General features: G+C 35.1%; 3 protein-coding genes across 4 annotated transcripts; 1 reads left to right on the top strand and 2 right to left on the bottom strand.

The window, feature by feature from the left end:
- Nucleotides 1–23,321: 23,321 nt before the first annotated feature.
- On the top strand, nucleotides 23,322–24,078 carry LOC132620251 (uncharacterized). Its single transcript, XM_060334929.1, has 2 exons — nucleotides 23,322–23,418; nucleotides 23,651–24,078. Exons 1-2 carry the CDS (start codon nucleotides 23,322–23,324, stop codon nucleotides 24,076–24,078), a joined length of 525 nt encoding a protein of 174 aa, XP_060190912.1.
- A 2,830-nt stretch (nucleotides 24,079–26,908) lies between these two features.
- Nucleotides 26,909–28,501, bottom strand: LOC132618079 (uncharacterized). Of its 2 annotated transcripts, none has more exons than XM_060333131.1 (3): nucleotides 28,158–28,501; nucleotides 27,881–27,988; nucleotides 26,909–27,353 (listed from the first exon to the last, which is right to left on the bottom strand). In XM_060333131.1, the coding sequence occupies exons 1-3, from the start codon at nucleotides 28,431–28,433 to the stop codon at nucleotides 27,102–27,104; spliced, it is 636 nt and encodes a 211-aa protein (XP_060189114.1). In that variant the 5' UTR covers nucleotides 28,434–28,501; the 3' UTR covers nucleotides 26,909–27,101. The 2 variants fall into 2 exon arrangements, with proteins under 2 accessions (XP_060189114.1, XP_060189115.1); XM_060333132.1 differs by having other exon boundaries at nucleotides 28,117–28,414.
- Nucleotides 28,502–57,790: 29,289 nt separating this feature from the next.
- On the bottom strand, nucleotides 57,791–59,233 carry LOC132620325 (putative UDP-rhamnose:rhamnosyltransferase 1). Its single transcript, XM_060334990.1, has one exon. It carries the CDS (start codon nucleotides 59,231–59,233, stop codon nucleotides 57,791–57,793), a length of 1,443 nt encoding a protein of 480 aa, XP_060190973.1.
- Between the last annotated feature and the right edge of the window lie 1,715 nt (nucleotides 59,234–60,948).

Raw genomic sequence — 60,948 nt, 5'->3', positions numbered from 1 at the left:
TTTTCATATTTACCATATGTAGCTGATTTTTAGATTTTTACTGTTGTATTTTGTTTGTAAAAATACATGTATCTCCTGACCTTCCTTATTTTTTGGACGATTTTTTAGTGCCCCATTAATTATGGAATCTTCTAATAATGGATACATCCCACAAATCACGTATTTACCATATCCTCCATAACTTATCAGGTTTCTCTTTCTTAGTTAAATACATATATTTTTTTTCTTATTTTTTTGGGCTAGATATTTGGGTTGTATTTCCTTATAGTTTAATACATGTATTTTTTTGAGCTAAATATTTCGATTGTATTTTCTCATAGTTAAATACATGTATTTTCCTATTTTTTGGGGCTAAATATTTCGTTTGTATTTCCTTATAGTTTAATACATGTATTTTTAAATACAAGTGTATATAAGAAAAACACTCTATACAAAAAAATAGAAGCGAAAACATAAAAAAATACCACTGTATTTTCACCAAAAAAGATGAACACATTCAAATCTTTTAAAAAAATACACTGTAGTCGTGAGGAGAAATACAACATAAACAAAAACACTAAAATTTACCAAAATTTATTACTTGTAATGGGAGTAAAAATCGTGCTAAGATGTGAGAGACATCGTGCTAATTATGGTGAAGAATAATGGGAGTAAAAATTGGATAGAGAGAATTTAAGATGTGAGAGAAAAATATTTTTAAAAAAGAAGAGATTGTGAGTAAGTGAGAGAGAGGTACCTCATTTTTAGAAAAAATACACTGTATTTATAAAAATAAGTTATAGATGGTAATTTGATAAATAATTAAGCTACTAATAATAAATAGAAAAAAAGATAGTTAATATTAATAAATAGTTATTAGACATAGCTATAACAAGTAGATTTTTCCAAAATGAAAAGGGTTAGCTAATTCTACCTTGTTTGGGTTGGCTGGACCAGCTCCTTTTGATACCTCTACATATGAAACTTATTTTCCCTTCCTCACTAGCAAAGACACATCTCTAATTTCTAAGCAACTTATTTTCCTTAAATAGTACTTTTAAAAATATTTTAATCAACCAAATATGAGAAAATTGTTTTTTTTTTGTCAATCCAAACACAGCGTAAATTTATTATTCAGGATTGATTGCACAATTTTCTGCTGTGGTGATTAGCATAAGTGACGCTTCCTGTCTCAAATGTCCATACTTTGATTGAAGCTATATATAGTAGTTGGCAAATTAAAAGGCTAGTGCTTTTTACTTATTAAATATAATTAGTAGTGATAAATTATATCCTTTGCATTTTTTAAGCATGCGTCGTATATTCGATGACTCGATATCCTTTTCTTTTTCATTTCACAAATTAACGTCCATCTAAAAGCACCATGTGCGGTCATTCGTACAAATGCTTCAATTTCGGGGTGTTCTATAACTTTTGCTCCTCAAATTTGTGGTTTTAATTTTTACCATTCAGTATTTTTTGCGTGGCATAAACTAAATTTCTATCAGCATAGTTAGCGTTTAGTTTCAACATATGTATCATAACATCCCACAAGTTATGTCAGATAAGATAAAACATTTAACATAATTTGAAAAAAAAAAGGCATGCGTTTAGATTTCGCTCGGCATAGTTAATATTTAGGTCAGACATTTGTATCATCACATCTACATAAGTTATGTCGAAAAAAAGCAAAGCTTTCAACAATTAACATAATCTGAAAAATACTACACAACTTATGCCGCATAATTTAATTCCTTTAGAATTTATGCTGAACGAGGCAAAAGTTTAGTTTCAAAAGATAAAATGTTACTGAACTTTTGCCGAGCGAAGCATATCTAGATATTTTCATTAGAAACACAGTCAGTACAAAGATTAAAGACCACATATATGAGTTGCAAAAATTAAAGACGAATCCGTGAAAGAAAAAAAAAAAAAGACTAATTGATTGGACAAAATCTCCTCTTACTTCTCCTAATTATTGGCATTAATTGATGTTACTAACAAAAAGGTCGAAAATCAAGAGATCGTGTCTAAATTTTGATTTGTAGGAGATTGATCTATTCAAGGTACAATAATCTTTTCATAACGTCTAATATGCCGGTAATTAAAAAGTTATCTCCCACATTAAATCACGATACCTATAAATACATTCCTCCATACACAAAAACAAACACACATTTTTTCTATCAACTTCTTCTACTTCATAGCATATTATTATTCAAATTCTCATGGCCAATATGAGTCATAAACTCTCTCTAATCTCCATTATTATGATCATTTTCATGTTAATGGCTGCAAATGAGACATTTTCGGCAAGAACTCACGGTACAATAATATTTCCAAAGGAAAAAACTAATTGGGAAATTAAAGGTGCAACTTACAATTTGATGAAAAATTTACCTCCACCATCCGGTCCAAGCAAAGGGGGTCACAAGGACCCACCTCCTGCCCGAGCAATATGACGGATTTTTTTTTATTATGTGTCTCACACAGAAGTGCAGATGATCACAAGTTTTATTTTGTGAAATTTGATTTCACTTTGTTATAAACAAGTTATTATGTGTGTCTAATTTCAATGTTTTTATAAAATTATGTCAAGTATTTTTATTTCATGTTCAACTGCAGTGTTTCATCTTAATAAATGTTTTCATGTTGCCGTTTGAATTTTCATTTCGAAGGGCTTTTGTTACATTATAGCACATGTTGTGATCTTTTTAGTTTGACTGATTCTGCATATTGCTCATTTGTTCTAATACAAACTAAGTGCCTATCAATTAATTTCAAGAAAGTGGTCAGATTCTAATTAAAATTTTGCGAAAGCTGTAGCCCTTTAATTTTTTGAAGTCAAAGATTTTTCTATCTTTTTTGACTGATTTACGTATCAAATTCCATTTGCTCCACGATTGACAGTTAATGATTAACTCTGTCTATAAATTTTAGATTTGTTCGTAATAATCAAATTATATTTTATCTTGTTTCCACCGAATTGATTGATCATCTTATGATAATAGACTTTTTTATTTTTATTTTCAAAAGATTTTTCTATCTTTTTTGACTGATTTACGTATCAAATTCCATTTGCTCCACGATTGACAATTAATGATTAACTCTGTCTATAAATTTTAGATTTGTTCGTAATAATCAAATTATATTTTATCTTGTTTCCACCGAATTGATTGATCATCTTATGATAATAGACTTTTTTATTTTTATTTTCATGAAGAGAAAAAGAAGAGACATTCGACGATATCCTACGTCTAATAAAGAAGTGATGCTCATTTTTTATTCTGCTAGGTGAATACAAGCTCAGGATGATTTCCATTACAAATCAAACAGTCCTATAATTGGTTATCCCAAAAATAACAAAAATATAGAAGTATAAACTGTACTGTAGACTGCAAATTGAAATAACTTGTGGAATAATCCTATCACTTTCCAACTATACACTTTCACTGATTTGTGAACAATTTTACCCTAGCTAATTGCTTGTAACAGGCTACGCATCGCTGAGCGGTTAACTTGAAATGAATTCACAATGAAATTTGCCTTGCACAAATTCCATGTTGAAAAATAATGAGGAACTTAGGGGTCATAAAGGGCTAGTTTAGGATTCAACTATCAAGATGTCTTTCTGGAGACAAAATCGTGAGGCCTAAATTAAAATATTGATGATGTAGAAAGATCGGGCCAAAACGAACAAGACCTTAACTATAAAAGTTGTGTTTTGAAATTTGCACCTATCAATGTGTGAAGAGTTATTTCTTAATCGAGCCCATCAAGCAAGCGTGGGCCATCCCCGGCTCATCACATGGGTGTCGCCATAGGCAGGATGTTAAGACGTTACCGAACAATTTTCTCATCAAAAGGCAAGAAAGAGAAACCAAAAAGAAGAGAGGAAAAAGGATGTAAATTGTAGAAGAGATTAATGGCCTACTCCTGGGCTAGGAGCAGACTTGAGAATTCTATTAATGGTATGAGAATGGCCCTTCTTGCTAGGTGTGGAATTTGGGATTGTGACCTTAGGAAGGGCAATTTGATACAATCTCAAGCCCTCAAAATTGGTAATTGTCTTCAATTCATGCAAGTTTAGTAATAGCTTTCTATTAGCTTGTGTTGTGGATGCAAAAGAAACACAGATCAATAATGAGAACATGAAGAGAAAAGTAGTAGAAGCCTTTGAAAAATACATTTTTTGTTGCATGATATTTGGTTTTGTCAAGAAAGTGGTGTACAAGGTGCGTTATAGCCTCCGTTTTCTCTGGCTTCTTGGGTCTAAAGGAGAAGAACAAGAAGAAAAATGAGTGAGAGGAAGAGGAAAGGTGTAGATGGGGAATGGTTTTGGGAAGTGTTGGTTGATTATGAATATAATGTGTATATATGATAGAGTGTTGGCCGATAAAGATGGGTCAAAGAGACGGACTAACAGACTTCTAGGCAGGGGCGGATGGAGTGTGACAGTGTGTTGTCGGTTCACCAAATAATTTCGATGCAAAGCACAAATTATATGTTAAATGTACTAAAACTGCAACATAAGATATAGGCTGAACCTATAATTTTAAAAGATGCAGTGACTTCAATAAACCTTAAATATTTAACTCATAGAGCTTAATCCTGGATCTGTCTCTGCTTCTATGTTGCAAGCTTTCGCAGAAGGTTTGTATGTTACAACATAGGCAAATTTCATTTCAAAATGCGAGAAGAAAGTGAAGAGTTTTATAAGGTATAATACAAGTTCACATCGTACGTGTGTTTTTTGACTTAGATAATAACATAGCCCAATGGAAAAATTTGTGAGCTCAGTTGAGCAAAAACAGACAATATGTGTCATGAGTTTGACTATGAGGCCGTGACATATATATGTAGAATTGATAATCAAGAAAATAATTATTACACATTTAATCAGAGATTTTAAATTCAACATTGTGGGGAATCCAGATTAATGAAGTCAACGAATTTCAGGTACTAGACAACATTTTATTTTTATTTTTGTGACAAAAGAGAAAGATATTAAAAGCGGGCGTGACGGCTACGGAGAAGAAAGAAAGTGCTTTCCTGCTTGTGATTCAAGTTACTTGGGCTACCTCAAATTCCGATGTTTGTTTTGGAAATAGTTGCCTTATTTATTTACTACTCCGTCTTTTTTAATTTGTTTGTCTGATTTTGATTTGACGTTGAATTTAAAAAGAAAAATTTGTTTTTGAGTCTTATGGTATTAAATTAGATATGTAGTGAGAATATTAATCTTGATTTTTGAGTATTGGGGGAGGATGGTAGAAATAATGGGTTTTAGTGAGAATAAAATCTTGGGAAAACATCACTGAATACCCCTAAAATATAAAATATTTATCCTTCCATGTCCCTCGCAAACTATTTTCGCTTCTACCCGCACCGACTGAAAATATTTACCCGACATACCTCTCGGCCAAACCCCTTCTTCCGTGATACCATCGCAGTATATTTATATATCACGATGGTATCATGGAGGACTAAGAGAAGGACTGAAATAGTCCTCCATGATACCATTTCAGTATATTTATATACCGTATGTGTATATAAGACGATGGTATCATAGAGTTTTTTTTTCGAAAAAAGTGTTTCATTTTTAATACATGAACATGATCATTTATAATACCGTCTCGATATATTTATATACTATGTTAGTATCATAACTGGGGGGCATCTCAGGTAAATATTTTTGACTTTTTCTAAAGTAAAAAAGTAATGGGAGTATTGGCTGATAATTATTTTGATTTGAGGGGGCATGCGTTATCTTTTCCCTAAAATCTTTTGAATCAAACGAGTAAGTATTTATTTGAATTTTCTTAATAATAGAATATGTTGAGCAATATCTTTTTTTATTTATATTTGTAGTTTCTCGAAGGCATGATAGTGTAACCAAACGAGAAATTAGCAACTCTATGTTAAATCTTTTGAATCTGTCACTGTTATGCTTTCATTTGAATGGATATTCATATAGAACAGTTCAATATTTTTCCGATTTAAGAAAAAAAATAGAAGAATCACACAGAGACAAGAAACCTAGTTATGGTCTTACCATTTGTTTTAAAAAGAATTAACAGTCAAACACAAACGTCAAATAATGAAATGATCTTCTCAAATTTAAGAAGGAAATGACATGAAAGAATAAACATTCATTTTTGAAATATTATACTAAAATATTGGCGGTAGGGGTGTTCATGGTTCGGTTTGGGTCGATTATTGATTAAAACCATAACCAAATCAATTTAGTCGGTTTTTAAATATCTAAAACCATAACCAAACCAAATAAAATAATAACCACCGGTTTGGTTATTGTCGGTTTGGTTCGGTTTGGTTGGATTTTTCGGTTTATAACTAGCAGCCATGAGACTTATCAGTAAACATTAAAAAGTTGAAAAAGACATGTCTTTTTTTTTTGTTCAAACGATATCTTTTATTTGGAACATACATCATAGAAACATTTTCACTATTAGTGATAGTGTCGTACTCAAGTTACCCAAAGTTGTTAAACTATTACATATAAAGCTAAAAACTAAGTAGTGACTGCACCGTTTTTGTCATCTTAATATACATACCTGGAAATAAAGTAGAGCATAGGAGCTTTTAGTTGTTGTTACAAACATACATATTAATTAAACATAAAAACTACCTAAAATTAAAATGAAAATATATGAAATTAAAAAACTTTGTGTACTGATCCCAAACTTTGGGGCAGTACTTGCATTTTGCCCTCAATTCTCTCATTTTATTAAAAAAAACTTTCTGTAATGATCCCAAACTTCAGATGTTTTTCTATCATTATCCCTAAGGCTAGGGTCTCGACTACAAGGAGTTGTTCTTTTCTGCTTTTTAGGAGGATTATCCACGGAAGAAGTATTAAGACATTACCATGTGCTTGAGTTGCAGCAAATGCTGATGTTACTGAAGTATCTTCTATAGGAACCTCCAAATCTACAACCTCTGTCCTTTTCATATGAAAAATATTAGAAGTTTAGGATCCATTCAGACAAGAAAAAAAGAAAGGTATAAATTCGAAAAAAGAAGAAGAAATAACCTAAAATCAAATGGCTGACAAAGAAAGGCTAAAAATTTAAGTTAAAGACATTAGACTCTAACGTGAGCTTCTGTTAGTAGGTTTACACTTAACACTTAAAGCGTTAAAAGACTTAAAGACATGGACTTGAACATATTTTTAAAAACACGAGCCTTAAACAATCATGTGAAATAAGTGGACCAGAAATCAAATTAATGATTAAAAGGTATAAAATATTTATAATTATTTATGAAAAACTAATATTATACATATAAAAAATTATAAAATTTATCGGTTTGGTTCGGTTATTTATTCGGTTATTTTTTAATATAACCATAACCAAACCAAATATTATCAATTTTTAAAATTTAAAACCAAATTAAATATTAATTTTTTTATTCAATTTAGTTAAATTTTCGATTTGATTTTAACTTAAACTAAAACCGTGAACAACCCTAATTGGCGGTTGTTGTCACGTTAACTCTTCAAGTGACAATCCATACGGCTTTATAATTATTTTGTGTTGTTTTATTTAATTAATTCTCCTATTCCCAAGACAATTTTGACAGGCCATTTATAACTATTCCATCATGCTATTGATTATTCTCTTTTACGTCTTCTAATTTTGTCTTTTCAAGCAACAAGGTAGACAAAGACTAACAACTTAGAGCCCGTTTATAAGTTGCTTATAAGCTGTTTTTATTTTTTTTGAGTGTTTGACTGGTCAGTTTAAAGTCATTTTGTGCTTAAAATAAGTCCAAAAAATTAATTGAGCCAGTTTAGCTTAGCTTATCTAAAGCAGCTTATAAGCTGAAAACAGCTTATAAGCCAAAAAAATAAGTTAGGCTACTCCAACTTATTTTTTTTGACTTATAAACTATTTCCAGCTTATAATCTGTTTTTTCAAGCCCATTCAAACAGGATCTTAATCTTTTACGTCTTCTGATTTTGTTTTTTCAAGAAACAAGGTAGACAAAGACAAACAACTTGGTTCCATCGCTTTTTATTTTTTACCTTTTTTTATGAGCGTCTAATATAAGACTAACAACTTAATCTTTTACGTCTTCTAATTTTGTCTTTTCAAGAAACAAGGTAGACAAAGGCAAAGAACTTGGTTCCATCGCTTTTATTTTTTACCTTTTTTTATGAGTGTCTAATATCCGTTCTGAAGTTTGATTAATTTAAATTCACATCCTATAACGTCTACTAAAGGAGCAAACGCTTTCTATCAGTTTTTTTTTTTTTAACTCTTGGAACTCAAACTCAAGACTTCTAATTAAAAGCGATTGAGTTTTAGAAGGATGTGGTATAGTGCACGTCTAATCATAAATTGGTCTAGAATTGTTGTAACAAAGTACACAATATTTGCACAATAATAAGAAGCAACTTTATAGCAAGTATTTAAGAACTATATGACGTAAGGTCTTACGTGGAAATCTTTTCAATAAACAAGGAAGACAAGAATAACAACTTGGTTTCGTAGTGTTTAGGGGTGGGCATAGTTTGGGCCAACGCGAAATTCAAATCGAAATTCGATTTTTTTGAATATTTGGTTTGAATTTTTGAATTATGGATTGGACTTCGGATTTTATTTTTAAAACTTTTGAATATTGAATTTAGTATATCCGAAAATCTGAAATTTTTATACTTTATATTTAGCCTTACCAATATTATACATATGTGTCTAATACTAATTAGTCCAAAGGTCTAATAGATTAATATCCTACAGTCTTACCCATTATAATACTAAGTCCAATATAGAAATTTTTATCAAATTAAATACATATAGCTTGCAAAGCTTGAGTTTACTTTAATACTTTAAGAATGAGGAAACTTCCAATGAAACAGAGAGACTAATGTAAAACTGGAACATGTGACTTGATACCTTTTAGTTCAGTGATAACAATTCTCTATTGGATCTACATATTTGGTTTTACATTGTGCTAAGACTTGTAACTTGGTAACTGACGCACATTAATTTTGTTCCTAATAAGCTTGCCTTAAAGGCTCAAAAGTCAAAATCGAAAATTTGAAATATCCAAACCGATTAACCCGAAATCGAACTTAAAAAAAATCAATCCGATCCGAGCTTATTTGGATTGTAATTTCTTTAATCCGAAAATCCAAACCAAAATTTTCATATCCAATCTGACACTCAAACGCCCACCCCTAGTAGTGTTTGCTTTATTAGGTTTTTCATTGGTGTCTGATATCCACTTTGGAGTTCTGATTTCTTGCTAATCTGAATTCGCATCATGTAAGGTCTATTAAACGGGAAAATACTTTCTATCAGGACTTTTTCATTCTTAAAACACAAACTCAAAACCTCTAGTTAAAGTGACTTATTGGGTGTGCGAACAAAGTACCACATTAGTAGTTAAAAAGAAAAAGGAGCTACTTATAAGGTGTTGGATACTCTTAATGATATGAGGCCTTTTGGGAAAATCGTGCGGGTTTGGCCCAAAGCGGACAATATCACATCATGTTAAGAGTATCTTTGGACCATTTAACCTAACAACTAGTATCAGAGCTAATGGTTTAGCGGGATGACAGTGAAGATGATGGAGTGTGACGTGGGGCCCGGGTTAGTGTCTTGGCCCGTCTATGGGCCGGTTAACGACCTTTACCCATAGCTTTGAAGACGCATACACAACCCTTGGACTTCGGTGACCGTAAATACTCTGACAATATGGGTGGCACATAGACATATTGAATCTCTAACCCGTGAGTTATGGTAAAGAGCCATGTGGAACTTAGTTCGAGGGGGAGATTATTGGGTGCGCGAACAAAGTACCACATTGGTAGCTCAAAAGAATATTGGATACTTCTAATGATGTGAGGCCTTTTGGGAAAGAAAAAAGGACATAAAGGGCCGTCCAGCCCAAACTATTTCCACCGGATGGCCCAAGTTTCTCCAAACCCAAAGTGTAGCCAACGCGACCTTTTGTGGCGACTTTAGTCGCCACTAAAATTCTGCTGCAAAAAAAAAAAAGGGACTATTTGTGGTGGCTTTAATCGCCACTAAAGATCATTTTTTTTTGTTTTTGTTTTGGTAAAAGCCACTGAAGGTCAACTATGTATAGAAAATGTATCATACGTATAAAATGTATCATTGTTGTAAGAATATGTATCCCTATCGTATATATATAGAAAATGTATCATAGGTTTTTATAATTGTTGTGTAATTTGTGTATAATAAATGTATCATCAACGTATACTCACTAATCATACATATATTATACATTAGTTATACATTGATTATACACTAACGATTCCCATATTATACATAATATGTATCATCAACGTATAATCACTAATATATATATATGATTCATGTTATACCCTATTTTAACCTTAAGTCAAAATAGTTTATAACATTCCGGTAATTCCGGGGTTATTTAAAGTTAAGAGTCGCCACCTAATTATTTACGGTGAATTAGGGCACCTAAAGTTTATCAAAGTAATTATCTAGAGTTGATTTTATTAAAGTCTACGAAACCAAAAAGATTCTAGGTACGGGTTCAACTAACCTAGAGGGAATGTATTGGGCATCCTCTAAATTCCATTAATAATGGTTAACCGACCGAACTCAAATTTAATTAGGCTAAGAATGTAGATGTAATATTTTATAATATGTAAGAAAATATCTTGTAAGTGTTGCCAAGGCTATAGTGGAAATATAAATACACTATTTTAAAATAAGGCTTTTAGAAAAGATAATATTCTTTTGCATAAAAGACTTTAGTTATAAGTAAACTAAAAAAAGAAGTGCGGGATTATACGATGCTTTGTAAATATTCGAAACAACTTAATAACTAAGTGTTAATTGATTTATTAAGAAATATGTTATTTTGAGCATAAGCGTAATTGAAGAGGATATATTGAAAGTATTTTAAGAAAAGAGTCATCGTAAAATAATTTATATTTCACAATTTAATAAGTGGGTAAATACCATATGTAAGAATACTTATGCAATATAGTAGTATAAGTGAAACAAAAGCTTAAAGTTGGACATATAGGCGTGTCTGAACATAGGAGTAAATAAATCAGTTTAAAAACCTTTTCATAAGGCTGGATGAATATTTTGGAAGTCCAACTTCGCTTACTAATGATTTGGGTATTTAACTAAATAAGATGTTCTAGATAATCAACTAGCATTTTACTAATAACTATGTTCAACAGTACGTCAAACCAAAATGAACCCACATTTCATAGGCAAAATCACCAGAAGAAAATCAACATAGCAATGCTAAAGGAGAAAAGAAAAGTAATAATAGGTGGTCTCTAGCGAGTTTCGCCTGTCCGATGTGATTCGAGAATTGCGGAACGAGATGACTCTGTGAACAGGTACAATAATGGTGCCGAATCTCATTTTGAGACTTTTCGGTGAGCGAGTCCCGAATTGGGGACTCCATTCACTCCGATGTGTACATGTAAAAAAAAAGATTAGTATAGAATCATCATGTGATAAACTCAACAGATTTCGATAGAAAAGCATATGAAAGAAATAAATCTTGAATGCATTATGAAAAACAACGGCTTATAGATATGCTGAAGCTCTAACTGAAAGCAAATTCAGGCCACATAAGAGGGCTACTACCATGCTCATTCACGCATCAAAAGAAAAAAAAGAGATAAGGAATTAATGTTCTAAGCAGCGGACTGATGCTAACTTAATTTTGAACAAACTAAACAACACATATACGTTTAGCTATTAGACACATGGTGCTAAAAATACTTCAAGACAATTCACACTCTACCAGCTTTTAACAGAATAGCGGGCTTAAGCACAAACCATTATTGAGCGTATCTGAGAATACAGTTAGGCTATAAAGTAGAGGGAATGGATCATACTCTATTCTAAACCAACCAATCACAAATTTCAAAAAGAAACATCTAATGACCTTAAGAGGTCACACAAACTATCATTTTTATTTCCTTGAACAAAAGGCTAAAGGGAAAACGACAAATGAGCATATTACAATCACTTAACTAAAAATGAAGGCTGATAAGATTCAAATAAAAACAGCAAAGTAGAGATTAAAGAGAATGTGTTGGACTCGACGGATCTGGGAATGAGGTTCTAGAATTAGGAATTTTCCCACATTCTCGTTTCAACAGTCTTAAACACTAATAGCAAGCAGTGAATGTATCGGGACCAATTTTGAATTTCAATATGCAATTCTGAGATTCTAAACAAGAGCAATTCGGCCTTGGTTAAACAAATACAGCGGAGCTATTTAAGGGAATAGACCCCTGTAAACAAAGTATGCAGGCAGGTTTTAGTAGTATAATCATTAATGCAAAATATCATCCTTTGAATTAGATTTTCATCCATTTTAGACTGTATTCAAGTAGACACCTGTTTAATCTGTCAATTGTTTGAAATAACAAAGCAACTAAAACAAAACCAAACCTCATGATTAACCAGACACACTGCTCGGGTTAGGCCATTTAGGCTTATAGCAAGTTCAAACATATGTCCAGATAATGGGCAGTAGCACCTAAGTGATAACTAAGCTTATAGTGGAGGCATTACACAACATAAGTTTAACTTTTAAAAGGGCAGTCCATGAACTAGTCTTAACTAAATCAATATTGTGGGATTCCAGATTACCATGGGTATGCCTAGCAAAGATGTTTCCCTGATGATGAAAATAGAAGTAGAATAATGGTAACAACCCAAGTTCAGGAAGTGGCAAATGAGCTTAAGCTTATTAATGGACAAAAAGAAGCGGATTGCCAACAAACATAACAGAAACTATACATGACATTTAAGCTTCATCATTATAGCAAACAGGGGAATGTACATTCTATTAACGACCCTTAAGTGTACTGATTAACACCCATTCACATATCAACTTCAAATAAGGCATGCCCTTTAAGAGTTCAGTGCTTGTAAAAACAAATGAGTCCTGGGAACGTGATTTCTACCTAGGCGATGGCTAACGAATATTTCTAACGAAGCAGCAAGCACAAAAAAGGCGACTCACACTCACATCATAAAAGATTTAAAATACGCATGTTGAATATCTATTTTATGATACACAAAAATAAACACATAAAAAAAATGGAAGAAACTAACAGCACTTCACAATATGCACAGAACCATAAATGTACAGAAAACTACAACAGAAAAGAAGGGATATTTTGCCGACCTTTTTGTGGTGCAGTGAAACAGGGCGTCGATGTCTCGAATCTACTTTCGCATTGACAGATTTGAAACTCGAGTCAAAAAATTAAGGCACCTCTGCGGTAGTTAAAGTTGTTTTGCCGAACAGTGACGAAAGTTGATCGAATTGTGAAAAAACTTAACTTTCAACACAAATCTCATAACAGAAAGTATTTTCTGATTTGAAAAAGTTCAAGACCAGATTTTATTTGAAAACGAAAGAAACTCTCAGACTTTAGAAAATACCCGCGTCTCCCCCAATCAGTCTTCTGTTCTTTTTCGGCTGATGACTTAAGATGATATTTATAGGTGAAAATTGACACTCTAGGGTTTCGTTTGGGTGGGAATTGAAATCAAATTTGTTCCAAAGTCAGAACGTTGGGCTTGATTCACGTGGTTTGCTTCAAATCTTGCTCAAAAAGGACAGATCTTCTCTGGTATTGAAGATCGTCCGCGTCTTGAAGCCAAAAATGGAAGATTCTCCTCTTTCAACGACAGAGTAAGCAAGTGAAGCAGATGTGGGGATGATTTTTGTGCGAAAATGGAGAGACGAGACTGTTTACGGCGAAAGTGCACTGAGAGTTTGTTGAAAATGGGGGTGAGAGAGAGAAAGTAAGGAGAGAGGAAGAGAAAGCGGCGTGTGGCTAGGTTAGTTTTCTTTTGGTTTTAGGTGAATAAGATAAGTAGGCTGGGTCGGGTCGGTTGAAGTGGGTACTGGGCTGGACTGGGTGTTTGTTGGGCTGGCCGAATTGGGTAAGTGGGTAGGGCTGATCGGGTAAGTTGTTGTGGGCTGCTCCGTTTGGGCCATAATTTGGTTGAAATATCATGGCCTTCCTCCTTTATTTAAATTATCATTTGGGGCTTCTAATTTAATAACTAGTACAATTAATATATAGAAAGAAAGGATTTAATAAAGTGTTTATTTGTAATTAATTTAACGAGTCAAAAATCCGAAAATAAAAAAATGACGACGAACCATTTTGAATTTTGTGATAACATAATACTAGTAACGATGTTAATAGTAATAAAAAAATAGTGGTGAAAACAAAGTATTTAGCTCGTTAATAAATTTAAAAGTCCGAGGAAATAAATTGGAATAAAGGAAGGACAAAATTGGGTGTCAACAATTCACATATGTATCGAAAATGTATATCTATAGAAAATTTATCATAGGTTTGTATCATTATTGTGTAATTTGTGTATAATAAATGTATCATCAACGTATATTCACTAATCATACATATATTATTCATTAGTTATACATTGATTATACACTAATGATTCCCATATTATACATATTCCATATATAAGATAGAAGTACTGTATCATTGTTGTATAATTTATGTATAAACTGTATCATTCTTGTATAGAAAAGTGTATATAAACTGTATCATTCTTGTATAGAAAGTGTATATAAACTGTATATTTTTGTATAGAAAGTGTATATAAACTGTATCATTCTTGTATAGAAGGTGTATATAAATTGTATCATTCTTGTATAGAAAGTGTATATATAATTGTAGCATATGTATATAAACTGTATCATTCTTGTATAGAAAGTGTATCATACGTATATAAAATATATCATATATACGTATAGAAACGTATCATTGTTGTATAGAATATATATCACTATTGTATATGTATAGAAAATGTATCACACATATAGAAACTGTATCAATATTGTATAATATGCGTATAATAAATGTATAATTAACATATAATTTATATATAATACATGCATAATTGACATCTAATTTATGTTTAATAAATGTATAATAAATGTTTACTTACTAATTTTATTAGTTTGTAGTTGATATAGTTTAGTTTGTTAAGTTTTCGATGATGGTTACTTTAGTTTATTTATTTAGTTCTTCTTTTTTAATCCCTAGTAGAAGATAGAAAAATAAACAGAAGTTTGTAGCGAACCTTTAGTGGCGAAAAGTCGCCACAAAGTGTTTTGAGATATTTCTTGAAGGCTCGATCAACGTATAAATATGCACATACTATACATGTTTTGGAATATTTTGAAAGTTCAATCACTATATAAGTACACACGTATTATACATGTTTTGAAACATTTGTGCAAGGCTCAATATGAATTTTAACCTTTAGTGGAGACTTTTTGAATTGTCACTTAAAAATTAAATAAAAATAAAAATTGATCTTTGTCGCCACAAAAAGTCTTTATTTTTATAAGGAGTTTGGGCTGCTGGGCCGGCCAACGCTTGGGAATAGTTTGGGCCGGCCGGCCAGCTTATGTTATTAGGCCCAAATATTGGATTAGTTTGGCCTGTTGGCCATTGTATATCCTTTTCCCTTTGGGAAAATCGTGCGAGCTTGGTCCAAAGCGGACAATATCACATCATGTTAAGAGTATTTTTGAACCGTTTAGCCCAACATGACTAAATGTTGAGTTTTAAAAGGATCGTCTAATCATAAATTGGTCTAGACTTCTTGTGACAAAGTTCATTAGTTGAACAATTATAAGAACGTAATTACATTTATCATGCAATTTTATACCAAGCTTCCTAGATCTTCATGATGTATGGTCTTACATAGAAATGCTTCAAATCAACAAACCCAGAATGATTCAATGAACATAAAACAATTGAAATTTCCCTATTATATATAGCTAAGGGATTTGGTTTCCAACACGTAGAAGATCAATGGACCTTTTTTTTTCTCACTCGGTGTCCTGTACCCGTATTGGCGCTATGCCTGTCAAAAGGGCCAGGCGGGGCCATTTAAATGTGGGCCACATCAGGCCGGCCCCCAGCTATGGGCTGGGTTTGGGGAGGGAAAAGGGTGTCCGGGCCAGGCCCTTACTCAGTTAGGGGTACATTGTGGGCTTACTGGGCGGGGCCGGGTCGGGTTTTAATAATTTTTTTAAAAAATTCTAACACTAAAATTCATTAAGTTTAAACTTTTAACTTTAAAATCTAGCCGTTTCCAACTTTATTTTACCCATCAAGTTTCTTAAATAATATTTTGGCTTTATTTCCAATCTATAAATACCCTTCTTTCTTCTTCATATTTGTGGATTGATACAAATATAAAAATCTTTAATGAATATTATTTAATCATACTGTTGAAGGAAAATTGACTACTTATTTTAGAAATGTTGTGTCTCTTTACTCTCATAACTTGGAAGGAGATATTTCATCATATAAATAATAGAAAAAACACTTAAAATGAAAAATCATTAAAAGAACACAAAAGCACCAGAAACGTATTAGAAAGTTAAATTTATGGATAATTCACATTTCTCTCTCTAGCTGGAGTGCTCTCAGCGCACATTAAAATAACATACGCCGTAAGTGGTAGCCATGGCTAAATGGAGAGGATGAGGACAACCACACAAAGAAACAATTGTGACGGTGGGAAGCTCAGTTAGTGCTCGAATATTAGCGGATACCCTGAAGAATGGCACTGAACAACAAACAAGTCACAACTTGATAAGGAGGAAACTGAGCAAGCAAGTCTAAAATGGAACAATGCTCTAATTGTGTATCTTGTGGGAGATACTCCGGGGTATAATTACATATATAAATACATTGCTCAAAACTGGACTGAAATTGCTGAACTGGATATCTGCTATCATGAGAAAGGATATTACATGGTTAGATTCCAATCGAAGGAGGACCTTGAGGATGTGCTACATGTAGGACCCTACTCTATAAACAATAGACCTCTGATTCTGAAACAATCGACACCTAGCTTTGATTTTACTGAAGAATTCTTGACTGTGATACCTCTATGGGTTAAATTTCTGAGTTTACCTATGATTTGTTGGTCTGGTGACTCTTTTAGTCGCATAGCTAGTGCTATTGGAGTGCCCAAATATGTTGATGAGTGCACGGCTAAGCAGTGTAGAATATCATATGCTCGAATGCTAATTTAAGTGAATATCACAAAACAGCTTTCTGATGAGATTGTTGTTATACCCCATTTTAACCGGGTTAAAGTAGAAGTACAACATATTGGTGATTCCTAGATTGCTTATTTTAAGGAGTCTCCACCTAATTATTTCTGGTGAATTAGGATACCTAAAGTTTATTAAAGTTATATTTAAAGCTAACTCTGTTTAAGGTCTGCGAAACTTATGATTCTGGGTAAGGGTTCAATTAGTCTAAAGGGAAGGTATTATGCACCCTTTAAGACCCATTAACAATGGTTAACCGACCGGACTTAAAGTTAATTAGGCTAAGTGTAAATATAGTATTATAAAATATTTAAGAAAATATCTTAAAAGTATTGCTACAACTTTAGATAGAAGTAAAATGTTGTTTAAGGTAAAACTTGTAGAAAAATAGTGATTTAATAAAGAAGAGTTTAATTATAAATAAACCAAAGAAATGGAACGAGTGTTCTGAATATTGAATTACTCAACTAGTAAATTAAAATGTATTTGTAAAGTTATTGCAAGATCAATATTAATGTTTTAACAAATGTGTATTTCAAATGTTCTAAGATAAAAGAGTAAACCTTGATTCTTTTAGCTCGATGTGGTCATGCCAATTTGAAAAAAATCAATTATTCCAATTAAATGTTATAGATACTATCGAGTAGTTTTAAAATAGAAGTGAATGTAATTTATGAAATTAACTACTCATTACTAAACTAAAACCCTTAATGTTACTAAAGTTTATCTAAATTAGCAAACACAATGTTAATCATACAATACACGTTAAATGCACATAAAAAAAGATAAAAATAGAGGAATAGGAATGATGCAAATGGGCTCAGCCCATTAAAGAATGCTGCTGTCCGCTACTGTTGCTGTTCACATTGATTGGGCTTTGGCCCAAATTTTATTTCCTTGTTTGGCTGTAGGTTGGCTGACTTGAAAGAGAAATTGCGTTGGGTTTCAGCCCAACACCGAATGCGGGAGATGACGGGTCGCTTGGACCCGTATGCGAGATGTCATGCATAAAATAAAAGAGAGGATTCAGTGTATGATCAATAAACACGGCTATAAAATATAAAATTCAAAGCAAGCAAATCAGTGACTTGTATACATGTTGTGTATATTTGAGTATACATTGTGTCATGCATTCAAGCAACAATTACCAAAGTATGAAGCGGAAAATTGCTTGCTACTTTTAGTATTCAACAATGACTGCGGAAGAAAGATACTGCAAGAACTCAAATTATGACTGGGTTTTCGTCAATACTTGCAGCATTCCCACTTCCAGTTTTCAATCACAAAAAGGTACCATTAAGAAACAACAGACACAAACTTTTATACAAATGGGCATCTATTTAAAAAGGGCAGAATCCATTCTGCATGCTCTCATTTTTATCATTTATTAACTAGTTAAATAAATAGCTCCTTACATCTGCTTATAATATGGTACTTATCAAAACTACTAGTAGGGGAATCTGTTGGGAGGGAAACACATTTTCCTCATAGACAAAACTGAAACTGAAACAGTTGAGTTCAAATGCCTATATTTCATACGCTCATTAGCAAATATCCTAGTTACCCAATGAACAATAACAGCAGCTTCTTCTAACAATGACACCAGACTTAAACGCAGAACTATACTTAACAAACTTGAATCACATGTGTACATAACAGGGCTGCAAGATATTAGTTACATTTTCAAGGATATTTAGATTGTCAAAACCCATAATGTAACCTAATCACCTGGATCCCTATGGAAATAACAATGCACTAACAATGTTCTTCCTTCTTACAACCCAAGGGACATCCTCTGAAGATTTTTAATACCAGAGTATATTTTGAAACCTCCAGTCAAGTTCTAAAATCACTTAAATATCAACAAAACAATTTGAGAGAGTATACAAAAGTACAATATATTCTTCGAATTCCCACGTTTCAGTTGATCAAACTAAGTGGGAAAAAGAAGACAAATGCTTCCACAGATGATTCCATATAAATTATGACATAAAAGAACAAAGCTATAGAATACACTGAAATCAAAGTGTAAGTGGCATGATCATGTAAACAGTCCAAGAAATCATACAAGACACAAAAAGGGTATTATTTATCTTATCAAGCAGGTCATATGGCATGCTGCTCTCAGTTGCTCATGATTTTAACCAAACTCACCACCCAGAGATAAGTCTTTCTAATCTATTCTTTTATGTCGATTGCAACCTAAGGAAAAAGGTTATGTCTAATTTCATGCCAGCAATACCAACAGTAATTCCAGGCATAGAGTGTTTAAACTGCTTGATTGAACAACCAAATGAACATGTGAATCAGTGCGAAGATATGCATATTGACCAACTGGATTCGATTACTGCATGCTAATGCTAACACAGATAAATAAACTAAGATAGAACTAACTCATATGCTAACATACATTAAGACCAAACTAACCAACCAATTTATATGCTGAATATATATGAACTTACGAACCTATTCTAAGCAGAATTCATCATACACTTAAACAATAAAACTTAGAATTAACCCTTTATTGCACCTAAGCATTCTCTACTATATGAGTCCATATGACACTACCCAAATCATAACAGAACCTGCCCTGAATGAACCAGTATAATTCACGCAATCGTCGACAACCAACAACTTAACCATAATAATTAAGCTTGAGGCAGACCCATTGTTCCTGTTATCACACTTGTAAGAACAGATACAACCAAACATAACATTCTTTAGTCATACTTATGAACCATCAAGTGTATCGCAAACGAGATTCAGACCAAATTAGCTTGCACTCAAACAAAAATCAAAATAGCATAATCCGAGCCTAAAATGTGTTGATTAATCTAGGTTAACCAAACAGACCCCCAGCTAAGCAAGATTTGTGATAAATCACACCTAATAACTAATGAACCAACAAATATCCAATAAGAACAGGATTTCAACTAACAGCACTTCGATTAACAAAATTTCACAAGACGAAAAACCTAAATAGCATCAGATTGTACCTGTTCGTGGTGCAGTGAAGTGGGGATCGTCGAGGTCTCGAATCCGTACTCGAACTCGAAGAAATCGATTAAAGTAACAAAGTTTCCAACCAAAAATTAGAGTAATCGTTGGCTGATCTTTTCGAGTAATCTTTGATGGTTAAAACTTGTATTTGTAGGGGATTTTTGGTTCCAGATCTTTGTCCATGTTTGGATTCCTTTCTTCTCTTTCTTTTTCCCTTTAACAGAACAATTCCCCCAAATTTATAGGGCTTCGTTTGGTTTAAGAAAATAGAGGAACGTATGATAGAGACGAATCGGGGAACAGGCGTGGTGGAAGTGGCAGGGAGGATGGCAGAGGCGTGGGGAGAAACAGTTAGTGGAGGGAACGTGAAGGGGACAGCAGTGAATGGGAGAGAGCGTGAAGGAGGAGAGACGAGAGAGATGAGAGAAGAGGGAGACGTCTGGTGAGAGAAAAGAAAGAGAGGAGAGTGAGGGATTAGGGTAAAATAAGGGATTGGGCCGGACCGGGTCGGGTAATAACGGAATTGGGATGGACGTTATGGGCTATAATTTGGGTTAAAATAGTGGGCTGGGGAAAAATGTGGGCTGATTATTGTATTTGTATTTTGGGCCATTAGTTTGGCTGAAAATTATTGATCCTTCCTCCTCTATTTTAATTTTTCTTGGGCTTCTAATTTAATAACTAGTACAATATATACTATGTGTAAAAAAATAAGGATTTAACAAAGTATTGTCTTGTAATTAAATTTAACGAGTCCAAACCCGAAAAAATGAAACGATGACGAACATTTAAAATTTATGATAAAGTAATGCTCGTAAGGTTGAAAATAAAAGTAGTGAAAAATAATAGTAGTGAAAATAAAGTATTTAGCTCGTCAGTAAATTTAGACGCCCGAGTGAATAAAAATTAAATAAAGGAGGGACAAAATTGGGTGTCAACAATTGTTGTGACGGAACTATCTGGGAGAACATTTTAGCAGTTAGTTGATTTTGAGTGAAAACCAACTTATTGTACAAAATGTTTATCACTTGGCCATGACTGTGTTTCCCAGAGACAAAGAGAAAAAGTTCAGAAAGAGGAGGTTAAACAAAAAGAAGTCACTGAACAAGCTTAGATTCAACAACCTAAGAAAGTAAAGAAGACGAAACCTCAGCCCAAGGTGATATCTAAATGGTTTACAAAAAATGGTAATCATGCTTCTACTTCTACTAGTGTTTAGGAAGGAGAACAAACTCAGATAGCCAACAAAGAGAACCAAGACACTATCATCAACCCATCAAATGAGGAACCAACCCCACATGATATTGAAAGAATCAGGTCTAAGGGCAAACATGCAGTAGAGATAAATGGAGTACCAGTTCAGGCCAATATCAGAGAAGGAGTTGCAACCAAGTAGCAAGAGCAATCTACTGCTACTAATGTGACTCTAAGTGGCTTAGAACAAGCAAGTAATCCTGAGGTAACAACCAAACCTCCTCCTGAAGGAGACCCTCCCCCCCACCTCCCATTAGGTGTCTTGGTTAGTATGGAATGTTAGAGGCATGAATAAAAGGTATAAGAAAAGTGAAATGGCTAACTACCTTAGAGAGAATAAAATCAAACTTGCAGGGTTAGTGGAAACAAGAGTTAAGGAACCAAAAGCCAAAGAGATTACAAATAGAATCATTCCAGGACGGGAACATGCAAATAACTATAGTAAGGCTGTTAATGGTAGGATCTGCCTGCGATAGGACCCAAATGTTTATGAAGTACAGGTTCTCGCTCAAGAAGCACAACTACTTCATTGCAATGTAGTGAATAGATAGATGCTAATGGAATGTGAGATGACCATTATTTATGGGTATAATACAATTGAACAGAGGAACGAATTTTGGGACCAGCTCAGCAGGCTATCTATACAATGTTCAAAACTATGGATTTTGTGGGGGGACTCCAATACTATCTTATACACCCAAGATAGAGTCTATGGAGCTACAGTCATAAATATAATGGTTACTGAACTGCCCTGGCAAGGGGATTATTAGACATGGTCCAACAGGCACCAAGGTAGTAATAGAGTGTGGAGTAGAATAGATAGGGCACTGGGGAATTCAGACTGGATGATGAGTTATGGGCGCTTGACAACATAATATAAACTACCTCACATTTCAGATCATGCTCCAATGGTGATAAGGACCAATCAGACAATTCCCCAGATCAAATCTCTTTTCAAATTCTTCAATGTATGGGCAAGTCATCCATCCTTCTTAGCAATGTTTGAAAGCTGCTGGAAGCAGAACCTACATCAGGATAACATGAGAAATATTTGGTTGAAATTAAAAGCACTAAGACTACACCTGAAGCAACTAAATAACTCTGAATTCAAAGGGATTACTGCAAGATTCACCCAAGCAAGGTTGTATCTCAAAGATGTACAAACTATGATCAACACTCAATACTCAGATGCACTGGTTAATGAGGAGAAACAAATCCTACAACAACTAGAGAAGTGGACCTTGATTGAAGAGAGTATAATACAACAAAAGGCCCGAGTATCTTGGATAAAACTGGGAGATTTAAACACTAGTTTACTTCTCTGCAGTTTTGAAAGAGAGGAAACAAATTAAAGAACTGGAGGCAATAGGGGGAGGAAAGTTGATTGTTGCGGATGACATTAAAGAAAAGATAATTCTCTTTTATAAATCACTAATGGGTACTGCCCTCACAAATGTAGTGGCAATGGATAGAATAGTTAGGCAACAAGGGCCAGTCCTAAGTCATGAACAACAACTCAAATTGTGTGCCCCAATTTTTGAAAATGATATACTTGATGTACTAAATTCCATAGGATATGATAAGGCCCCAGGAGTGGATGGGTTTAATGCAATCTTCTACAAAAAAGCATGGCAGATTATCAAGCATGAAGTTATAGGTGCAGTTCAAAATTTATTCCTTACAGGCCAATTGTATAGGACTGTGAACTGCACAACAGTAACATTAATACCTAAAGTGCCTAATCTTGCATCCATCAGAGAGTACAGGCCTATAGACGGCTGCACTATATTGTACAAAATCATTGCTATATACTGGCCAACAGAATCCAACAGGTCATTGCCACTATTATCACTGATACTTAGTCAGGGTTCATTCCAGGGAGGAAAGTTGAAGATAATGTGATACTTGCTCATGAACTAGTGAAAGCCTACACAGAGAAGCACCAGTCATATAGATGCATGATCAAGGTTGACTTGCAAAAAGCATATGATACAGTTGACTGGGGATCCTTGGAGCAAGTGCTGGAGTGTCTTGGTTTCCCTTACAAATTCATTGGTTGGGTGATGTAGTGTGTCAAGACTGTAAACTTCTATTATTATCAACGGGGAACCTACACAACCTTTTGATGCAGCTAGAGGGTTGAGCCAAGGGGATCTAATGTCCCCTTTTTTATTTGCTGTGGTCATGGAATACTTGAGTAGATGTCTTGGTACACTCAAGAAAAACAAACAATTTAAATATCATCCCCAGTGTGCAAAATTGAATGTTACTCACTTATGCTTTGTAGATGATTTACTCATGTTTGCAAAAAAGGAACCAAGATCAATTGCCTTACTACATGAACAATTTCAGATTTTCTTAGCAGCTTCAGGATTGCAAGCAAACATGTCCAAGAGTGTTGTGTACTATGGAGGAGTTTCAGATGCTATTAAACATGAGATCCAACAACTCCTGGGGTACAACCAAGGTGAATTACCTTTCATGTATCTTGCCATACCTTTGGCCCCCAGAAAGCTGAAAGTTGTCGAGTGGCAACCATTAATTAAGATTATATCTAGAGTATCATCTTGGTCAACAAGAAAGTTATCCTATGCAGGGCGAGTGCCGTTGGTCAAATCAGTTCTTTTTGTCATACAGTCTTATTGGGCCCAAATGTTTGTTATCCCAGCTAAGGTAATGAAAAATATAGAAGGATATTGCAGGAGTTTTATTTGATCTAGTACTAATGAAATTACCAAAAAATCACTTGTTTCATGGAGCAGAATGTGTATGCCAAAAGCAACAGGTGGACTTAATCTTACAAATTTAAAACTCTGGAACAAAGTAGCAATCACAAAAACATGTTGGGAGTTATCCAAGAAAAAGAATACTCTGTGGGTTAAATGGGTATATACATACTATATAAAGGGTCAACAACTAATAGAGCTGCCTATCCCTCAACAAGCTAGTTACATGGTGAAAAAAATCATCAAGTCCAGAGATCAACTGATTAATTTCCCTCAACAACCAATTGGGACAAAGAGCTTGATCAGGTGTGGCTACTTACAGATGCTTGGAGTGTTTCCACAAGTGTCATGGAAAAGTTTAATGTGTTTGAAATCAGAAAGACTAAAAGCAATCTTCACAATGTGGTTGCAGCAGCAAGATAGACTTCACACGACTAATAGACTGAGGAAATGGGGACTTCAAATGGATCCTAAATGCACTTTTTGTAAGACAATTGATGAGGAGACAAACCACCTCTTTGCAGAATGTGTTTACACAAGGGAATTATGGATGAGAATAATGTTGTGGCTGCAAATTGACTGTCCATTCCTTTCTAACTGGAACCAACTACAGGCCTAGATACTGCATTATACAAAGGGAAGGACACCACGAGCAATACTGATCAAGATGGTGTTCACAAAATATATTTACACTATCTGGACTGAGAGAAATGCAAGAATTTTTGAGAAGCATAAGAGAACAGCTAATGCGTTAGCAAGAGAGATAGGCTGCAATGGTAATATACGAGCTACAGATGTATCCCTGAGTCGACTGCTACAACAATGCCATTTTCCTTGCACTTGAGATTAATTAGGTAGTTGAGCTATTTTAGCATGAGATTTCCTAGTTTTTGTCTGTAGGAGCAAATTTGATAGATCATAGTCGGTTGGGTTTACCTGCTAGATTTGTAAATATTTTACTTGGTGATTAATACAGCTGATAGTTACCCAAAAAAAAAAAAAAAAAGGAACACAATATTAAAAAAAAATACATAAAGAGGGGATGAGCAATTAAAATGGGCAAAATATGCATTGTTTCATATGAGAGGAGGAAAATATCTAGTTTAAAGTTGAAGATAGAATTTAAATTTTAAAGCAATTGAAAGTGATATATATATATATATTTATTTTTTGTTGTTGCTTAAATGTGAAAGTGTACCTAAATTTAGGTTAGACGGCTTCGACTTTTACTAGTTCAACTCAACTAAATTGGAAACGTATTCTATCACTTGTTACCATTTGTTATATATGAATTAGCTTATTGTGGAAATTTTGCCATTGATAAATGTCTTAACACTGATGTAAAATTAGTTAATTACGCTTTTGCCGAACCGGGCCGAGCTGGCCCCCGGTAGGCTGGGCTACCGGGCTACATAGCATGTCCGGCCCAACCCCCTAAATTGTTCCACCTAGCCTAGCCCACTACTCATCTTACCGAGTTTCGTTCCGAGCCTGTTATGGGCCGAGTTAACTAGGCTCGGCCCACTTGATAGGTTTAATTGGAGCCCGACTATATCCGGATTTGCACCTCGTAGGGTCCCATTCAGGGGGAAGCGCTCCCTATTAAAGATTTTTTCATACACAGGGCTCGAACCTGAGACCTCTGATTAAGGGAGGAGTAGGCCCATCCGCTGCACCACATCCTTTGCTGGTTGATCAATGAACCTTTCCTACTACTACAATATTGTCAAACTGTCTTAAATGATTTGAATTGTGGCATTGAAATTGAAAAAAAGTGGTCAAGTTTGCTAGGATGAAATTTTACACTTGGACCCTTGAATCATTTTTAAAAATGTGATATTTAATATAAAGAATGATTTTTTTTCTTCTAGACAAAGAATGATTTAACAATTAAAAGATGTACAGAATTTTCCAGCATTAAATGTAAGTGTTGGTAATTACAGACTAATAATATGACATTTAGAATAAAGTCATAATCTTTTTAACAATTGGTATGATATGTCGTTGTTTTACAACACGTTGTTTGAGAGGTCGTTGTTTTTACGATATTTTATATCAAAAGTCATTTTTATGATATTTTGTATCAATGACTTTATCGCTACACATTTTGTAACAAAGCATCGTTGTTTTATCGAGTCCTGAGAATGAAATCACATTTAACAGGGAATGGTTTATCTTCAAAATTGAATTTTTCGGTGTGAATTAGATTTAGTAGACTCTAAAAGAAGTTTAAACACAGAATAAAAAAAAACAAAAAAGAGAAAGAAAAGGTCGGTGTCCATTGAATTGAAAAATCAGGTTTTCTAGAACACATTGGTGAGTTCGGTGGCTAGCTACATTTTGGTTTGATTTGATTTGTATATTTGACAAATTGACATAGTTGTTAACAAATTGACATAGTTGGTTTAGTTTCGGTTTGGATATAATTTGAACCAAATTAAATCATGAACACCCTTTAGATATGACATGTTAAAATCACAAGATCATTTCACGTATATTTTTAGTGTGTTATATACATTTTAATTTCGAATTGTCTTCTTTATATTTTAAAACTTTGTTGCAAATTAACTAAATTAAAACACATAAAATTGAACTGTGGGAGCTAGTAGTAATATTTCTTGAAATTTTTGAGCTTGGCTAAAACGGAAAAAGAAAAATTGTCACATAAATTAGGACAAAGAAAGTAACATTTTCTAAAACTTTGGTGGTCTAGATAATTGCCAAAGTACTATACTATGTCACATATTTGAAAATTTGGATAACACTAATTAAGTTACACAATCTAGAAACTAAAATAGTTCAACTCAAATACACCCATCTTCAAAATTTTGTCTTTTCTCTTTCACTTAATCACATTCATACCTTACAGCTAACAAAACGAAAGTGATGTTTTTTTACCTTCATTACATTAACAACAAACTAGAATTAAGGATAATAAAAATAAAAACAAAAGCAAGAGCTACAATATCATATTCCTACAAAACAAACAAGATTTTCCTCAAAATATTTTCACTACATTATACTTTGCTTATGGATAGCCATTTGAAGTGCTTTAGTCAAAGCTTTTACATCCAAATTAGTTTCATTTTCAGCTTCAACTATAGCTTCCATCCCAAAGAAGTACTTCCTTGTAACCCTAGCTTGGGCAACACTTAGTTTCATCTCTTCAAACGCCTCCAAAATTGATACTAGCACATCTTTCTCCTTTTTGCAAGTCACTTTCACCAAAAATCTTGTCCCAATAAGCTTCTCCACCTTCACTTCCTATTTTAAAAAAGCACAAAATTTCCTCGATAAGACCAAAAAAAAAATAGTTCATTTTACAAGATCACATTATTTCATTTTAGTCTATTGAAAAAAGAACGATAACTTTCTATATTTGGAAATTTCAAATCTTTAAACGTTCGATTTTATCCTCAAATGACATGCCCTCACGGCAGAACGACAGTTTTATCTTCCGATTTGAAAGAATTCACTAATTTTGGCCTAGGATTTGTATTTGCATTAATGATTCACTTAATATGTATAAATAATTCATTAAAACCAGGTTATAATCTGCCTTTTGTAGAACCAGAACCCTTAAACTCAAAATCTTGGCTCCGACTCTGCATTGATCTAGCTAAAAAATGTCAATGTTACGTCTAACGCCACAAGTTCTAAAGATAGTTTTCGTCGTACCTGATTTCTTTTTTCTTTCTTAAATTTCATACCATTCAAATACGATAATAAAAAATGATAGGAAAGAAGTGAAAAAGTAAACACAAGTAAAGAGAGAGAGAGAGTGTGTGTACTTGGACATGGTTTAAGAAGTTGTGATACTCTCTTTGGATAGCTTCTAGCTGGAGTCTCAGCTTGATGATGTAAAGGAAGGCATCCAATATTATAGAGCTCTTTTTAACCTTTAGAAACAAAACAAACAAAACATGATTTTAGTAATTTCTTTATTTTTTTTGTACCCATTTTTTTGAAACTTTAAAGGGATATATTAAAGGAAAAATAAAAAAGTATAAAAGAATATTGGTATTACTGATTTGGAGTTAGTAAGTGTTCGTAATTGGTGAAGCTTACTGCGATCAGCCATTTTTCTTTGCACCCTTCTTGATGATGCCATCTCTCTCTCTCTATTTTTTCTTTTTTTTTTTTGGTCTCTCTTATTAATATGTTGATGGTAAGAATGAATAAAGGGAGTGAAAAGAAGGGGTTTTTATAGACGGAATGATGTAATAGGTGATCACGGAATGTCAAGATATGTACTGACGTACTCTCTTTTTTCATCTCTAGGTTGTTTTTCCCTGTTCGGTATCCATACCCAATTAATCCGGATTCGCGTTGCACAAAATTCATTAATAAGGATAGCGCTTTCTATTAGGACATTTTTCATTTTAGGGCTCGAACTCGAGATCACTAATGCTCTCTCCGTCTCATAATAAGTGTCACCTTAGTAAAAAAAAATTATCCATTATAAGTATCACAGGAAACCAAGACATAAATTGACTACTTTTCCAACTCACAACTCAATCCTTAGACAAAAATGACAAGTTAAAGTAACATCTAAATGATGATTGAAAAAGGCACATAGTAACTTGGTATTGTTAGATTCCCAATTTCAAAAGGATTACTATTTGTGCATGCTCAAATCAAGAGGAAAAAAGTAATTTATTTTTATTATATAGGGGTAATTTAGTAAACTTTATATTATATTATTCATTTCTTAATATGCGTGTTTTAGACTAAGATGACACTTATTATGGAACGGAGGGAGTATAATTAAGAATGGAAAAATCAGATCCATTCTACTACAGTGATATCTCTAGGTTGTCATTCTCTTTTAGTTAATCTCTATATTGTGTGTGATTCCATTTATTTTTAATCTGTAAGAAGAAGATTGATCTATAGAAACAATTTAATTTCAACTTTTAATGTATTCTTAATGCATAAGTTTTTAAAGCCATACAAGATTTTGCATATTTAAAATTGTAATTTTTTTTTTTTTAAATTCTTTCTTAAAAATACTGATGAGTAGTTGAAAATTGCAAAAGATACATACTCTCTCCAGTTCGATTTCTGGATGAGTTTAAGAAAAAATATACTTTTGAAATTTATGACCTGAAATAAATAAATACTTATGTCCACTAAAATCATGTCATTAAAGATCAAAGTGAGAAGTTTAAATTAAATTAAATTTAAATAAAAAACCATATTCCTTTTTAGATTGACAAATAAATATTTTCATGAAAAAGAAGCCAAGTTAAAAGACAGACCAATGGACAGTAACTGGCAAATTGGCTAATATGGAATCAGTAGAAAAGGACGGATAGGAATGACAAATTCCATATAACAAGACATCTTTCTGAATCCAGGATAGGTTAGATTAGGACCAGCAGCCTTATACCATTTGCTTCTTTCATCATTTCCTTTGGTTCTTGCTTGTTTTTTTTTTCTTTTTCTTTTTTAACTTTTATTTTTTATAATAAAAAATGATGGTGTATGGCTTAACTTGTTGCACCTTGAATATTTACAGTATATCGATTTGTTACGTTCCATTAATACCACTACAAAAAACTGGAGTTAGCTATGAACTTCATCGCTGATCTATCACTAAATTGCTCGTAGCTAATAAAATCTTTTGATAATCTGTCACCATCAAAAAATGATGGTGTATGGCTTAACTTGTTGCACCTTGAATATTTACAGTATATCGATTTGTTACGTTCCATTAATACCACTACAAAAAACTGGAGTTAGCTATGAACTTCATCGCTGATCTATCGCTAAATTGCTCGTAGCTAATAAAATCTTTTGATAATCTGTCACTAAAAAGGATTAGCGATGAATTTTTAGCTAATAAAATCTTTTGATAATTTGTCACTAAAAAGGATTAGCGATGAATTTAACTACAAAATATATCTGTCGCTAATTCCTACTTTTGAGTGGTTTAAAAGTACTCAGGGGCAGAGCCATCTTACACCAAGCGGTGTCACTTGAAATCATTAGGTTGGGAAATTTTACATCTTGTCCTTTAGTGGGGGATAAAGAGCTAAAAAAAAGAGAATAGGCTCGCACTCATGGGAAATGGGCCTGAAGGTAAAAGAGTTGGGACCGCTCCCGTGCGCGAGATATACGTGAGGAAATAACCAATACGAAAATATTACCTTTCTATTTTTCTATTTGGCTGGATTTTCTACTATTAAATTACTCTTCGTTGTTTCTTCTCCAAGTTTATACCAGAAAAACTTGTTGAATTTTGAGGAATACAACTACAACGAGTGAAATATACCTAAAAACAGTATCATCAACCATACATCTCAAGCTACAAAATAATTTGTGTGATTGTAGATCAACTTACTAGAATAAGTGGGCGTATGAAATAATTTCTTTTTTTATTGCAATGGAATTTGAGAATAATATTTTCAATGGAAATGGAATTTGGGAATAATGGGGAAGCATGGAATTTTAATTAAGTGATGGATGCGTGTCAAATAGTCAGTCAGTCAGAGAAATTCAGCAATAGATTTGCAGTAGCAGTCATCAGAGAGCAATCAAGCTTCCCCCAATGGCTTGACTTCATTTTGTCTTCCACCAAACTAGTCTTTTTTTGTAGGTCACATGCCCTGCCAATTAAAGCTCTTTCTGTTTTACTCAATGTTCTTTTCTGATATGTCTCACCAGCGTGGTATTCTCTCGCAAATCAAAAACTTTTCGCTTTCTAGCCATGCCCATGCACCTAACTCTTTCTTCTTCTTCTCGTCACGCCTAAGCTCATGTCACGTATTATTCGTTTTGGTCTAATGAACCTTACAAAATTTATTTCTTGAGTTTAGAATTTAGAATCCAACAAGAACAAAATATCCAATGTAATTCACAAGTAAGGTCTGAAAAGGGTAAAGTGTACGCAGATCTTACCCTTACTGTGGGAGATCGAGCGAGAGTCTGTCTATGATAGATCCCGGCTCAAGAGAAAGCATATCAAAGCAGGTCATAAAAGGAAATAACCAAAGTGAAAAAACCATGATAAGATTCTATAAACAATATGACAAAGCATTCTGGAAAAAGGAACAGTAATTACAACAAAATAGTAAGATAATTGAAGTACAAGAAACATCAGATAGTAACCGAAATCGATTTAGATTTAGAATCCATAAGTTTCAAAACCTAACTCTACCTCTACTAATTTTAATTTAAATTGTTATATATATGCATCATTAAATTTGCAGAAGCTTCCTAGTCTAAATTTCTTCCGGTCATTTACCTTGACCCTCCCTCGTCAATCCCTCCTTTGTCAAGGGTGTCATAATTTTCATATTTATACTCTTTCAACATTGTCCTTTTTTGTTTCTTTTTCTATTCCATAAACCAATCATCAAGGTTTTCACCCATGTGATGTTGGGGGTTTTGGCCTAGATCCCTACCTTGTTAATTGAAAAACCAACGTATTATAATACAAGGAGGAGGGCATAAACCTTACCTCTTCTATCCTAGTATCAGGAAACTATACTAGGTAGGACACGTACATTATAGCCTACAACTCTCAGAGGCAGAGTCTGAAGTGTTATCTACTATAATACAACATGATAGAGAACCAAAAAATTTGTTCCCAGCTGCTTAAACACTTAGATTGAAGTCTAGCCTGAGCATTGAGAACTTTAACTGTCTAAGGTGGTTCAAAATACCACTCTGAATGCTTTGCTGGCCTAATTTTGAATGAAGGGAAGCCCATTTTATTCATTCAAAGAGGTCCTGCAACTTCAGCTGACAAACCTCTATTGAGGAAGTAGAACTTTTCTTGATCAAGATTGTTGGAGAGCTTGGACAGTGCATCAGCCACCAAGTTAGCTTCTCTGTAGCAGTGAGTCACTTTGACCCTTTTTTGGTTGACTATTTTCTTAATTTCTTCAATCAGTTTATGAAAATTCCAAGAGACTTTGAATTTACCTAGAATCATCTGCACAATAAAAAGAGAATCCAGTTGCATTATAAAATCTGTGAGATTATGAAGATGACACCACTTTAAACCATATAGGGCAGCTTGAAGTTCACTGGAATTATTAGTTAAGAATTGAAGTGGTTTAGCAAAAGTCATAACCATATCCCCATTTCTCTTTCTAACAATTCCTCCTGCCCCAGCTCTGGTTAAAGAGGGAGAACAACTGCCATCAATATTCAAAATAAATGAGTACTGCTCTGGGCATTCCCATTGGACCAATTTGTTGGAGATTCTTGCTCTATGGCCATGTCACACACAAACTCCTAGTTCCAGTTTTCATTTACTCTGCTAAAAATCTTGCCAGAGTGATCTTGACTTGAAATAGGAGCTTCTGCTTGATTCTAGCATTGGAAGTATTCTTGTTGTCATATTTCTTGGTGTATCTTGCCCTCAAAATTTCCCAGCAAATAATACTAGGAGAGATGTTTAGAAGGACTTTATATACCACATTAATAGGTTTCCTGTCCCACCAGTTTTTCAAGATTTCAGTCACATTAAAGTGCCTGTAGCTGATGCCCAAAGGGTCTGAGGCCATTCTCCATGCTCTGATTGCCAGATCACTCCTAGCAAACACATGATTGAGAGTTTCTTGCTTGTCCACTCTGCAACATGTACATCTAGTATCTGGTTGGATTCCAAACCTGGTAAGAGTATCATCAAAAGGAAGTTTCTTTTTAGCAAGTCTCCACATAAAAAAGGAAATTTGAAAAGGCAAACATTTACTCCAAATTTCTTTGGACTAAGGCATCATAGTTCTTTTTTGTCTCAGCATTTTAAAAGCTGAAGCGGTAGAGAAGTTCCCATCAGTGGTTATAGTCCAGTAAGCCTTGTCTTTGCTGCTGCTGTAGATACTTTTTTCGCTGATCTCATTGACCACCTAATGAGGAAGAATTGTAAAGAGATTTGTGAGATCCCAGGCCCCATCTTGAATGAACTCATTCACCTTGGTATTACCAGGTTTCACCAAGTGATTAACCAAATATGTCAGAGGACTAAATGATATCAAGAGTCCCACCAGAAGAGTGCATTCCCCTCTCCTATTTTCCAGAACAAATTCTTTTCAGCTTCCCCTCTAATGCTCAACAAGGTTCTCCAAACATTAGAGTCCTTAGAGTGTTCCACTTTTGAGATAGGATTGGATCTTGGACAGTATTTGGCTTTGAGAAATCTTGACTAGAGATTATTTTCAGTCCTAAATCTCCACCATCTTTTGGTAGTGAAAGTTTTGCATATGTCATTAAGCTTCTTGAAACCTAGACCACCTTCTTCTTGAGGATAACACGTGTTGTCCCAAGAGCTCCAATGGTATTTGTTTTTCTCCTCCTTTTTGCCTCAGAAGAAGTTAGAGGAATACATCTCTATTTTCTTTGTAACGGTAACTGAAGGGACTAAAGCAGCCATTACGTAGAGGGTTTAGGATTGCAAAATGTGTTTAAGGACAACAACGTTGCCCCCTTTTGATAACATAGAGCTTTGCTATCCTCCTGCCTTTTTTAGTACTTTAGTAGTAAGATCAGAGAAGAGATTGCAAGTCTTTCTTCCAGTATAAATAGGGCATCCCAGGTAAGTGAAAAGAAGCTTAGCATGCTTGTAACTAGTCCATTTTTAAATTCTTCTGAGACATCTCCTACTTTGAATACCATAAGTGTAAAAATTGGTCTTGTCTCTGTTTATTTCCTACCTAGAGGCCCTTTGGTATTTATTTAAGACATTCATGAGTAACTTTACTAATTTTCTTTATCCAGAGCTGAATGGGATCAAGTCATCAGCATAGCAAAGGTGATTGACCTAAGGTCCAGCCTTGCTAATAGAGAAACCATTGAAATTACTATTATTATTGAGCCGGTTGAGACCCCTTGAAAGGACTTCTACTGCTAAAATAAATAGAGCAGGAGAAAGCGGATCCCCTTGTTCTACTCCTGTAGAAGAGTTGAAGAACCTATATCTAGTACCATTGATGATGATAGAGTACCAGTTATTGGAGATCAACCTGTATATGCCTTCTATCACCCATTCAGAGAAGCCTATTTTCCTTAAAACATTGAAAAGGAACTCCCAAGAAAGCCTATCATAAGCTTTGGACATATCCAGCTTAATGATCAAATTTCCTCCTTGATTTTTCTCTTTCACGCCATGAATGATTTCTCGTGCCAACAATACATTATCTGTGATCAATCTGCCTTTGACAAAACCAGCTTGATTCTCATAAATAAGTTTTGGCAGCAATGGTCCAGATCTTTAGAATGATCTTATTAGAGACATTGCACAAGCTAATAGGTCTCATCTAAGAGAAGTTAGTCGGAGCTTGGACTTTAGGGATGAGGGATAGACAAACATGAGTGTAAAATTTTGTCAGATTAGCACCATTAAAATAGGCTTGAACAAAGTTGTAGAAATCCCTTTTGATGATATTTCAAGTGCTATGGTAGAAGTGGCCATTGAATCCATCAGGTCCTACAGAGCTGTCTGGATCTATTGAGAAAACAACAAGCTTGATTTCTTCTTCAGAAGGCAATTCCTCCAGCATATTGTTATCTTCATTAGTATTACTAGGATCCACCCAGCTCAAAATGTTTAGGTGCTAGAATTGAGTTGAAGTCTCCAACTATAGTCCAAGGACCATCCACAAAAGTGTAGATATTTCTTAGGTCATCCCATAGCTTCATTCTTCTTCTAGCCTTAGTCTTAGCATAAATCAGTGAAATAAATAAGTGATCTGTAGCATGGATAGTGTTGCATTTAAAAGACAACTGTTGCTTCTTGTTGGAGATCACATTGCAGGTCATGTTATTCCTCCAAAAGCACTAGATTTTGCTATTGATATTGGATGATGCATGATCAAACCCAAAGTAAATCCTGTAACTTTCAATTTGATTAGCAGTTAAGAAAGGATCTTGAAGAGCCACAAAATCTATTTTGTGCATTCTGATAAACTTAAGCAGTCTTTCAGATGCTTTTTTGGATATCATTCCTCTAATATTCCATATTATGATGTTAATCATAATAACATATGGAAATCACAGGAACTTAAGCTTGAAAGCTGGAGGAAGGGTGCTCAGACCCACTATTTTGCTTCTTTTTTGTTGCTTTTGAACCCTCTTGGAGAGAGTCCTTGTTTGTTAATGGTTTCATTGATTTCTTTGGAGACTGGATCCTCCTCCATCTGCTTGTCAAGGGAAAAGATTTTGATGAGGCTTTCAGCTACCTCATCTTCTGATGATTTTGAAGCTCTGATTGTGCCATCAGGATCTTCTTCCGAGAATTCACCTTCCTCCTCATCCGAGTTGACACTATAGTTGTTGTTTTGATCTTGTTCTAAGTCTGGACCATGTTTGTAGTCACTGTTGTGATCCATTATAACCTCCAAGGAACCTAAATCAACAACCCATTCTCCACTCATGACTGGGGTATTCTTTGGATCAAAGGAAACTAGGGACATGACTTCACAATCATTGTTGTCTATAGGATGCCCAGATTTGCTATGTTGATCCTCTTCCTAATTATTCTGAGTATTTCCTTTTTTCTTTCTCTCTTCTTCCCTCATCCCTTTCTTGTTATTCTTGTTTTTGTTGTTTTTTTCCTGTACCAGTCTGATTCTTTTCCTTGTTGTCTTTTTTTTTTTTTTTGTGCTAGTTTTGTTCTTCTCCTCAGGATTCTATTTGAGTCTTTATTTTGCCCAAACTAATTGCCTCAAGAAGCTGTTGGTTTGTATCTGTTTATTGCTGTTTTTGGTTTTCTTGTTGGCTTTTTTGTTGTTGTGCTTCTTTGGTCCAACATACACATCTCCAGTATTTTCTACCACCTCTTCCTGAACTTTAAGTGGATTAGGTTGGTTCTTTGGTGCTTGTATCGTAGAGGTTCCTGCTTGTTCCTTGCCTTTGTTTTTGTCCTTCTGTTCTAATCGATTAACCTTTTTTTCTTTGAACCTGCTTTGTTGTGACATTTATCCCTTTTCTGTTCTTGACTTCCATAAACCCCTCATTGTCTTGTTGTTCCTTGTCCTTTTCATTCCCAAAATTGTTCAATGCTTGTAAGTATATTCCTTGTTTTCTTCCTTCTCCTTACCTTCTTCCCTTTGCTCTCTTTTCCTTTCTTCCACTTTACATCTAGCAACTTCATGGCCCTGCATTTTACAGGTTTTACAAAATGCAGGAACCCCTTTATATTCCAACTTCTGATAATAACCTCTTCTTCCAGCCCCATCTCCCTCTACTCCCATCCAAACAGATTTAAGTAGAGGTTTCATCAAGTCTACTTCCATCCAAACAGATTTAAGTAGAGGTTTCATCAAGTCTACTTCCACTCTAACCTTGGCCATATTAGGCCTAGTTTTTCCTATGGTTGCAGCATCTTCTTTTAAACTGATGCCAACAGCGGCAAGGATTTTTCTGAGATATTCCCATTTAAATAAGTGAAATTTCAATTCTGGAAGTAGGACCCGAATAGGAGCAAACAAAGTTTCTTCATTCGGGTCGAATTCAAGGGTCCATTTAAACATTCTCATCAATGATCCTCCAATGTCCATGAATCTTTTATAATAAGCTACTGTAAAGTCCTTGAAAACATGTCTATAATCATAGGCTCCTATTATAACTTTGGGGATTGTTCTAGAAATTTTGATCTTACTGAGTCAATTTTGGGCCTGCCCGTCGTGAATTTACCAACCAAGGTGAATTTACAAGTATCTGCCATTCTTCCATAGTAGTCAGAAGAGTTAAATAGAACAGAAGGCTTACCATTATGTTTGGTTTGATTAGCTATCACCGGAGTTAGAGAATCATCTTTTTCAGCTGAGGGCACTCAAAAGAATACTTCTATATATGTTGGTTTGGGATTTATTACAATCTCCACCTGCTTCGGAACCCTAGGTGGATCTTTGGCTGGGTGATACGCGCCGAAGGTCCGGCCGTAGGAGGCTCCATGTAGTTGCACGTGAAGAAGACGCGCTGATTTTGACCCTAGTCAGGTCAAAATTGACCGTTGTATGTCTTAACGAACACTTTTGTACGGAGAGAGTTTCTTTTTAGAGAGACAGAGTTTTTTTTTTCAACATTGTCCTTGATTATACAAATACGTGCTCCTATAATTGTTAGTTGTCATACATAAATTGGGACAAAGAAAATAAGTACTCCTGGTAAAGATGGTACTCTCAATAATGTAGCGATATGGAACAAAAATAGTAGTGTCCACAATTGTCCTTTTATTCTTTCTCTTTCCTTCATTCCCTTTAGATAGAAAAAAGCCAAAACAGACAGAACCGTATTTAGTTGATAGCAATGACAAGAAATGTCTTTCCCTTTGCATTCTTATTTCCTGTTCACAGGCGTGCATATATGATCTGAGAATTACAAACACATACAAAAGCAAAAACAAAAAGGCAATTTGGATTTTAGTAGTTACATACTTCCTTAAATCACTCTTTTTAGCTTTGTTCTTTAGTGTTATATATGTTATAAACCTCTTTTTAAGGGTAGGCAGGGTCCTTTTCTGTCTAGTCATTTCTTGATACTTCAATGTAGCCTTGTCCCCTTCTCCTTGACATATCTCTCTCTAGCTTCTTAAAATAAAAAGAATGAAAGAAAGGGAACCAAAAAAAAAAAAAAAATTGAATGGTTACAAGGGTAGTTTTGTTTTACAAGTTGATTCACGTGATAAAGTGAAAACATACTAGTATGTTCATCACCTATGTAGCTTGGACTTTTCAAAAATATTATTGCACCGTGTCGGATCCTTCAAAAGTAGATTTGAGACGCATCCAGTAACATTTTTGAAAAGTCTGAGCAACATAGTTGTTATTGCTAAAAACAGACAAATATGGTTCCTTATGTTTGGGGGAGGTGTCAAATATTTTCTTGAATACAATCCTGAGCATTTTCTGATCCTTTAAGTTTGCCAAAAGTTCTAGACTTTAATTAATTGTAAAAATTAACGTGAATTGTGAAAAAAAGACTTAACAAGAAAATACTAGGAAAGTACCGTCAAATCACAAAGCTGTAAACTTCTAGCGCATTTGTTGGAAGTTTGCTTGCACAAATGCCAAGCTTCAGACAATATTTAATTTGTAACTTCGGACGCGAACTTTTACTACTTCAATCGCACATGTCTAAAGTTATTTACGAAGGGGATAAACTTATAAAAAAATTATGAACTGATAAAAAATGACCTGATAGTATAAAAGTTCCTTACATTGACCATGTATACTTAGGCTCTCTGATTGTTGACTTGTGTTGCTTCGTTGAACAATGTGGAAATGAAGAAACGTAGGGCAATTCTCCTTTGGCAAGAAAGAATTAATTCATGCATAATTAAGCATATATCAATCTTGCTAAAGGAAAATACCCTGCGGTTCTTGCCTCTCCAATTAATCTTCAATTCTTATATCGAGATACTTCAGATTTATTTTGTTCACCACAATTTATAGTCACTTGATATTCGCATAATCGATTAGCATATGCTGAAGCAGAAAAAAAAGAAACTAGGCATGTGATGTTGTGGCTATTCTCTTTGTTAAAAGGGTCTTTACATTAATTCCCATGCATGAAAGGCCAATAGATCATGTAACTCCATCATGACATCATTATTATCTAATTTAATTTCTTGATTTATTCTCTCTATTCATTGAAAAGATGCTGAAGAAGAAGCATGTTCTTTCAAACTAATATCGTTAGAATTTCACAAGGATTACGACATGACTATTCTTTATCATGCGGGCACGGCCAATGTAGTGGCAGATGCCTTCTGTCGAAAGGCGGTGAGTATGGGTAGCTTAGCTTTGCTACAAGTTAGGAGTGTTAGTTGGCTACAAATGTTCAATCTTTGGCAAATTTGAGGGTGAGACTTGATATTTCGGAACCTAAAAAGGTTCTAGCTTGTGTGGAGGCATGATCTTCTTTATTGGACCAGATTTTGTTCCCCTCTCGCGCTAATGATGTATATGGATCACTTCAAATGTTATATATATGCAGAGACTAAAAGGCGAATTCCAAATTTTGTGTTTATGAATTCTGAATTTTAGAAAAGATAACTTACTGGATTTTGAATAAATTGGAGATATGACAATTGGCCAACAGCTAGAAAATGGATAAATTAAAACCTTTTTTTTTTTTACTTAACTGGGCCGGTGACCCCTGTGTGCTGATACTCGAGCTACTACCTGAGCCAGTCTATCGGGCCTATGACCTTGGTCAACACAACCCCCGCGTCAGGTCTGCCGACTCAGCCCACCAGCCCGTTTCGACCCAATTTTACAGGGCCGGACATGGGACAACCCGATCCAACTGGTGAGCTTAGGTTAACATACTTGGATGAAATCTCGCGGAGTTAAGGGGCCGAGATGACAAATCAGTTTAAATATAAATGTCTATTACTTCATTCAACCTATTTTTGTTTGTTTTCTTATAAGTTAATTTGGACTACCAATGCTACCCATATTAAATTTGCTCAAGCTTTATATGGACAAATTTGGGTTATTGATCCCAAACTAGTCTCAATGAACATATGCTATACGTACCAACTCGCTTCTACACGGGTTGAACGAATCATACTTTTATCGGTTAAATTCGAGTCAATTTGACACCCCTAAGTCTAAATCCAATCTCTAGGAGATGGAGAGCTCGAGTTCTTGGCACCTAAATAGGATATCCTATGATAACAAGAAAGCATATGCCAATACATGCCATTAAGATTATTCAACAGCTAGAGATTCCCATGACTTAATTTCTTTTTCATGGAATCATGTTCAAAAGCTTTAGAGATCTTACTCTTTTCGCCTTTTGTTGATATTATGCTGCTATACGTACAAAAGAATTCATTGGACATAGGCTTTTTGTTGCTTTCTCATAAGTGTCACCATGATTTGTTAATGTTGACGTAAATTCTGATCAACTACTCCAATACTCACTTTAATTAGAAAGTCAAGGAATAACTTCTCCAATGATATTTTGTCTCTTTTCTACGAAGTTGTATATTGAAAGTGAGTCAGATAAATTGGAAAGTAAAAACCAAGAAGAATATGTTTTAAGGGGTAAATTAATTTCATAAAATGGTCACTTAATTACTTTTCACCAAAGTCATATAACGTGTTTGGTCACCCAAAAATCACAGTACTCTCACCATTATAACAGAAAAGTAACGATGGCTAAAAATATAACCTTTCGATGGAGATATTTTTATCTGTTGTTATTTTAAATTGTCACACCAACAATTCCCACATTTTAACCTATTTTTAATCTAATGAAGATTCGACCCTACAAAACCCAGAAGTACCTATCGCGTAGTATAGAATTTTTGTTTTTTAAAAACCCGTCCCAACAAAATATGTATGGATTTTATTAATAAAGCCCACACAACCAACCTAAAATACACCCTAACGTTTGGTCGGATTATTTATAACACACTCAACCTTTACGGGTGACCTATTACCCCCTGCATATATTTTAAGAATTTTTTTTGACATTTATCGAGTGAGTTGAAAAATAATTCAAACACGTGCTGAACAAAAGGCCAAAAAGCAAAGGAGTCCGGTCATTTTCAGGTCATTTCACTCTTCGAATAAAACAAAAAATTAGAATTTTCTCCTACACTCTTAATTTTTTTAATGGAGAAAGATAGAGTTGATTCTCTTTGAATTTGATCTTGTGAATCACTATATTCTTTCACAATCGAGTCTTGATTTATGCCGCGTTGGAAATTTGGTTCAAAATTTTCAGATTAATGCCAAAGAAATGCTTTAAAAATAAATCCAGTGGGGTAATAGGTCACCCGTAAAGGTTGAGTGTGTTATAAATAATCCGGCCAAACGTTAGGATGTATTTTAGGCATTTTCCCATTAACCTGTCTAGGTTGTATTTGTTTTTTTTCCCTCCAAATTTCCTGCCTCTTTACTATTCCAAGAGACAAGAAGGAACTAAATTGAGACATGAAAATAGTTGAAAATGAAGCATCTCAAGTTTGTGGCTATGCAACATGAAGTGTGAAAGAATGTGCTAAGATGTTACACTTCAAATGCATGATTCCTTAAGACATATACATACAGCATATGCATTGAAATATACTCCAATGAAATAATACTAACTCTTTTTTCTTTGCTATAAAAAGGTTTCATAATATTAGAAATGTTCATCAAATCAAATCAATTGGTGAAGAGAGACTTTAAACTCTGTGTGGATGCATTACTGGGCTAATCTTCTTTGGCAAATAGCCACACTTCACTATTATTTGGTGAAATTTAGGTCATTAATTGCCAAAGAAGATTTGCCCCGTAACTCACCCATACAATATTATACAATAGCTCACTTGTTGCAACAAAGGTAAAATAAAATCTTTTGTTTAATTTTCTTGAAGTATGCAAGTATAAGCTACTTATAAGCACACGGTTGAGCCACATCGACCGAAGGATGGTCAAGTTAAATATTCCCAAAATTATACCATATATTTAGAAAATTATACTTCATATATTAAATCTTAAATATCATTAGAGAAATTTCTGACTTCATTATATTATAATAAATGAGGTAACATGCCCTAACTTAGACAACTAGTTTGAAGTCCTTTTGACTTTTGTAATCAAGTGTGAGTTCACTTTGACATAAGACTTGTTATTTGTTCTATTGTTCGCTAGTTTTTATAATTAAAAGTTACACTCATTGGAATCTTAGTTGACATAAGCATGTCATTTGACAAAAATGTATCTTTATTTTCGAATTATATTAAAAAGAAAATATATATCATATAAATTGAAAAAAAAAGTATTAAGCTAGCCTATCTTTATTGGAAGTACCATTATGGGTAACTTACATAATTTGCCACATTGATTTGTTGCTCTTCGAGCAGTTTTGGGTAGGGCTGGGCATAAATACCGAAAACGAAAAAACCGAACCGAATCAAACTTCAAAAATCGAAAGAACCGTACCGAACTAGTTTGGTTCGGTGTTCGGTGTCCACCTTCAAAAAACCGAAACCGAAATAGCCGAACTGAAGAACTGAACGCCCACCGAAATTTAATACATTACCCAAAAAAATTAAAATAGTCCAGGCCCATTAAGTTTAAGCCCAAAAAAATCCAATTGTAACAAGCCCTCTTTTGCTTTTGTATCCCTAATTTTCCACTTCAGTTGAGAAAATCAAATATCCCTAACAAAGAAAAGTGACTAGGATGTGTCTTTAGGATTAATGTATGTCCTTTATGTGTTTTCTTAGTTATTCTTAGTTCCTTTATGTGTTTTCTTAGTAATTCTTACTGTATGTATATAACACCTTGTAATCCTATATCATGGTTATGGTTTTCTATTCTTGTTTATCCTGTTTATTTGATTTTGATTTCAATTTATCAGTTTTATGTTTTATTGCTTTTGAGAATATGAATTAGTGAAAATGGAATTGTTTCTAATATCATATCAAAAAAACTAAATTGAAAAAACCGAAACCGAACCAAACTGAACTTCAAAAAATCGAAACCGAAAGAACCGAACCGAACTAGTTCGGTTTGGGGTTTGGTGTCTACCTTCAAAACACCGAAACTGAAATAGCCTAACCAAAGTTTGATAAAACCGAATTGAAGAACCGAACGCGCACTCCTAGTTTTGGGGCATGATCGATTTTCCACGTAAATGGTATATGCAAGTTGTACGAACTTTGATTTTGATATATTACGTTAAGAAAAAAAGGACCGGCATATACTTCCTCCAGATAAAAAAAAAGAGTCGACTTAGCCATTTGCACACCCCTTAAGAAACTACTCACTTCAAGAAAAAAAATATATAAATTGACTAAACTATCCCTAATTAAATAGGCATTGGGATTTGATCATATAATACTCAATAGGGGCAAATCTGAAAAAATAAGGTTAATTGTTTCTTGATTTAATAAGTGGACACTTTTTTTTACCCAAGAAAAAAAGCTAAGTGGACACTTTTTTTTATCCGGAGAGAATAATAGGATAATTCTTGTTTAAGTTTGACCATTTATAGAGATTTCTTATTCACTTTTAAGCTTTTCATAGACCTTTACCATTTTTCCACTTTTTTTATTTTTTATTTTTTATTCTTCTCTTTAAATTACACCTAAAAAGAAATGGAAAAGGAATAATCCATAGAGCTATATTTTCTCTTCAACATCCATTAATTGTTGGCGGTTGGACCCGAAAAGTGATTTTCTTTTGAAATTTATTTAGGCAAATCCTACATCAAAATATCCGAAAAAAGTTAGGAATCATATAAGGATGAGTTTTGAATTGGATTAATTATGGTTCAATACAGATAAGTGATCTAGTTTACTAAAATTAACCCAAAAATCCCCTTGTTATCCAAATTAACCCTTCGCTTATCTAGTTTGCATTAAGTAACTGGGTTGTGAGCGGAGATTTAGTTTAAGTTTAGGATTTGGGCTGTTGTCACTTCTCCAAAAATGAATCCCTTCAATGTAAGCAATCGAATATATGTAGGAAAAAAAAAATGATTTGCATCAGATTTGCACTTATGGAAGTGGTTCGTTGTCGGAGCATTTGGGGTTTTTGTTTGGTTATTTCTAATTTTGTTGTCTAGTGGCTTCTATATTGTTTAGATGTTTTTTTGTTTTTGGTAAATTTAACTCCTGTAATCTCTTTCACTCGATCATTCAACTTATGAATTTGTTGCCAACGCGAACTCATACAGTACACATATACCAAAATTTGAGTTGGTTTTATGTGTTTATACAAAGTATATTAATGTAAATATGTATTTGTACTTTGTATACACTATAATTTGAGTTGGTTTCATGTGTTTATACAATGCATATACAATATATATACAAGGTATATTAATGTGTGTGTATATATTATCTATACAACGATGATACAATAGCGGGCTAGAATGATACAGTGGGCTAGATTGGCTGCAAACTAGATGCATTTTTTTTTGCGCGGATTGCCCTTCTTTTGGGGTGGTCTTTAAATTTTGCCCCTCATATTTGTGGTCTTTAAATTATGCCCCTCATATTGCTGGTCTTTAATTTTTGCCCTTCGCATTGCAACTTTGAGCGTTCACGCAGAAATTATGAGGTTCTGAGTTCGAACCCCCGCTCAAGCATAAATTAAAAAAAAATTGCAAGGCAAGGTTTAGGTCGCGTGTATGCCGGATCCGGCATACTCTTGTTAAGGAATTACCAAAGTTTATGCCGGTGGGGCATACTTTTAATGGACAAACTTTTATGCCGGACCCGACATAAACTTGTGAAGGAATTATCAAAGTTATGCCGGACCCGGCATACTTATGCCAAGTCTGCCCATAAGGCATAAGTATGTCGGGTCCGGCATAACTTTGATAATTCCTTCACAAGTGTATGCCGGTGGGGGCATACCGAAATTTAAACTCTGTCTTGCGATTTTTTTTTTTAAATTTTAACTGTGTGTGGGTTCGAACCTGGAACCCATGGGTTTTAGCCGAAGAGCAAAATTTAAAGATTTCAAATATGAGGGGCAAAATTTAAAGACCACCCCAAAAGAAGGACGATTCTGCGAATTGCCCAACTAGATGTGTGAGCGGTATATATAGGTTATTTGCCCTTCTAAATTCAACCGTGGAGGTGTTATTGGGCTTGTAAAGCCCAAAAAGACAAAACCGTGAGGCCCAAGGTCTTGAGGTTGGACCAAAATGAACAATATGTGGGTCATTTGCACTTTTGTCCCTGTTTTGTGCCGGTCTTTAATTTTGTCCTTCAAAATTAATATTTTTTGCGGGGCATAAGTATATATTTTTGCGGGGCAAAAGTTAAAGACCAACCCATTTGTAAGACAAATAATGCAATTTTTTCATAATATGTACTTTGACGGTTGTGCCCCAATCATTGCCTCTTCTTTCTACCTTTAATTCCAAGATTTTTCTCCGACTTGATGCTTAACTTTTGTCTCAATTAATAAAGAGAAACTGATATAACTATAGCCGCCCATCAAAATAATCGTCAGCAAATATATAATTTTGTATAATGTGTAATATACATATTTTATACATACTTTTAAAAAAAATATATTTAGCTAACAAATGTAATTATTTTGTTGGACTATGGTGTAACTTGCCCTACTTAGGTTGTGCAAATATAGATACTCGCGGAACCTCTAGCTTCAGATCCAAACCAGAAAAGCCATCTCATATTGTATATTTCCACTAGCCAAATGACGGTTGTACCTAGGCTATCTTTGGCTAATTTTTTGGTGTTAGCTACAGAAGGTTATCTTCTAATCTAGTCTCTTCTCAATGATCATATAACAAGTTTGGGATGTCAAATTCAAGTTGTATGTTTTTGAATTTCAATGATCAATGGAGGCAATTCAAATAATAATAAAAAAAGTGGTGCAAATTTTGTGCTCAACTTATCAAAATGTATAAATTGTGAGAGCACACAATTTTATTTTCTTAATATATGTTTCAACACGCCCTATGTGTGGGTCTGACTTCTTTTAGGCCAAGCAGGTGATTGTTATTTTTTTATTTTTATATTAGTGATGGTGAAATTCTAACCAAGGATCTCTACCTGCTCAAATATCATGTTTTAGTGCATGCCCATCTTACGAAAAACTTTAATTTATTAAAAGAGAAGTACACTTTTATTTCTTAAAACTATGTCTTCTAACACCACTATTGTGAAAAACTTTAAGATTAAAAAATGAGGAGGACAAAGGAAAACCCTTTACCAGATATAAATGGATTTTGAACATATATGGTTCAACAATTAAGTAGACTTTTGTTGATTTGTTCAACAATATCTTGAACTGAAGAAACGCAGGGCAATTCTCCCTTGGCAAGAAAAATTTTATGCAAAAGCATAGTTGTTCTTGCTAAAGGAGAACAGCCTGCAATTCTTTTGCTCCAATTAATCTTTAATTCTTGAAATTTCCTTGACATACTTCACATTTTGGTCACCACCATTATTTATAGTCACTTGATATTGGTATAATTCATTTGGATATTCTCTTTATTAAAGGGTCGTTATATTCCCATGCATGAGAGGCCAATTGGTCCCAATTCCTTCACTAGTCTGTAGAACATATAATATCGTATATCGTCTCGTTTTCTTGATTTATAAAGATGTAAGCATATAAAAAAGTCAAGGGGATTCAACGTTTACTATATGTATATACCAAATAAATAATTTTCACTTTGTACTGTAGCTTTTCGAAGAAGAGAGGTCGGATGAACCCCTTGTAGCACCTAGATCTACCCCGGTCTAGCTTTTGGTGAAAGGTCCAAATTTGCCCCTTGCACCATATAAAATTGTTAGATTTTGCTCCATTACACTTTTGGTCGATTCATAACTTTGCCATTATCAAATTATCTTGTACTTGTCATTGCCTTTTACGGGGATCCAACGTACAACGGGTGGATTCCACGAGTCTAAATTTTTAGAGAAAATTTTATACAAATTTAACCCTCAACCTCTAACTATGGTTTAAAATTACCTTCAGATTGGCTTTCCTTTAGGGGTCAAGGGCAGAAATTTGTAAACACCAACAATGGTGAATCTTAGAGAGATGTTAGAGAGAAGAATTGGGAAAATATTTTCTATATTCACCACCGTGCTTTCTGTACAAGATTACAATATATATAGACCATTGACCAGTCTACTCTATCCTATGCTTAGCTGTACAATTACTTGCTTAGTTGTACAATTAGTTATAACTACCTCTAACTATTTCTAATATACTCTAACCAACTGCTACATCATCTAACTCCTTAACAAAATTAGATTTTTCCTAACCGCATGAATTGTGAGCAATGTTCGACCAAAAATTAACAGAGGATAAAATTGCTCAATTTGAAATTGTACATTGTCCATGGGCGTCGCTTTCTTTAACAATTAAGGAGAATGCCTAGCAATAGAAATATTGGCTCCTAAATCGGACATCGTATGATAACAGGTAAGCATATCCTAATAAATGCCATTAAGACTATTCAACAGCTATAGATTCCCACGACTTTATTTTTTCATGGAATCATGGTCAAAATCTTTAGAGATTTCCCTCTTTTTCCCCTTTGTGGTATATTATGCTGCCATACGTACAAAAGAAATGATTAACTGGAGAGACGGATTCAGAATTTAAAATATATGAGTTTCTATGACAAACTCAAATAAATAGATACTATAATAATAATTGAGCTCATAGTAAAATATGTATAGATATTTGGTGAATTTCTTCATACAGATACAAGATTTAAGGAAAAAAACTATTGGTTTCACATTGATGACAGGAATGGAATTCCACATCGGATTGGGATAAGAACCTTGGACTCCTTATATTGCTTGGGCAATCCTCATCTCTTTGAGCTAGCTTTTGAGGTGAGTTAGTGTTACACCTCGTAGTCGCATACGTGGAATCTATTGGGCATTAGTTGGTTAAGTCTAGACGTGGCGCATTCATCTCATGGTTACGAGGGTTTGAGTTCATATAATAATCTATGGAAGACTCGGGGACCAAGCAAATCAAGGAAATTAAGTGTGTCGAAAAATTTGAAACAGGATTTTAAGCCAACTTTGGAGGGGCATATCTCCATGTATATTAGGAGTTTGAAGGTGTTTTAAAATCCTAAAATGAAGTTCGTCAAGTCTAGTTTATAATGCAACAAACCGCTCGTCGATAGGATATCGGAGTAGAGAATTATAGACGTTACAAACTGAACTGACAGAACAGAAACAGGGTCGCTACAGTACTGTAGTAGCACTGCTACAGTGCAGCCGACCCCAGCCCTTATAAAAAGGGTTAAAACCCCATTTGTTTTCATCCAAAAACTCTCTAAAATGTTCCAGAAAATTCAGCAACTAAAGGGGTCTTAAATATCACCTAAAAGTAAGAATCTTGAGTAAAATTCAAGCTCCGGAGTACTAATCGAAGACCGGACAACTTGTAGTCGCGATTATCATATCGTTTTGTGTTAGAGTTAGCTTGGGAAGAAGTGATTATTGGAGATCTTGCCATCTTGGTAAAAATAAGGTATGAATCCTTGAATCTCTCCCCTTATCAACCTTGATTAAGGAAATAGTTATAAGAATAAAGGTTGTAGTTTGTTGTATTGATGTTGTTGGTTTATGGATGAGGTTTGAAGAGGGATTTGTATGAAAATACATATATTTGTTTTGTGGAATGTTGAGGATGTTGTTGTCAATGTTTTTGGTATTGTTTGGAAGTTGTTTTAGCATTTGGAGGAAGTCGACGATATATGGGAAATGCTGCCCAAATTTTTGTAACCCAAATTAGACTTCCATAAATTAATACTTATAAGTTAATGGGAATGCGATGAAAGTAAGATTAATGATACATTTCTCGATATATATGTAGGCTCGGGCGAAGGGCAAGCCTCGATATAAGGAATTCTTTAAGGGGTGGCTCGACGGATAAGGTATGTAAGGTGTTCGTTTTCCTCTTTCTTTGGCACGAATCCAATTAGTACATAAACACGAGCGTTCCATAACAAATGCCATTTCATTCCTATGCTTGTATTTTCAATCTTAAGGTCTGGTTGTTTGATTGGTTTTTTTAGACATTATTTCACTCATCGTCATCGATTATTCCTTTGGACTCGAGATGAATTCCATAAACTATTCGGGGGTTAACGACCTTATGTCCCCCCGAAAGGCCAAGAATCAGACCCTTGATTTCTCATTCAAAACCAGTCTCAGAACATTGCTGTGGAAGGAAAACAGAGTTCTGCGCAGAAAGCTTCAGGACATTGCGCTTTCCTTCTGCATCGCGGAAGAAAAGCGGAAGCCCTCAGAACGCGGAAGGAAAGCGGAACTCTGCGCAGTCCTTTTTTTTTTTTTAAGTCCAGCCCAATAACGGTATATACATATATATGCATGTATTGCACTATTTTACTACACCGTGCCGCGCTATAGTCAGCCGGGCATGGCGCGTAAAAGCGCACACCACTGCAGTGGGCATGTTATGATATTGCCCCGAACGCGGGCTAATGATGATAACACCGAGCCTTAATGGCCGGGCATGATTTTACATATATGACACCGAGCCTTACGGCCGGGCATGGATACTATTTATTATATACAGATATATATATACATATGAGCATACAAATGATTTTATCATGCATTGCATTTTGTGCTACTTCCAGATGTTGGATTTTTCTTTTGCCTATACTAATGTCCCATTTTATCTTAATTGTGTTGTTTCCCTCCTGACTTACATACTCAGTACTTTTATCAGTACTGACGTCCCTTTGCACGGGACACTGCATTTCGTGCTGCAGGCCCTGACAGATTTGTTGAAGAGCAACCACAGTAGGACTTCCCAGCTTCAGCGGTGCTAGCAAGTACCTCTACTCCGGGCTTGCTATCTTTTGGTATTTTTCTTTTGGTGTAATATATGTTCATAAGTATACTCCTAGAGGCTCATGGACATTGTGGGATATGTAAATATTATGTATGGCCTTGTCGGCCTTGTTTTGGCTTCTTGATATGTTTTGATTGTCTTGTCGGCTTTGAGATATACTTGATGTTGTAGCGACCTTGTCGGTCCGCATGTGTATATATGTGTTGATTTATCGAATACCTTTATGTTGGCTCCTTTTCCGCGAGCTGACGTTCTTGAGTTATGGTATGTGATGTCCAAGTAACAGATAAGTCATGTGACTTCGGCTTACGGGTCGGAGCTTGTCATACTCCTCGTCGGGGGTGTGACAATTAGGCTCGGTCAATATTTAAGTATTTAACATGGTATTAGAGTCAGACACATCCGATGTGGGCCCCAGACTGCGTCGGGGGGGTGGGGGGTGGGAGGGGGTTGATGAAATGCCCCCGGTTCATGGAAGTCTGAATCTGGGCGTGGACCATATTTAACACACATAAATCCGTAAATTATAAGCTAGTTACACCTCTGCATAAGTGTCAGACTGATTGATTATGATGAGATATTTTTTTTTTTTCCCTCCAAAAAACCTCGTCCATAAATTTAAACAACAGTTACACCATATTGGAGGGGGACTTAATACCTTACCTCCTTTGAATTTTAGGACAGCCGAAGCCTCCATGTTACCATTTTGATCCGAAGATCTTACACATAGATCCTATGCTAATGCATTGAAACTTATCATAAGCTAATGCATTCTACAGGTGAATAACTTAAGGAGGTTCAAAGTACCAACTGGTATTCTTCTTTACTCTTCTTCTAAAGGATGGGAAATCTAGTTTATTCATCCTTAAGGCACCTCTAACCACTGTGGGTAGGTCTCCTTCATTCAAAAAAATCATTTGGCCCTGAATTTGTGTAGCATGTTTGGCTAGAGCATCTGCCACCTCATTTCCTTCCCTATAGCAATGCTTGATAGAGATGTTTCTATGATTCATCTTTGTTTTTATGTCATCAATGATGCTTTGTATCCTCCATGGAGGTTTGAAAGTACCATTTAACATTTGCACCACAAGCATGGAATCCAATTCTACTTCAAGAGCCTCGAATTGATGATTAACACACCAAGATATTCCAATTAAAGCTGCATAGGCTTCACTGTAATTGTTAGTGTAGCATTGAGAAGGATATGAGAAAGCCATTATCATGTTCCCAATTCTGTTCCTAACAATACCACCTGCACCCGCTTTGTTTTGATTCTTCATGTAGCTTCCGTCAGTGTTGAGTTTCCAAGTGTTGCCAGTTGGTTTGACCCATCTGATCATTTTGCTTGTAATGACTGCCTTGAAATTTTCTGCCATAAGACAGACTTTGCTCCAGTTCCATGTGTAATCAATGAATTTGAACTTCTTTCCAATGGCCACCTTGATCTGAAACAGAGATTGAAAACATATATTAGAGGCAGTGATTTTTTTTTTTTCAAATTTTATTGTACATCTTGCTTTCCAAATCTCCCAGCATACTATCACTGGTGTGATTAGTAGAAGGAATTTGTGCACTATATTTCTTGGTTTTTGTCTCCACCATTGCCATATGATTGCTTGGACAGTGTTTCCAATCATGTTCATTCCCAACGGTCTTGTAATAATTTGCCAAGTTTGTTTTGCTAGTTCACTTGCTACAAAAACATGATCTCCTGTTTCGATGCATGCTATCCTGCAACAACAGCAACTGGGACCTTTATCAATGTGAAATCTCAATAATGAAGCATCCAAGGGAAGATTTTTCTTTAAAAGTTTCCACATGAAAAAAGAAATCTTGAAAGGAATTTCTTTTATCCAAATGAAATTGTAAATAGGGGCTGCCACCTGTTTGTTCCTGAGGAATTCAAAGGCTGTTGCTCAACTAAAATTACCATCCCTACTCAAATTCCAAATAGCCTCATCCCTTTTTCCTTCATTACCAATAGGGATATTCCTGATGAGATTCAATATATCCCTTGGTATTGAAGGCTCCATATTATCCAACTCCCATTGTTGGTTCCATAAAAAATTGTTGACTTTTATATTACCAGGTTTGGGAGTTGGGTTAATCATCTGATAAATGGACCCTTGGAAGGTCCAGTTATCCCACCAAAATAAAATATTACCTGAGTTAATATGCCAGTTGATATTGTTCTCTATTTTATCCCTGATGTGAAGCAGATCCTTCCAGGCAGCAGAGTCTTTAGAAGCTATCACCTTAGAGTTGGGATTACTTCTTTGACAATACTTAGCTTTTAGGAACTGGGCCCACAGCGAAGGTTCTGTCCTTAATCTCCACCATCTTTTAGCAGTAAAAGTGTAGCAGATATCCAAAAGGCTCTTGAACCCCAAACCCCCTTCTTTGGTTGGAAAACTCATGTTCTCCCAGGAAGACCAATGATAGCTATTATTGCCATCTTTTTCTCCCCAGAAAAAATTAGCAAATTTCATTTCAATCTCATAAAGAACTGTGACAGGAGGCATTAGGGCGACAAATATATGTAAAGCCTGAGATTGTAAAACGTGTTTAATAAGCACAGCCTTACCTCCAGGGGATAGGAATTTACCTTGCCAACCTGCAATCTTATTAAGAATCTTTTTTGAAATGTCCGAGAAATAAGAAATTCTCTTTCTACCACAGTATATAGGACAGCCTAAATAAGTAAAGGGGAAGGAAGCTTGCTTGTAACCAGTCCACCTTCTAATCCTCCTATTATAGATTCTGTCGGTCTTACTATGTGTGAGAAAGAAAGTTTTTTCGTTGTTGATTACCTGTCCTGACGCCTGTTGATACAACTTCAACTGTTTCATAATAAGCTTAATAGAGTATTTATCAGCAGAAGTGAACAATACCAGGTCATCTGCATAGCTTAGATGATTAATCAGTGGCCCTTTTTTATGCATAGAGAAGCTAATGAACCTATTATTATGCCGAAGATAATTCAAGGCTCTGGAAAGAGTTTCAGCAGCAATTATAAAAAGAGCAGGAGATAAAGGATCACCTTGTTTTAAACCTCTAGAAGATTTGAAAAAACCATATCTAGTACCATTAATTATTACTGAGTACCAATTGTTAGAAATTAGTCTAAAAACCATTCGTATAAAAAACTCGGCAAATCCCATCTTCTTAAGGACAGAAGTCAGGAAATTTCAGGAAAGTTTATCATAAGCTTTAGACATGTCAAGTTTGATAGCAACATTGCAACTGTCAGATTTAGATCTAATACCTTGAATAATCTCTTGTGTTAGGAGAATATTCTCGGTTATCTGTCTACCTTTGACAAAGCCTGATTGATTTTCAGAAATGATCTTGGGTAAAATGGTGTTGATTCTCAAGGCAAGGATTTTTGATAATATCTTGTTAGAAAAGTTACTTAAACTGATAGGTCTAAGTTTAGAAAAACAGTCCGGAGAAGTAACCTTAGGAATTAGAGTTAAACAGGAATGAGTATAGAACTTAGTAAGATCAGCTCCGTGGAAGAAAGAAAGCACAAAAGATACTACCTCTCTTCTGATGATATCCCAGCAATGTTGAAAAAAAAGGCCATTGAATCCATCTGGACCTGCACAGCTGTTTGGATCCATAGAATCTATAGCTATCTTGATTTCCTCTTCTGTTGGGATTTTAGTCAAATGAGAGTTGTCTTCATCATTGATCAAATTGTCACAATCTCTTACAAAATTCAGGTTCACTATCTTTTGATTTTCGGTGAAGATACCACTGAAGTAGTCAATCGCAGCCTGTGAAATATTAACATTTCCTTCTACCCACTGACCCTGCTGATCTTTGATTTTGTAAATCTGGGCTCTTCTTCTTCTAGCCCTTATAGTGCTATGAAAGTATTTTGTGTTGGAGTCTCCATCCTCAGCCCATTTTATTCTTGCTTTTTGCCTGATGATGGAGTCTTCCATTTTCAACCACTTGATGTATTCAACTTTGGACTTATTGAGAAGCATTCTGTCAGTATCAGAGTCTGAGGTCAGATATGTAGTTTCAGCAGCGGAGACTTCCTTCTCCATATCCTTGACTCTCTGAAACACATCTCCAATACTGTCTCTAGACCATTTACTAAGTTCTTTGGCCACCATTTTAAGCTTTTGATGAAATCTCCACATAGGATTACCATATACTTCGGTTTCCCAAACTGTTCTAACCAATGGGAGAAAGTCTTCTTGGTCAGTCCAAAAATTAAGAAACTTAAAGTATTTGATTACCTGTTGGTTATCGTTAGTGCAGGTGACCAACAGTAGGTTATGGTCTGAGCCTGTCTTTGAGAGGTGCTCCACAGTGATATTTGTGAATGTAGTAGCCCATTCCTCATTGTGAAAAAGTCTGTCTAGTCTCATATGGATTCTTTCAGTACCTCCTCTGCCATTACACCAAGTGTGAATATTGCCTACAAAACCAGCATCCGTCATACCACACTCATCCATACAATTTATAAAGTCTAGACAGGTACTTAATCTAAAAGAGACACCCCCTTTTTTCTCTTCTGCTTCCATTATAGAGTTGAAATCCCCACCAATGACCCATGGACCATCAATGATAGAATTTAAGTCTCTTAATTTCTGCCAAAGATGTTTCCTCTTGTTAGCTCGTGATCGAGAATATACAATAGTTATCCAAGACATATCTGTGCTTCCCTGCCATTTAACCTGCAAGGTAACCTGTTGTCTAGTCTTGGAAATCACTGAACAAACAATGTTAGAATTCCAGAAGATCCAAACTTTACTATGTGAATTGGAGATGGCATGGTCAAATCCTAACCTTCTCCTAAACTTATCAACTTTATTACTTTTAAAGAAAGGTTCTTGTAAAGCAACAAAATCAATTTTATAAATTTTGACTACCTTGGTTAGGCTTTCAAGAGCACCTTTGGAGGTCATCCCCCTAATATTCCATATTATGAATTTAATCATAAAGAAATCTTAGGTGGTGGAACAACCTTTCCAGATTGTTCAAAATTTTCTAGGAGTACAGTATTGTCTTCCTTATTAATGTTCTTACCTTTTTTGTTTTTGTTACCTCTCGGAGACAAACCTTGTTGTTGTATGATTTCTTCCATTTCATGTGCGATAGGGTCTTTGTTGTCCTTTGGGCTTGGGACAAATATTTCCGTCAAACTGTCCAGAATCTGTGCCTCTTCTTCTTTAGTAACATCTAAAAAACTATCTGGCACTTCTTCATCAGATGATATTCCTTCTATTTGATCTTCACTAGTGTCATAACAATGCTCCTGATCAGAGTCATGCTCTATATCTGTGCCATTTCTGTTTTGTTTTCCTGGGGGAATGTACTCAAGACTTCCCAAATCTATCACCAAAGTACCACCTTTTTGTTGCAAGCACTCGGTATCTGCAGTGATAGGGGACATGTGTCCCTTATGAACTCCCTCAGAGCTGCTGCCTTGACTGTCAGGATCCTCATCTTCGTTTATCCCTCGATTAACTTTGATGATGTTCTGAGCTGCCGCTTTTGCCGTGATGTTTTCAGGTATGTCTTTGTTCCCAGATTGCTCTGGTTTATTAAGAATATCCTTGATATGGCCCTGTTTTGATTTCTGTTTCGCCCATAGCATGTTCTTGAGGAATCTAGCTGCAGGTATGTTCTTTTTGTTTTTTGCTTTTTGTTTCTTTTTCTGTCTTTTAGGTCCAACACCCTTGATTTTTTGCTCTCCTTTTTCGACTGTACAATGTTGTTGTTGCTCATTTTCGGTTGTATCATGTTGTTGAGGCTGCACGTTTTCAGTTGTAAGATGCTGCTGTCGTTGCACATGCTGCTGTCGTTGCACATGCTGTTGTTGTTGATTCACATGCTGCTGTTTCTGCCCGTGTTGCTGCTGCTGCTGCCCATTTTTTGATGGAGTGGGATGCACATGCTGCTGTTCCAGTTGCTGTTTGTGCACGTCATTTTGCTGTTGTTGCTGCGCGTGCTGCCTCACCTGCTGCTGCCCATGCTGCCGCGTCTGCTGCTGCACAGCATGTTGCTGCCCACGTTGCTGCTGCTGCACAGCATGTTGCTGCCCACGCTGCTACTGGGCATGTTGCTGCCCACGCTGCTGCACATGCTGCTGGGCATAGTGCTGCCCATGTTGTTGTTTCTGTTGCACGTGTTGCACATTTGAAGATGTTGCTTGAAATATTTTATTTCCTTGTTTTTCTGTTTGTTGATTTATTGGCTTAAAAGAGGCCTTCTTATTCTTTCTCCTGGTGACCTCTATGAAACCATCATCATCATCATGCATTTTTTTTTCTTCCACTCCTTCTCCCTTTAATTGTTGTGCTTCTCCTTGTTCCCCCTGTTCTTGCTTGCTCGACTCTTCCTCTGTTACAACCTGTTTTCCTTCCTGTTGGTTAGCACTCTTTCTAGCTGCGACTTTACAATTAATTTGATCATGTCCTTGTAATCTACATATTCTGCAAAATGCCGGGACACCTTCGTATTCCAATCTTTGATAATAACCTTTCAAACCAGCCCCTTTCTTTTCTATTCCAACAAAAATAGAATTTGGGAGATTTTTTTCCAGATCAACCTCTATCCTTACCTTGGCTAAATTTGGCCTAGTTCTTAGATTAGTAGCAAGATCTTCTTTTAATGGAGTTCCTACTTGCTGAAGAATTTGGCTAATATAATTCCATTGGAACAAGTGATACTTCAATTCCGGTAACAAGACCCAAATTGGGGCTAAAGAGGTTTCTTCATTTGGATCGAAATCCGGAGACCATTTGAACATTCTCATCAAAGCATTATCAGTAGAGATAAATCTCCTAAAGTATACATCATTTAGGTCGGCTTCATTGTCGAAATCTAGAAAAATATGGCGATAGTCATACACACCTATACGCACCTTACCTTTTAGAGGAATCTGCTCTTTGAATTTAGTTCTAATCAAATCGATTTGGGGTCTGCCATACGTGTATTTTCCAACTAGAGTCCATTTACACTGTTCGGTCATTACCCCATAGTAATTATCAGCATCGAAAATCGCCGCCGGAGTGCCGTTATGTACTGTTTGCCTGACCACCACTGGATCGTTGATAATAGGGATGAAAGGAGCGGGGTTCTCTTCGATTGCTCCCTTATAATCGATCTTCTTTGTTTTTGGCACCATAGAGGTGTTCGGCTTTGTAGTAGGGTCTTTTGGTTGATCTATACGCGCCGGTAATCCGGCCGCCGGTGGTGTCATTAGGTAAGAGAGTGAGTCTACGCGTTTGGCTTTTTACCGTTGTGGTTTGTTGTACGGAGAGAGTTTTTTCGCTTGGATAAGTAATTGTTAGGCTTATGATGAGATATATTCTTATCAAAATACTACAAAATTCAGTTTGCTTCAAATTAGATGGTCAACGAATAATTTCTACAATGACCTACCTTGGCTTTCTCTTATGTCCGAGGCCAAATGCCACTGTAACAATGAAGTAGAAGCAATATTGGCTGCCTTATATGGTATATTAAATTATGTACTACCAATGGTTACACTAAAGAAGCCTTTTAACTAGACAAAGCTCAAATGCGTAGCTAGTATAGAGTTTAGATATGATACACAAATTTTTATGTCAGCTAACTATTCTTTTTGTATAATCTAGAGCAGTGGCGAGCCTGGAATTCAAATAAGATTAAAACAAAAAGGTTTTTTTTTGACAAGGGAATTCGACAACCCATATATATGTAAATAAAATCATTTCTACCTTATTACACAATCTAATTTTCAACTAACGGGGTTCATTTGAATACCCTTGCACCCCTCTGCCTGCGCCCCTGATCTAGAGGTTAATAAGTTTAGGGGAATCCATACCAATACAACCTATGTTTTTCCTCTTGGACAGATTGAGCCATATGATTAATAGTATCTTGGAAGTCAGACTTACCCCCCACCCACCTTTCTTTTTGAAAGAGTCTAATAAGAAAAGAATGTCACATAAATTAGCATAGGAGTATCTTAGTAAACCAAATTATAAGAGGAAAATTATCTTAGTAAACCAAATTATAAGAGGAAAAGTAATCAATTCAACAATAAATACAAGGGAATTAAGTATACCACTCACGGTTTTTTTTTTTTTTTCTAAATGTAATCACCCATTAGAGCTTGGGTGAGCTTTTATTCAATCATAGCAAAAACAGGAGGTGGCAAGCGGTCTTCCATTAATAATGAAAATAATCCTCAATAGGGATATAAGTACAAGCAAAGGAGCTAGGTTTTACCTTACCAATCCTAATGAGGTAACAAAGCTTTACTGACTAACAAAAAGGGTAGCCCGGTGCACTAACTCCCGCTATGCGCGAGGTCCGGGAAAGAAAATAAGCATGAAGAAAATAAGAGATAGAGAGAACTAGGTATACTACGATTTGTGATTTGATAGGTGATGACTAAACCTTCATCTCACCATTACTTTTCAAATACTCCACAAAATTTCTAATGTAGGAGTCGTGAAGGTTTCGGTCACCAAAAATAGCAGCAGCCCTTTTTGCTCGAGCTCTTAGCTCTTCCCCTTCCTCTGAAACCATCGCTTCTCTTAATGACATTGCTATGTCATTTCCACTAAACGATCCATCTTCTTCGTTCCTCTTCACTTCGATCGCCAAGCCTTTCTCTACTAGTAATCTTGCATTCAATCCCTGATCGAAAATGAAAGGCAACACCACAAGAACATGACCATGTTGTAAAGTTTCAATGGTCGAACCCCATCCTGCATGAAAAAGAGATCCTCCAATTGATGAATGTGCCAGAATTTCCTTCTGCGGGGCCCAGCCAATGTGCACCAACCCTCTCCCTTTCTTTGCTTCGCCAAAAACCGATGGCAAAGCATCAGCATCGTTCGAAGCCCATTCGGGCTTCTGTAATATCCACATAAATGGTAGTCCTGAGAGTTGTACTCCATTTGCAATTTCATATAGTTGATTCTTACTAAATTTGCATTCACTTCCAAATCCCACAAACACAACGGATCTTGGCTTTTGTCGGTCGAGCCATTTGGAAATCTTCTGCCACTCTGGCTGACCGGCAAGAGTTCTTTCATCCAGGGCTAATATTTCTTCGGGTGGAAGCAATCCGATCGGAATAACTGGCTTCCCATAGATTCTTTTATACGTCTCTAAGTAATCGCCTTCCACTTCAGAGCAAGTACGTATACCCACAATTCTATACGCGTGGTCTATAGTAGGATCATGTCCCACTAAAGTTTCACGTGTAGCATTCTCTCTAAGATGTAGCATAGTAATCACTTGTATGGCTTCGTATTTTCGGTAAGCGACCATCGATGGGAAATCCACCCATGGTGGTGGTGTTGTCAAAAGTTCAAGCACTGGCACTGATCCATCTTGGGGCTGGCCGGGCCCAGCTTGAGGCTTCTGGGGCCCGATGAAGACCCGTAAAGCAGCAGTGAAGACACTGAAGCTAATGAGGGGGATGTCAAGATCTCGACCAATCTCAACTACCCAATTGGAGTTAATATCAACGATGATCCAATCGGGCCTTTCGCGCGTGATGAATCGCTTGATTGGTTCTTGAAGGAGATCATAAGCTACTTTTAAGTAGCCAACTTTATCATGAGGAATGTCAACAGTTGCCTCAGCATCATCAGGCAAAAGGCACCTATCATCAAGTTTTGGCAATGGAAATTCCACTAAATTTACTAGTGGTGCTAAGTTGGGGGTAATTTTGGGAAGTCTCTTAATGTTTTTGGGAGTAGAAATGAAAGAGACATTAACTCCTTCTTTGGCTAAAGCTATAGAAAGCTGGAAAAATGGCTGCATGTGACCAAATGCTAACCATGGCAACATTGCAACATGAACAACGCCATCTTTTCTCATGTTCATTGTTTTGTTTGTTTGAATGCACTTTTTGCTCTATGTTTTTTCAAGTGCAGAGGGAAAGGCGTCCCTCTATATATATTGAATTGTGATTTAATTAGGTTACTTAAATGACAATATGGCAGGTAATCTTTTTATCTAATATCTATATCATTCCACTGGGAAAGTTATTTATCTTTTTCCTTTTTAAATTATGATTTAGGTGACTTAAATGATAATGGCAGGTAATATAATCTATCTATCTCTCTCTCTCTCTCTCTCTCTCACACACACACACACACACACACACACACACACACACACATATATATATATATATATACACACACAATTCTGGACTAAATAGAGTGACGTGACACTCTCTATGACTAGAAAAGTCATTTATCTTTTTCTTTTAAATTTATTACTTAAGTAGGTGACTTAAATGACAATGGCAAGTAATCTATCTATATATCCATGTAATTCTGGACATAAGAGAAGTGACGTGACACTTTTTAAGACTAGAAAAGTCATTTATTTTGTTCCCTTTTCACTAAAAGCTTAATTAAGTTGTTAGAAAAAGTATACTTATATTTACTTAACCATATTCTCAATCATCACAAATCACCTAAAGTGAGAGAAAATTTAAAATTCTAAAAGGGAGTAGAAAAGTAACCCCTTTATGAGATATTGATTTCGTATGGAGCTCCCGAGGCTTTGATCTAGTGGTAAAAGCGCAACACGTGATGTATCGGTTAGGCGCACGTCACGAGTTCAAACCCTGCTCTAGATAATATTCTAGTATTTAGTTAAGTGGAGAAGGCTGGAGAGGCGGGCCCATTATCCTATTTAAAAAATGATTTTGTAAGGACATATATGGTTCCATATCTGAGAAAGAATAGAAACAATTAATTAAATTGTGTTGATTTGTTCAGCAATCTGGAACTAAAGAAATGCAGGGCAATTCTCCCTTGGCAAGAAAAATATTATGCATAAAGCATAGGTTTCTTGCTAAAGGAGAATAGCCTGCTACTCTTGTGCTCCAATTCTTGCTAAAGGTGATTTTTTTTTATTTGTTCAACAATCTGGAATTAAAGAAATGCAGGGCAGTTTTTCCTTGGCAAGAAAAAAAAAAAAATTATGCATAAGCATTACTTTCTTGCCAAAGGAGAATAGACTGCTATTCTTGTGCTCCAATTCTTAAAATTTCCTTGTGACACTTCATATTTGTGCACCACCATTTATATAGTCGCTTGAAATTCGCATAATTCATTTGGATATGCTAAAGAAAAGAATGCCATGTGGCTATTAAAGGATCTTTACTTTCCCATACATGAGAGGCCAATAGAACATATAACTCCATCATGACTTCGCTATCGTCTCGTTTTTTAATTTATAAGGAAGTAAATATACGAAAAGATCAAAAAGATTTAACATCTATTATATATATAGAGAAAATAATTTCAACTTCACAATGTAATTCTCTATAAGAAGATTATGGATGAACCCCTTGCGGCGAGGCGATAGCTTTTAAGGGAAATGCCCAAATTTTCCCCTTGTACTGTATAAAATTGTTTGATTTTGCTTCATTATACTTTGGTCGATTCATAACCTTGCCGTTATATATCAAAATGTCTCGTATTTGCTATTGCCTTTAATGGAGCTCCATCGTAAAATGGGGGGACTCCAAACGTCCAATTTGTTTTGAGAAAAGATAGTACAAATTTACCTTTCAA

Source organism: Lycium barbarum, chromosome 11 (genome assembly GCF_019175385.1).
Source record: "Lycium barbarum isolate Lr01 chromosome 11, ASM1917538v2, whole genome shotgun sequence".
In the NCBI taxonomy this organism is placed as follows: Eukaryota; Viridiplantae; Streptophyta; class Magnoliopsida; order Solanales; family Solanaceae; genus Lycium; species Lycium barbarum.
Note: the sequence above shows the minus strand (reverse complement) of the source record. Positions and strands in the feature narration are given on the sequence as shown.

Coding starts and splice junctions, on each gene's coding strand:
- LOC132620251 (XM_060334929.1), top strand. CDS start 23,322: ATGATCAAGGTTGACTTGCAAAAAGCATATGATACAGTTGACTGGGGA. Junction 23,419..23,650: donor TTTCCCTTACAAATTCATTG/GTTGGGTGATGT, acceptor TATGCTTTGTAG/ATGATTTACTCATGTTTGCA.
- LOC132620325 (XM_060334990.1), bottom strand. CDS start 59,233: ATGAGAAAAGATGGCGTTGTTCATGTTGCAATGTTGCCATGGTTAGCA.
- LOC132618079 (XM_060333131.1), bottom strand. CDS start 28,433: ATGAATTTTGTGCAACGCGAATCCGGATTAATTGGGTATGGATACCGA. Junction 27,989..28,157: donor AAGAAAAATGGCTGATCGCA/GTAAGCTTCACC, acceptor TTGTTTCTAAAG/GTTAAAAAGAGCTCTATAAT. Junction 27,354..27,880: donor ACTTCTTAAACCATGTCCAA/GTACACACACTC, acceptor TTTTTAAAATAG/GAAGTGAAGGTGGAGAAGCT.